This window comes from Microtus pennsylvanicus, chromosome 6, assembly GCF_037038515.1.
Source record: "Microtus pennsylvanicus isolate mMicPen1 chromosome 6, mMicPen1.hap1, whole genome shotgun sequence".
NCBI classification, from domain to species: Eukaryota; Metazoa; Chordata; class Mammalia; order Rodentia; family Cricetidae; genus Microtus; species Microtus pennsylvanicus.
In genome coordinates, this window is record NC_134584.1 from 38,420,556 (window position 1) to 38,492,644 (window position 72,089).

Consider the following 72,089-nt stretch of genomic DNA (forward strand, 5'->3'; position numbering starts at 1 on the left):
TGCCAGTCACTTCTCTCCACGACCAGAAAGTCCAGCTCACTCCCACATCACAGGGAATGATTATCATTTTTGCTAGACTAAAAAGAAAAAAAAGATTGAAAACTGACACTCAAAAGGCAGTTTCTACTGAACGGATGTCAGGAGCCATTTCCCCCAAAAAGTATTATTGCAGGGACCATTGTCCTGGGGATGTTTGCAGAGAGCCCCACACCCCAACTGTATTGAGAACTGTTTGTTGGCGGAGCCCACCAAACACCCAACTATCTTGAGAGCTATCTATTAGCGGAACCTGCCCCACATTCCAACTATCTAGAAAACTGTTTGTGGTTGGAATCACAAAAGGAACGATTCTGCTTGCATAGAGAACTAGGTGTGTCTACTCGTGACCTTCTGACCTATCGTGACCTCCTGACTGACGACTCATGACCTCGTGACTGGCTCGGACCATCTCTGCAAGATCCCTTCCTGCCCTGGCCATGCCCCTGCCCCCATCCCAACCCAAATTCCTCATCCAGGGGCTATATAAGCTGCTGCCATTATGCTAATAAATGGAGGCTTTGACAAGAGAATTTTGCTTGGCCTCGTTCCTCTCTCTTGCCCATGTCTTTTTCAGATAGCGCCTCTTCGGGACCCTGGAATAACTGACCTGCCAAGCTGGTTAAACCCTAGACTAACTGACCCGCTGGGCGGTTACAAATGGATACTACTTTTGTAGCATCATAAACTGAAATTTTATAGGTCAAACCAGTCGAATCCACAGAAAAGGCTGTGGCACTGGGCTCCTTTTTCAAAAGATAAATTTGTTTCTGTGAACAAGCAGAGGTTTATCTCTCAAAATATACTCACACACTCAGAAACTACTCATTCATGAAACAGCCAATGGACTCCTGCTGGAAGTCTGAAACTTTTAAGAAGTTATGCACGCTCAGAAGGGAATGACTTTTGGAATGAGGCACTAAGTGAAGCCGGAGAGAAGAAGCCTCTCAAAGTCATAGGCAGAAACACAGCACAGCATCGGGAGGGAAAGTCCATGAACACTGGTTCTGTCTGCATTCATCTTCCACGTGCTTATTTACTTCACTCCAGAAGGGAAGGGGGAGGCCACAGACTTCATTAACATGATATAAGGGATAGACTTTAATTCTCCGACCTTTGGTCCAGGTGGAGAGGATCCACCTTTATACCCAGAACACTAATTAACCACACCCTAAGTCAGCATCTCTTGTTTGTAGCCACACCTGTTGTCAACAACTTTGGAAGAAAACCAAGCTCTAGTTCTCTGACCTCCAGTCAAGGTAGAACAGGCTCACATCTGTAGTCCCTACAATACCCATCTGAAAAAATTGGGTAAAAAGACAGAACCTGCCTTCAGACGTTAGATCATGTGCATATCAAAACCACAATAATCATTAGCTATACTGTGAGCAGTATGTAATTAGTAATATGGAATTATTATTTATGTAATATCTAATTCGTAGTACTATTTATTGCTATTACTTTAATTTTGTGGTGTTAAGGATTAAAAACCCAAGACCTCATGTATTCTAGGCAAACAAACTGAGTTATATTCCAAACCCTATTATTATTGCAATTATTTGTTAAACAGAACTCCATGGATAGGCAGGAGGGGGAACCAGATATAAAGGAGGTAACAGAGTCTCTGGGCTGCAGAAAGGGAGAGGAGTGGCAACTCCTTAGTTCCCAGTGAGTCCGCTGCAGCTTCCCAACTTTCTGTATCTTTATAATAATCCATCCATCCATCTGTAACCTCTGTGTTCTTAGGCGGGTCTCTGTTCTTTGCAACCAATAAATTCAAACAAAAGCATCACGTCCACAAAACACGATGAAGCCGAAACCAGATGACCATCTTGTTTCTGTAACATTTAGACACTCATGACCTGAACATATTCCCTAGAAATCCATCTTCTGCAGGAATAATTGACAGGCTGATGTGTCTCTGACGGCAGGTGCCAACGTCACCCCCGACACGTGGCTCCCTTGCTAGGCTAAACAAGAAGTCTGGTCCAGCAGTGTGCTGGAGGACAGCAGAGAATCTCTGTCCCCACTTCCTAAGGGCAGGTATGGCATTTCCTTTCCTGGGCTATGGCTTCCAGGATTCCTTTGCAAATGGGAAGCGGGTCGGAGGCTCTCCTCTCTGTTCTATTCATAGAAAACCTTGGCCCGGCTCCAGGCCTGGCTCACATTGTTTGTGTGGAATGAGGATGTGCTCCGCTTTTTCAGAATAACAAGCCCATGTTTTCGAGTCATCAAGGGAAAAAACTTTTCCCACAACATAATGAGTTCCCATCTTCGCGCTGAAGGTGTGTCATTCCAAAAGCCACAAATAAAACCTTCCGCAAGAAGAGTCCCCTAGCTGCAGCATTCCAGAGCCGTGGCCAACAAACAGCATGGGCGGGGAAGATTTGCCTGATACCCTGACCCAGGTTCTTCCCCGGGAAATGGGGTTATGCCTCATGTTTTTCCCTCCTCACTTAAACACACAGAGCACCGAGGGGGGCAGCTGTGCATGTAGTCAGGGAAAAACACGCACATGGATGGAGGAAAACCTCAAGACTCACTTTTCCCACCTGTTTTCACCACCAAGTAGGAAAACGTTATGGAGGCAAGCCTAAAAGTTCGCATTTGTCCTGAATTTGGGGTTTCAGAGTTACTGCTAGTGAGAGACACACCCTAGGCCCCCATTTCCTTCACTGAAATCTTTTAGGAAAGGCATTATAACCATCCTAATTTAACCTTCCTCCAACCCCCCCCCCTTTTTTTTAGTTGACAAGCAGGACTGAGAGTAATTCCCACTTTTCTGTATCTGTATAATACCTTCCTATCCATCCATCTGTAACCACTGTGTTTGGAGGTGGGTCTCTGTCCTTTGCAACCAATAAATTCAAACAAAAGCATCATGTCCACAAAACACAATGCAGCCGAAACTGGACACATCCCAAACCGAAGTTTACCTACAGGGAAGAATATTTGTCACAGTTAAGCTGGTCACTAAAATGGGTCACTTGAAGCTACCTTCTCAGGGAGTATAAGAAAGGCTGGGGACCCTGAGTAGTTGTGGAACCCTGACTGGCAGCATTCAGTGAGGGTGGGTGCCACCTGTCCCTCACCTTCCCCGCAACCCTAATTTTCCAAACCAGCATCTTCAGCAGGTGGGCTTTTCCATTTTATGAGATATCCCACACCCTACCAATAAATTACATTTTTGTTAAAGTTAGTAGAAGTCAGTGTTTTCCTTCTTCTCTTTTCTTTCTTTCTTCCCTCCTTCCTTCCTGCCTTCTTTTCTTTCTTCTCCTCCTTGTCTTCCTTTTCATTTGCAACCAAAGAATTGTAAAAAGAGACTAGACATGACATTGCATTCTCTCGATTTCCATTTGGTTTGTCGCACCTCCTCAGTGTCTCTGTAGGGACCCACACTGATTACACCAACACGCAGTGACTCTTGGGCGCACAGCGAACGCCGCTCCTCCGCTCCTCCGCTGAGGTCGCCTGACTCACAGAAAGAGGATTAAATAGTTTCAGACTCACCAGACTCTCGTTATTAGAATTGCCACTGTGTTTATATAAAGCGACGGGGAAAAAGGCTCGTTTTCAAATCCCTCCTTTTAGTCATGAAAAAGGAAATCAGAAAGTGGCTTACGGTGTCTACCATCTGCCCTCGGACCCACTCGGTAGGTCTGGGTGTATTAAATAACTAGAAAGTAAAGCAAGGTGAGAGAGTTCCTACGGTGTTTTCAAACCAAGAACTTCACTGTTGCCAAGAGCGGCAGGAGTTCCTGAACCGGCCGGCCGGCATTCCTCCGTTTCCTCTAAGAGCTGGGACTTTTCTACCCGGAGCTCGAAATGCATTATATAAGGAAGAATCCTCTGAATAAGCTAAGGGGAAGCTACAGAGGAAGCCAGCCAAGTCCTGAAATAAAAGGCAGGAATAGAAAACTAAAAATAACCCGCAGGGACCTGTGCCGCATCTGCAGGGCTCCCTCGCATTCCCGTGAAGCATTGTACCTTTTTTGGAGGTTTGTTTTCAGAGTCATATGCTAATAATTGTTTGGCACTCTAAATAAAACACTATTATTTGTCTTTAAAAATAGTCACTTGTTTGCAGCATTGTGAGAGTTTCTAATGATGCTCACTGGATTTCAACTCGGAGCTCTTAACCTTTAATGGACGGCTTTAATTTTGTCCCAAAGTCAGTTTCTGTTCACTGAAAAAGGAATATGTAAGATACATTAAATGTTTCAGTCTTGCAATAATGAATAAATGAAACCTAAAAGAAATAATGGGATTCATTTTGATAATAACACAAACGCCCATCAAGTATTGGGAAGTTCGATATAGGGCAGGCACAGTGGAGGGAGTCCACAGGCTCTATAGAGTATGTAGAGAGGTTATTGCAACACTGATATAAGCCATTGCCCACACTACACATAGAGGACATGGAGGAGAAGGAAGGTTGAGCAGCTAACCTGAGGTCAGTAGTTTCCAAGTAACAGGGTGGATTCACCCTGACTCTCTCTGATGCAGAACTTCCAGGCTCTGGTCCTCCTGCACAACACTGAGGTGGTAATTGTCTTTTTAAGACATGCTAACTAACTATGCGGTTAGCTCAGCACCCCAGGCAGGATGCTCAGGGCTCCTTCATCAGTCACACTAAGGCAGGTTTCTAGCTAGATTCCACACATTGCTAGGTGCCACTGCCCTTTCTGATAGACCTTCTCTTCCACCTGCCAGTTCAATGGTCAGATTATTCTAACAGTGGCCTTTCTCTGAAGAGACATCATTCGGGTAGATTTTAAGAGAATGGGTGTTTCGCTCTGAAAACTGCCCATGTAGAGGTCATCCACAATGAGTGTTTGATGGGCACTTCCAAGTTGTTAATTCCTGTTTTCTCTAGACACAACAAAAACAGGAAATATTTACCAGCTCCCCAGGTGTCAGGAAATGGTTTGTTAAACCCTGGTGGCCTGAGCCACCTGCTTGAAGCAGATAGCATAGGTGCAGAAGCGAATTGTCATTTTAAAAGTTCACTTTGCTCCAAAGACCTTTATTTGTGCTTTCTGTAGATTCCCAAGCCTGCTTCTGGTGAGACAATATCTGCTCCAGCAGAGAGCTACACTCACTTGGATCCAACTTTCACAGTTGAGTGTCCAGGTGATAAAAACACATCTCAAAACTCATGAAGGATCATATTCTTAATAATCAAAAATAGAAATTATCTTATTCTTTTTCCAAATTAAAAACAAGAACCTACCTCTAGAATTTTTTTTATAAAGTACATAAAGGTACAAAGAATAAACATCACTGATCCCTTGAATAATCCATGCATATATTTCTGCACAAAAATTAGGTATGGCATGGTGACTTGAACTTTGACAATGAATATACAACAACACTCTTTGGCTTCTTAGTTTTTTGCTTTTTTTTAATTATTGAAAAAATTTCCACTTCCTCCCCCCTCCCATTTCTCTCCCCCTGCCCCTACTCCTCTCCCCCTCCCACTCCAGTTCTCCAGTCTGAAGAGCAGTCAGGGTTCCCTGCCTTGTGGGAAGTCCAAGGTCCTCCCCCCTCCATCCAGGTCTAGCAAGGTGAGCATCCAAACAGGCTAGGCTCCCACAAAGCCAGTACATGCAGTAGGGTCAAAACCCAGTGCCATTGTCCTCGGCTTCTCAGTAGCCCTCATTGTCTGTCATGTTCAGAAAGTCCGGTTTTATCCCATGCTTTTTCAGTCCCAGTCCAGCTGGCCTTGGTGTGCTCCCAACAGATCAGCCCCATTGTCTCAGTGGGTGGGTGCACCCCTCGCGGTCCTGACTTCCTTGCTCATGTTCTCCCTCCTTCTGCTCCTCATTTGGACCTTGGGAGCTCAGTCCGGTGCTCCAATGTGAGTCTCTGTCTCTATCTCCATCCATTGCCAGATGAAGGTTCCATGGTAGTTTTTGCTTATTTGCTTGCTTGCTTGAGATACTGTTACTATGTAGCACACATGAACCTCAATGAACCTCAGACTCATGACAGCCCTCCTGACTGAGCCTTCTAGGTGCTGTGATTTCAGTTGTAGACCACCTACCCAGGTCTACAACAGAGCTCTTCTGCAAACTCCACTGAGTCATATCACTGAAATGACCACGCCCTGATCTCCTGCCTTCCAGAGCTCACTGGGAAGTTGGTGCCTATCTTTGTCATTACTCCTCATCACTAATCCTGTCCGGAGGATGTCAGCTCTCTGTTACTGAACAGGTAGGATAGAAAGAAACAAACTAACTCACTAAAACTTCTGTCCTGTAGTAGGTTATTGCCTTCTGACCTTCCCAGACAGCCTTCTGGAAAAAGCACCCATCTGTCATGCGGTTTTCACACCATTCAGATAGGCCCCCATCCCCTCCCCTCCATAAACACCTGAGACATTTCTGCTCAGCTGTGTCTCTGAGTGAACACATAACATGACTTCTTCAACGTCTTTCTTTCCATCCATAAGAACACATTATCTTATACCTTCCCGAGTCTCCACATCATCCACCTCTGTTCTCCTTTTATGTTCTCCAACCTGTCCTTACAGAATCCCCAAGTATTTCGGTTCGCATTGCATTTGCGGATCCTCTACCTCTATCTAAATAACCATGTAAACGGAAGAATGAAACAGGGTGGAAACAGAAGAGCCCTTCCAAATTGCCTTTTATAAGACATGACGGTTGAGTCAGGCTACAGCAAAGCTGTCCTACAATTATTGCTTGCTTAGTGATGTTTCAGTGTGTGTGTGTGTGTGTGTGTGTGTGCGTGTGTGTGTGTGTGCATGTCTCTGTGTGTACATGTCTCTGTATGTGCGTGTGTGTGCATGTCTGTGTGTGTGTGCGTGTGTGTGCATGTCTGTGTGTGTACATGTCTCTGTATGTGTGTGTGTGCATGTCTGTGTGTGTATACATGTCTCTGTATGTGTGTGTGTGCTTGTCTGTGTGTGTGCGTGTGTGCGTGTGTGTGTGTGCGTGTGTGTGCATGTCTGTGTGTGTACATGTCTCTGTATGTGTGTGTGTGCATGTCTGTGTGTGTGTACATGTGATGGAGGAAGGTCATTGGTTAAATAAAAAGAAACTGCTTGGCCCTCATTGGTTAGAAGATAGGTGGGAGGAGTAAACAGAACAGAACGCTGGGAGGAAGAGGAAGTGAGCTCAGACTCCACAGCTCTCCGCTAGGGAGCAGACGCCTCAGAGGGATGCCATGCTCCCAGCTCCGACCCAGGATGGACTTAGGCTAGAATCTTCCCGGTAAGACCAGTGCTCACAGATTATTAGAGATGGGTTGATCGGGATATCAGAATTAGCCAGTAAGGGCTAGAGCTAAAGGGCCAAGCAGTGATTAAAAGAATACAGTGTCCGTGTAATTATTTCGGGGCATAAGCTAGCCGAGCAGGCGGCTAAGGTGTTGGGGACACAGCCCCGCCGCCGCTCCATATTACTACATACATGTCTCTGTATGTGTGTGTGTGTGCATGTCTGTGTGTGTGTGCATGTGTGGTTTTATCGCTGCTGTCACAGATACCCTTCATGTCCATCCAGTTCACCGATGTTTCTTAGGCTTCTAGTTTTTGCAGTCACATTGCACACCAATAGGCAAAGTGGAAAGCTCTCAGGAGGCCTGACGCTAACGATGAACGAGGGGAGGTCCTCTTAAACGATCCTGCCCTAGGAGGAACAGTAGGTAGGATGATCCTCAAATCCATCCACCTACCCATGCAGCCACCCCTCCACTCAACCCATCCTTCCAGGCTTTCATTTGTCCATCTACCATTGATCTTTTCCCACACCTATCATTTATCCCTCTGAACTGGGGGCTTAGATTTCAAATCAAAGAGAAACCTGAGCCACTTTACCCCCTCAGTGAAACTCTGTTGGCATGGATGACAGTACGATTTTCAGTGGTTTTTACTGAAACTTAGTAAGAATATAAATACCCACTTTTTTGTTTGTTTTGTTTTGTTTTTTTGTCTTTTGTTTTGTTGTTGTTTTTTGTTTGTTTTGAGTCAGGTTTCTTTGGAGTCTGTCCTGACACTAGTTCTGCAGAACAGGCTGGCCTCGAACTCACAGAGATCCACCTGCCTCTGCCTTCCAAGTGCTGGGATTGAAGGCGTGCACCACCTTTGCCCAGCTAAATACTCTTTTTAAATGTAACATTCTATCTAATTTACACCTAGTTTCTACTACTTAAAAAACTCAAACAAACTGGATTTTAAAAATATACGGGCATTATTTCCCTACTATTGTATCAATTTGCTTCAAATGCTTCTGCAACTTGTCCACAAATTGAGTCACATGTGCCATTTTGGGGTGTGGTACTCTTCCATGCAGAGGTTTCTCTCTTCTTCCAGGGGTACTAAAAGATCTGTCTTTGTCTTCATCTTAAAAGGTACATCTCCTTTCAAAACTGCTAGGAAATCAATGAGAATAAAATGCTAGCGTTGATTATGAGTAAGAACACAAGCAGATGAATGAACTGAGAGAAGCGGAAATGGGTTGATATCAGCAGATCTGTAACCTTCAGGCAGTTAAGAGCCAAGGGAGACAATTATTTGGGATTTCCTTAGAGAACCTGGAATTGAGAATAACGGCTGTTTCGTGGAATTTTTTTTTTTACCTTCAAAGAAGGAATAGAAAACAAAATAAAATAGGTGCTGAGGTTGGTATCTGAGTGACAGTGAAGGAGCCCCCGCATAGCAATCAAGATTCTACCGTCCTAAGCCTAACTCCACACCTAGCAGAACATACCAAAATGTGGGGTTTGCTTTTCAATAGAAAGAGATACAGAGACAAAGTCAGAAACAGAGAGAAGTTGAAAAAGAAAGAGAAGGAAGAGGAGGAGGAGAGGGAGGAGAAGGAAAGAAGAAGAAGGAAAAGGGAAAGGAGGAGGGGGTAGGAGGAGGAGAAGGAAGAAGAGGAAAAAGAGGAGGGGGTAGGAGGAGGAAAGAAGTAGAAGGAAAAGAGGAAGGAGGAGGAGGAAGAGGAGAAGGAAAAGGAAGAAGAAGAAGAAGGAGAAGAGGAGGAGAGGAGGAGGAGGAAACAAAAATTCAGCAAAATGGACACATACACAGGGACCCACGTTTCAGGAGGGTCATAGTCTGAGCACAGGGAAACAGGAAGCAAAGACAGAAATGTTCTGTTCCCCCCCCCCCATTGTTGGTAGGAGAAACACACCTGTCCTTTAATGTGAACTAACTCTCCAATTGGCTGAGTAAAATTTGAAAGGAAACCAGTCAATTGGAACAACTGTGGCATTTTTATTAAACAATAATAAATTGTTTTTCAACAAACCAAAAAACCCTAACAACTGATTCTGTTTACATTCAGAGATCTTTTATACATTCACAACTCTGTTGGCAAACTTCAAGAATAAAATATAAGTAAATAATGAAATAAGTCTTAAATAAGTTCTTCACTCTAAATAAAATACTTTTACAAATATTTCCCCGCATCGCTTAGTACAACAGTCCTTTTTGTGCTAAGGTCCTCCCATGTGTAATTCCAGTTCCAGTCATCTACCAAGTTTAAAAGGATAAAAAAAAATGAATAAACAATATCTTAAATCAATATGTTTCCTGGTGAAAAGTAACTCTCCTTTCCCAACTTATCTAAAAATTTATTTTCTGATATAAATCTAAATTTCACCAAAGAAAAATTAGTTTTTCATTTTTCAACATTTTATAAGCCTACAGTAACTGCATGTTTATTAATATCAATGTAATCACCAATAACAAATTTTCCATATATGGATGTTTGAGAACCATATATGTTATACACGTTTTTTCCTAATCATTTTAAACAAACAACGTTAGTGTAATTTCCTTAACATATGGGGGAAATATGGGTTAGTTTAAATATTTAAACTAACAGATTTGCTTAGAAAAATACATAAATATTCACCTCCACCTTGTTCTATCCCCCAGGAGGCAAACTACTTCCTAGATCTCTAAAGGCCCACAATGACTAACCCAGAAGTGGGAGTACATATTCATCCTTTGCCTGCCCCACCCCACTCTCTTCAGGTGCAGGTCCTATAATGATGGTATTTCCATTCAAGGCAGTTGCTCAGGCTCCCAGGAGCTTCCAGTATCTCACTTCCTTTAAGGCTTTTCTGGTTTTGTTTCCCCAGATTAAAACGAAATGAAAAATTTTGAGCTACCACAAGGAAGAGCCAAATGGTATAACCCCCTACTTTCACTACCACCTTCATTCTCTCTCACTCCTAACTCTCTCTTCAACGTGTATCTCAACAAGAATGAACACCCAAGCCAAAGGGCCCACGGATTCTCCAGCTTTTACTTATTATTTAGACCACCTCAATTGCATGTTTAGTTCCTTGGTGGTACCACACACACATACACACATGCACACACACACACACACACATACACACACGCATTTAAAAGATCTATATACATTTAAATATTTAACAATATCTAAAAGTGTTCAGTCATACGTGTTTTATAGGTTGTATATTGCCTATATTTTTTTTCTGGATCCTTTCTGAAACACACTTGATCTCCATAAATTACATGTCCATAGTCCATGCTCTAGACAGCTCTTAAAATGGTGGATGAGCCTTGGTCACTGAAGTGGAGCCTTCTCTTAGCAAATCTCAGGCAGGATCAGCGCGGCTTTAACCATTTCATTACCGAGGGCCGAGCAGCGTTCCCTTCAGCAATCTCCTCTCTCACCGCATTGCCGTCTCCAGACGCCGCATCACGCTCTGCAATCAGAAGGCACACCGGTGAATTGTGTCCAAATGTCCGTAAGTCAAAGATCAAGCATGGGGTTCTTTTATTTTGCTTTTTGTCTTTTAATGGAATTTAAAATAAATCTTTGATTCCAAGTTCTCTGCTAACTCTACTGAATGGCCCGGAACCGCTCTTTCAGCGAAGACGACACCTTGGTAATATTCTCTCTATATAACACCATCATCTTCTGGTGCGTATGTGTAGCTGCCCTCTCCCCAACATCATCTCACTCTGTTACTGGAATCCCAGCTTAATAAAAGCAGGACTTTCTTTCATTTGTTGCTTCTTCCCCTTGCTCACCTGTATCCCTAGCATGGACAGCAATTCTAGGAACACAATAAATACTTAACACACATCCCAGTGATCCCAGTGAGTGATCAGTTGCTGCAAGAATCAATCTCTTTAAAAGATTTTTATATTCACTGGCATTAACAAAAAGAATTATTTTTTTTGGTATAGTCTGAAGGCAGCTATCCTTCCTGCTTTTCATACAAGAAAGGTTTATAAGATTTAGAATCTGCTTCTAAGAGTACATCCTGAAATAGAATGGCACAAGATTAGTTGTGACTTGGCAGATAAATGGTTACTGGGCATTCTCATGCCTCACCCAGCTCACTTTAAAAAAAATGGGACTCATGAATTTCAGTTCTTGGACACTGACTGCAAAAAAAGAATAAAAATTTTCAACGGAGACAAGTAAGATCAGGAAGACCACCTGCCAAGATGACTACAGACAAATCAGCAAGTAGCAAGCTGAAGAAGACATCGTGCAATGGGAGAACCTATGATGGGGGACCCGAGAGTCAAGCCATCCGTTCTCAAAGGGTGGGCTCAGACGGGTTTGTGCTGTGCTGTGATGGACGCCTACTGTAGAAATGAATAGCCACGTTCTTCCCTGTGAACTCTAGCACAAAGAGAGGCAAATCCCATTTAGGCAAGGCACAGCCAAACAGGGCAGCCAGTCTATATTTTTCAGACATCTTTAGCCCCTCTTGAACTTGAGTTTGACTAGGATTCCTTGAGTAAAAGTCTTTTAAATATCATGGATGCCAAAAGAAAGGAAACCAACTGGATTTTTTTTTTTACATTTCTAAGCAAACTCTCAATACCCAGTTTTAATTGGAAATACTTTGTGTGTGTGTAGCGTAATATATAATGACCAACCTGTAATAGAGTACTTTTATAAGACTTTATAAGTCTAGTAGCCTAGAAGTCAGCATCTGACTTAATTTTTATAAAGAAAAAGAAAAGATAAAAAGAAGCTAAAAATGCTTGAGGTGGCTAGGTAAGCGGAGAAAATAGATCTCAAATCTGTTCTGTGAACAGCTCCTTCGAAGCATTTCCAGATCGGAGAGACAGCTTGGTGGTGCCCATGGATAGTTTCCAGGACCTGGGAGAATGTGAGGGAGAGGGGCACCAGGATCCTGGGCTACTTGAAAGATGTTTGGCACGAGATGGAAGCTGTGCTTCCACAATACTAGATACGATGGGGATCCTAGCGGATTTGTCCTCAAAAGTTACGTGAAAATCACAAAAACAGATACTCAAGTCTTAAGCTACAGCTTCCTGTTTTGTCAAAGATAAATCACGTGATTTAAACTGTTGTCTCAGTCTGCAGATTGTTTGTGAAGATATTCATTTAATAAGAGTTAGCATATAAGACCAGTGTTATACTTAAAACTACCAATTGACTTAAAAGCACAATCTTGGAAGAGGGTAACAGAAGAACATTTCCTGAATTTCACACTTTAATTAATTTCAAGGGCAGAGGACCAGAAACATAACCCAAATAAAATCTATTTTCTGTCTGGAGGAAGTATAGTTTATTGATATTAGCTGTTGTGGCTAAATTTTGTGGTTTTAAGAGTGAAGTTTTTTCTTTTCTCCAAATGACCTCTTATAACTCTGTAAAGCCACAACCTTGCTTTCACAATTTTATTTTTAGCTATGGACAGAGGCTTATGTGAGGATTTTGTCTGCAGAAACAAGAGATCCCTCCGGAGCTGGAGTTACAGGTGGTTATGAACTGTCTGATGTGGGTGCTGGAGATCGAACTCAGGACCTCCGAAAGAGCAATGCAGTCTGTTCACCACTGAGCTACCTCTCCTCTTCCAAGAGTGAGTGCGGGGGTTTCTAATTACTTAATTTTTAATCATTTTATATATATACTTATGAGTGTAATTACATATATATCCATATGTATGGATATAATTTGATTGCCAAATGATTAAATTAAGCTAATTAACATGTCCATCACCTCACATACTCACTGTTTTTCATATTTTAAATCTATTCTTTTAACAATTTTGTAATGTGTAACAGAAGCTCTAATGACAGCTGCTATTTTACATATTGATTTCTTTTGGTACGATCATGTTAAACGAGTTGCTTTTACCTTGATAGAGTTCTGTGTGCTTGGCCATTTATAAAGAAATGCGTGCACAGAACCATCTTACAGCAGAGCGCAGCTCACAGTGGCACAGCCCGGATCCGCCAAGCGGCATGCAAGCCTTGCTCCAGTTTTATTGTGCCCTGGATCTCACCATGGGGATTAATTCTTATCAGCTTCAAAATCCATGAAAACACAATTATTCCATTTTATTGCTTCCATTTGATGAAGGAGGAGGGGAGGGGAGGTAGGGAAGGGAGGAGGAGTGGCCTGTACTTTTTATCGTGGCTCTTAAACCTGATCCAACAAATCCCTCACTGCTCTCTTTCCATGGGAGAGAAATAGTTTTGTCTAGTGAGTATATAAAAAAAGATCTCTAAAGAGTTCCAAGAACTTTACAAATTTTAGTTGGTTTCTTTTATGACAGATTTGTTTTTGTTAATTCATTAAGATGTAGTAAACCCTATGAGAAACTATAGTATCCTCAGAACTATCAGTGAGATTTATCTTGAAAACAGCAGCAGCAACTAAACTCAATGACCACCCATCCTCTCCTCCTCACCCCCAAAGAAAACAAAACAAAACAAAAAAACAAGTTCTTTCAGATAAACATCGTATTCTTCTACTCCTTGGTTTTTACAGGGAGGTCACGCTTACCTGTGTGAGAGGCGGCGGTCCTGCTGGGCGACTTGGCTGCTGCATACTGGAAGAAGGGAAATTCCAGGCACCTCCCGGTCACTCTGTCACATATGCCCGACTGGCAATTGCAAGTCTCTTTGCATTCCATCCCGAAAGTGCCATAGGGACAGTCTGAGGGCAGAGAGGGGGTTAAAGAGATTGCTGCTTGTTACGCATAGGCTTCACCCTCCCAGCCCTGAGTGACAGCCTTAGGGTTTGAATCAATCTCCCGACTTTAACTGATAAATGAAGATCACTTCTCAAAAGCTCCAGGGTTTGAAAGTTAAAGTCATAAATGGGAAACCACATAGTAAGGCCAGATAACACCTGCTTCAGGCTTAAACTCCTGATGCGAAACTTCAGCTAGCTACATCTAACCAATCTCCTTATACTAGGCTTTTAACAATACTTCCCTCTCTTTCTTTACTTATTTTATTTGTTGCATGCGTGTGTATGTGTGTGTGTGTGTGTGTGTGTGTGTGTGTGTGTGTGCAGGCACGTATGCATGCATGTGTGTGTGCAACTGTATGTGTGTTCGTGAGTTCACGTGTTTGTGTGCCCCTCTGTGTATGTGCGTATATGTGTGTGTGCATGTGTGTGTGTGCAGACATGTGTGTGTGCATGTGTGTGCATTTGTGCAGCACATGCGTGAAAGTCAGAGCACAGCTTGCTGAGCTGGTTGGGTCATGGGGCTCCCCCTGGGGTGTTCAGTATTGACAGCAGGTGCCTTTACCCACTGAGTCTTCTTGGCAGCCCCGCCCTTGGACAAGTCTCTTTGTTTTCTTCATAGATAACACAGATTCCCACAGGTTATTTTGGTCACAGCTCAGTGAAGATGGGACATAGAAGACACGTAAGTATTAACTCCTCGAAGAGTTTTGATAGGTGTGAGGGTTTCTTTAAACTACGGCAGTTGACAGTTCATCATTTTAAAGGGCTAAGAGGCTTGTCAGTCCACCTGACCACAAAATAACCAGCTCTCTGCTCCCACACTTAGCAAAGCTCCTTTTCTCTCAGGATAGCGCTAGGGCTTCACTAACTCCCCCAGCTGTTAAAAGGATTCATTAATCAAGCTCCCTGAAAAGATAAGATGCTACGTGAGCAAGAAACCTTGGGATTTACACACCTGAGGGCTTGCACACATACCAAAACCCAGAAGCTTTCAGAGATTTAGTGTTTAATACTTAGACTAAGAAATGCTACACTGAAGTAAAGAATTCTGTCCCTTATTAAAAGAGCAGGGTTTGCAGCCTAACAGTACCTCACAAGGTTAACTGAGGAGCATCCGTGTAGGACACTGGTTCTCAACCTGTGGGTCGTGACCCCCTCTGGCAAACCTCTAGCTCCAAAAAATATTTACATTGCGATTCATAACAATAACAAAATTATAGTTATGAAGTAGCAACAAAAATAATTTTAAGGCTGGGGTCAGCACAGTATTAAGAACTGTGTTAAAGGGTCGCAGCATTAGGAAGGTTGGGAACCCCTGGCAGAAGATGTTTTCTTTCAGCATGGAGGTGTCCTTGCCAGTGTACAATCATGCATGCATCAAGACAGGCTGTGAGGAACGGAGTGTCTAGCCCTCAGCAGTGCCTTGGATGGTTAAGATGGATGTGCATGAAACAGGTCTTTAAGGAAACAGCACATATCTTTCCCCTGTCACTCGAAGGATAGAAGGCTCTGCTGCTATACACCCTCCTTACCCTGGAAAGAAAAGTCCTTAAGACAGATCTGAAAAACTCTTCTGGCAGAAAAGCACAGGGTTAGGATGTGACTGTCTTCAGCAATGCTGAAAATGAAAACCTTAGCCAACTTCCCAGCTCCAGGTCCAGGGCAACCCCCGATGTGCTGGTCAGATAGTAAACATTCTATAAATAAGAGTTGGCTGCTCAATAGCTAGCCAGCCACATGGGGCCAAACATCTAAATGCTAAACAAACAAACAAACAAACGAAATCTGGAATTCACCTGCAGCAATAGAGAAGAACCCACACACTCTATTATTTCCAGGAGCAAAAAACAGCTCAAAACTGAACTCTGCAGCAATGCAGAGGATGCCAGAAAGAGCAATTCAAAATAGACTGCTAACATCGTAATTCACTAACCTCCGCCTCACAGAGGTCACTGTCCATTCATAACCTCATTTACAGAGGTGTTTTTATGCCAAAGGAAAAGCAGTTCCCCTGCATACGCTTGTTATATCATAGGCAAGACTGGGCTAACCACGTCCTCCCTAATTTCCTTATGTGAGGTGCTGTTTTCTTGGCAGATAAGCCCTGTAATTTCCAGAAAACTCAGAGCCTATTCAGTTGAAAGAAATGTGTATAAGTGTGTTCACCAAAGAATATATTTCCTCGGCAGCCCGCCTCTTGTCGGTCTTAATCAAAAATAATATAAGCCAAAGAATAAAAAATTCCAAATTTTTCTAGAGTTTCTTTCTGGAAGGTTTTGCAGACTAAAAGATGATGACTTTATAAACTATTTTCTACAATGAAAATTGATGAGATTGCCTCAATTCTGTATGATTTTCATTCAGGAAAAGATGTGATTTATTGAACATATAGAATATGAGTTACTTAGAAATTTCTCAGAACATATTTTTCTGATTTGGGCAGCTTCTTTGTATTATACAACTGGATAGAATTCTACAGTACATTGCTTTTAATCACAATAATACATAGAGATGAGATCATATGGCATCTATGTACGGGAGATTTTTTAGTAACCACTTCTCTTACTTTTATACATTCAAAAATATTAATTTAGTGGCTAAGTTTGGATATAAATTCTACAGGTACATCAATGTACCATTTAGCTATGATTTCTGTCTTAATCATAATTTCTTTTTTATCTATAAAATAGCCACGTTATTATTTATTTATTTATTTTTGGTCTTTTGATATTTTTTAAATGTGCTTCTAGACTTTTATTATTTCTGCCTGTCTTACAACATCTGCTATTTTCTGGCCAAGTGAAATTTTTTTTCAAATAAAATTAGGTTTATTTTATACTTCAGGGGACCCTCTTGCAAGAGCATGAGTTATTTCTTAGACTGACTTAAGCCCACCGATACGCCATAAAGTACTTTGGTGTTCACCAGAAATAGTTAAGCTTGAGAGAGGCACTCCTCCCTGCGAACTCTTTCAAGATCAAAGGCTGGTTAAATCTGGGGCTGGAAACCACTCCACGAGGTTATCTCAGGAGGACCTCTGTAATCATTGGCTCGCAGAGAAAAGGACACCTACACCATTTGGAACAGACTACCTGTCAAGTTTCTAAAGCCTTCCAGAAAAGGAAACCACACAGGCTACCCCTGCAACCTTCTTTCTCGAATCTAAATGCAGGGTGGAATGCTGCAACCCTTGCTGTGATTCCTGCAAGCTGTATGCCCAGCCTTCCTGCAGATACAATTCCCTCTCTTGCATACCTCCTGCATCCATCCGCCCTTCTTCCCTGGTAGTTGAGGAGGAAAAAGGAGGAACTTACCTCCCAAGCTGACTAAATGACCCTGAGGGAGCCCTGCACAGTGGGAAGCAAGGAGTTGTTCTTTACCTTTGCAAATACCAAACTCGTCGCCGAAATCATCCTCCTCACTGTAAAAGTGACATTTCAGCCCCGGACCACACTTGACGCCGTCCATGCCTGAGACTGTACGGTAGCAGGTTTCTCCGGGCCCCGCGGCGCACACCTGACAGCAGCCGCAGTCATCCAGCACTGTCCTCTTGCAACGCAGGCTGCTTCTGCACTCACTGTTGTCGCACTGATCTGGGCAATCCACCGCGTACTTGGCGCTCCAGGCCATAGCCAGGTGCACAGGTACCAGGAGCGTGGTCAGCAGCAAGAGGCTCTTCATGTCTCCCAGCTGGCTCGGGCTCAGCTCCCTGCCGTCGCGGTCTTTGCTGGCGGGAAGCAGCCGTCCAAAGTAGTAGCTGAGCTTCTGCCTACAGGTTTATGAGTTTTATACACTGCGTTGCCCGCATGCTTCCCCGTCATCAATTTCCTCAACCCAGCGGCAGCGCTGAGCTCCTGCCAGCCTCTCTTGTTTTAGTTTATGAAATCCAGGATGAAGGCTGGGATTAACATGCCGCTGCCATCCAGGAATTGAAAAGCCCAAGCTGATGTCATCTGTTATGTTTAGATGGTTGTTTTGCATGAAGGCTGAAAAACTCCGCTCACATCCGTCTCAAGGACTCAAGGACGTCCGCGAGAGGGAATAAGGAAGGTTGTATAGCCCCCTTCTGCACAGGAATTGTTCTGATACCAACATAACACTTGGGATACAGCTTTGTTCCACTGTCTCTTAGTCCTGGGGAGACTAACATGGGCATGAATCAAGCCAGAAGAAGCATCTATCAAATAAAAATAAGCACTTGGTATTTCTCCTCGATATATAATTGTGAGATCATTTGGAATAAGAAATGGTTATATTGTGTGTTTTCAAGATTTAGAAGAAAGAAAATATTTGGATAGAGGCCTTTTAAAGACTGCTTCCTTCCTTCCATGCGCCTCCTCAATTGTTATTTCTAAAGCAATTTAGGCTGTTCGTGGTCAAGTCTATCTTGGCTGTCGCTGTGTTTAGCTAGATATGCCACAAGCTAAGCATTTTCTTTAATCAATACGAGACAGAGACAGAGAGAGAGAGAGAGAGAGAGAGAGAGAGAGAGAGAGAGAGAGAGAGAGAGAGAGAGATAAGGTTGTCCCTGCACTGTTTCTGAATTACTCAGTTTTGGAAGAACTCATCAGTTGGGGCTGCTCCTGCCCCAAACTCCCTGGGGAAAAGGCTCATCCATCACCCAGTCTGTTTGTCCGTGATTGCGTCCATTTGGTCCTTCTTCTCACCTCCTGGCATCGATCAGAGCATTTGCTTAAAAACTGCCAAACAAGGCAGTGAGCCCAAAGAAACAAGTGAGCCAGCAGGGAAACAGGAACGCAGCTCCAGAAAGGCTAGTCATGGGGAAGGGAAAACATTATCCACCAGGAAGCAGGGTCTTCATGCGGTGGAGGGACACAGAGCGTAGCCACACCAAGGAAAACAATAGCCCTCTTAAAGTATTGGCTGGCCCAGGGCCTTTCTGTAGCCAGGTTTGTGAGCAGAGGATGCAGATGTCAGAGAAGACAGGGAAAGCCTCACACAACAGCACGTTCACAGATGTCAGAAAAGACAGGGAAAGCCTCACACAACAGCACGTTCACAGATGTCAGAAAAGACAGGGAAAGCCTCACACAACAGCACGTTCACAGATGTCAGAAAAGACAGGGAAAGCCTCACACAACCGCACGTTCAGTTTTATGATTCCCACCCCGTTTGCCTCTGCTGCTCGGTTAAAGAAATGACGCAGAGAAGTGGGTAATTCCTGTCTGTCATAAGGCGACTTTGGGGCATCCACGGAACCCCCTCTTCCTCTGTTGAGAGCTGGTAGTGTCAGAGCACTTGACCCCTGAAAGTTGTGTGCCCTCTAAAAGATAAGATGTTGAAGTCGCTGGATGTGACATCTTGATTAGGCGGTGCCAGGGTACCTTTGGGGGAATGGAGGCAGCAGAAACAAAAAGTCAAGGAAATGGGAAAGTGAGAAATGAAGGCAAGACTTCTAGTTACCAAATTTCCCAAAATTTTTCATGACAATCTAACTTGAAACAGGCTGCGCTCATCTCTCCTGGAGCAAACATGTACTTAGCAGGAGGGACACTCATTGTAGTAGTAGTAGCTAATGTCTGTGCCAAGCACTGTCCTTTGTGTGCATATAAATTATATAAAGTAATTCACTGTGTAGTTAATCATACAAAACAATTAATTTAGACATTTCTGTATATGTGATACACTTTGATCATATTAAACCCTTTGAATGTCCTACCTTTAATTTTTTAATTAATTTATTAATCATTCCTCCACTTAACTTCTTCTAAGTCCATCCAAAGAAAGCCACTGACTCCAATTCATGCTGCCCGTATACCCACAGGTATGGGATTATCCCCTGGACCCTAAGCAACCTACCAGGGGCCAGACCCTTAAAAACTAACTAACCCTCCTTCTGTCAGAAGTCAGGATCATCAGTAGTTCCTCAGCTACAGAAGGGGTAGGGCCTCGAGAGGCTGCCCTCCCTCCCTACTGGGATATCCACTGGCTTGGCTTGTGCTGGCAACCATAGCTGCTGAGGTCAAGTGCAGTGGTCCTACCGTGCCCAGAACACATTGTTTTGCTCCAATTCTCCCAGACCCCTGACTCTTACAATCACTCTATCCCCTCTTCCTCAGTGGTCCCTGAACCTTGGGGGACAGGGGTGTGGTGTGTTTCCCACTGTGGCTGAGCTCTCCGCAGACACTTCTTTCTTCTTTAACCATTTGTGAGTTTCTGCCTTACCCACTGTCCACTATACTTAGAAAATCTCCGTGAGGTCTGAGCAGTGCCTGAGTCTACGGGTGCTATTCTCCTTGTTTATTCCTCCTTCCAGTCTCCCTGCTCCATTCCCTTATACCCAATAGGCTTCTGTTTACTTTTCTTTCTTTGTACTCTACATTTCACGTATCAGGGAAAACACGGACTTTGTGAGACTGTGAAAGTGATGTTCTTAAACGTTTTTCTTTCTTATTTATTCCCATGATCCCCCAAAATATGATGAAGCTACTACGAATATCATGAATCACTTTTTGAATGAAGAAGCAGAATTTTAAAAGAGGTTAAATAATTGACTCTTGGCTCTTATAATTAATTGTCAGAGGTTAATGAGAATCATCTTAGTCTAATGTCAGAGCCACCCTACTGCTCATTACAACCCAATTAAGCCTCAGTGGACAATGACGCCAATGGTCTGGTTCATGACTTACGCTGTGTCCTATTCAGATTGTGTTGAACATCGCTTTCTGAGAAAATAGTGGTCAGCTGGAAGTATGGTCAATAATGTCTAATCTTTACAAAGATCTTACTATGGGCAGACACTAAGCTATGCACTTTATACAGGTTACCACATTTAGTCTTCCAAACACGAGGAACTAGGTATTATCCATACCCCATCCTAGAGATAAGAAAATAGATGCCGGGAGAGGTTAAGTATCTGGTTGAACATCACATAGTAAATAATTAAGTTAGGACTCCAGCCCTAAGATCAGTGGGCTCTGGACACTAGAATACAAACTCTAAAGTCAAATACACATAGGAGGCAGACAAGTGATCCAGGTCGCTGAAGTACTGAGCTGTGCCAGTAAAGTCATCAAATGGACTTTTTCCACCTGGAGACCATACAAACCACAAATACTTTCCACTATGCAAGACAAATGAAGACCAAAATGATACCACGTTTGGCAAATGCAATGGGCAGAGAGAAAGAGTACATTAAGGGTACCAAACCCTTAATACCACGCCAAACACAGTCCACAGAAAACAGCAGAAATAGGATTGCCAGAGTTCATCAGTGATGAAACTACCTCAAGGCCTAACATCTAACTATTTATTTGGGGGAAATTATGATCACTTGCTTCTATGACTCCACAAAACCCCTTTGTCCCAGCAATCCTGATGGGATTTTTTTTTATTTCTAACTTCTCCAACGTTTCAAGTAGGGAAGTTACCAATAACCCAAAGGTGGTTAGGAGATCACAGCATCGTTAATCAAGAAGCTGACTTTCACCTTCAGCCAGCACAGAGAAAGGAAGGTAAAGGGAAGGCTGGTGTGGATCCCTAAGGTCTGCCTGGCTGGCTAGCTCTGCACTGGCGTCTGGCACATACCTACTTCTGCTCAGCCTGTGCAACCGCTGTCAAAGAGTGAGAAAGGACAAACTCTCACGGCTCTAAAAACGCAAGTTCAAGTTACAATGAGTCAGTCCAAATCATCTCCGGGTGCTGAGGCGATAGCAAATGATCTTCCAGCAGAGAACAAAAATGATTCAAGCAGAGAGTCTGTCAGTGCGGTACATCCTGTACACTTCAAGTGTCAGTGTGATTCTTTCCTTGAACTCACGGCCCTAACCCAAGAAAATAAGTTGACATAATATGCATTGATAATTTGTGCATTATTTTCCACGTAATGACTGCTTGCAATAAAATACCAAGGCTTTATTTCTGGATAGACGAAGATCTGGTGGGAAAGATCCTGTATGCTTTCCAAACCTTCATGGTCAAGTCAATTGTATCTTATAAACTGTGCCTTCTGAATAAGCCATCCTTACCAGATAATGTTGATTTGATTTAAATTAGAACGGCAGGCTTAAAAGAAAGTGTTGCCAAGGAGAAAATGGAAACACGTATAAGAAAATTTTAGGTATATTAGAATTGATTTTCAGTTTAATTTTTTTGTGCAGAGGGGGGCATCTAAAATCTCCCTGCTTTGATACCAGCTCTAATATTCCTACTAGTACCTATTGCAAGGACTAGCACATGGCAGAACCTACTAAATACATAAACACAACCACCTGTTTCTCTCCTTTTCATTCTCTTTCTACCAAGAGAATCAAAGTGAGGGTCAGGTTCTTGAATGGACTGAGTTGACATACAGAACAAAACTGTTCCCTAGAAGGAAGGAGATCCAGACTTCAAGGAAGAAGCCACTAACCAGACTAGACTATAATCCCGTCATGTCAGCTCCCTTGTGACTACTCTGCTTTGTCCTTGTGACATCCCAGCCTTGGAGGTATATGGGACCCCCTACAGCCATAGGTCCCTGAAGAAGCACACCTGTCAAACAGCTAAGAATCGTGGTGGCCCCTGGTCAGTTGTCTAAGTCAAAGACATGGGAAACTTGTAGGTGTTCTAGAAACATCTTAACTGCTACCAAACTATATGATTCTAAGAAACCCACATAGCAGATGATTTAGACCTCCCCTCACTTCCTCAACAAGGAGCTAAGAAGACTAAACAGGGTTAGCGCTGTGAAGACGTCATGACCATTACAAGCAAGAGTCTAGTTTCTGAGGATTTGCCTTATTCTGTTTGGATGTTTATGTATGTGCCTGTATGTATCTGTAGTTGCTATGTGCAGGTGTTTATGGGTACTCAGGTGCATGGGTATTTATGGGTACTCAGGTGCATGGGTATGCAAGTGCATATTAAGGCCAGATAACACCCTTGGATGCCACACCTTAGGACCGCCCACCTTAGGTTTTGAGATGGGATCTCTCACTGGCTGGGATGGCTGGTTAGCCAGTGAGCCACAGAGGATTTTCCGTCTCCAATTCCAAATGTTGGGATTATAACCATATACCACCATACCCAGATTTTTATGTGAGTGCTGGGGTCAAGCTCAGGTCCTCGTGTATATGTGGCAAACATTTTACTAGGATCCTCAGCACACGAGTTGCTTCATTCTTCAGAAATGAACTCATGTATTGGAGCAATATTTTCCCCAATATGATAACTACAGTTATTTAAGGTTTGATTTTTTTTAAAAAAAGGTGTTTTTTTAGGACTAAACATAATTTTTACACTATTTTCAAAAAGTACATTTGCATGTAAGAGTCAAGTGAAGTGCTCCTTTTTTCTTTTCTTTTCTTTCTTTCTTTTTTTTTTTGACAGGGTTTCTCTGTCAGGTTGTCTGACAGTCCTGGCTGTCCTGGAATTTGCTCTGTAAACCAGGCTGGCCTCAAACTCACAGAGATCCACCCACCTCTGCCTCCTAAGTGATGGAATTAAAGGCATGAGCCACCATTGCCCAATGGAGTCCAACATCTTAATTAGGCTTCTTACAGGAATGCTGGCTGTCTGATTTCCTAATGAGCAGCGCTGTAAACAGCTGGAGAGCCAGCCCAGCAGCTTAGAGGAAAGAGCCCTTCAAGAACCGTAAGCATGAAGGTCTCTGAGTGAGCGTGGAGAGAGGATGGCAGTTCACCTACAGTGTCTGCTACCTTGCCACCACACCCAGATGTTTAATTCCAATGGAATCTATGGAAACAGCAGTAGAATCGGTGGTTGGGTTTTTTAATCCCAGTAAAATCTAGGAATTTAACTTTGATCACACGGGTCAGAATTCTTTCAGAGGCGCATGGTCTAGACTTGGAAGCGGATAAAGAGCTGTCACTACTCAAAAGACCTCCCTTTGTCCCCAGTTCTGCCAGGTTCCAACCTAAAGAGTCAGGGTAAGTTTCTTCAGTAACTAGCTCTCTTTTATACTGTGAGTGTTAGGCTCTTTCTTAGGAGTGAAATACCCAAGAGAACTGACTTAAGAGGAGAAAGACTAAGACTGGTCCCATTCCTGGTTTCGGCCCATGGGAACTTGACTCTGTTATTTCTGGGTCTGTGGTGAGACAGGACCTTATAACAAGGAACTGTGGGAAGACAGAGATGTTCGCTCCCTGACAGCCAGGAAGCAAAAAGCAGGTGCATCAGGCCTTTTGTATGAATAGGCAAAATTTAAAAAAAAAAAAAGATGTAAAAAAAAGATTTTTTTAAAAAACCAAAGCCCAAGATTAACTTCTAAGACCTTTGCTTAGGATGAGTTGGCAGCTTCAGACTTATGCTTTAGTCTGATGTCAAAATATCTTGGCTTCATTACCCACTGGGATGCTCACAATGAAGGACTGTGTTGTGGTTTCTAAAATGAAAAGAAAAAACAGAGAGGAGGAAGAGGAGGAAAGGAAAAGGAACATTGCTGTCTGTCAACTGCCATGGCCATTGTGAAGTTTGCAGGACTCTAATCCGTAAGTTGACGCAGCATGGCGCCCAAGGGTGTCCCAGTGTGCTGTGTCTCGGTCACCAGGCTATCTGCACCACAGCAGGCGGGGGAGCCTGTCAGAAAGAACGCAGCCAAGGATTCCAGCTTGGCGCATCTGATGAAGGACTGGGGATTGGATTGTTTTAAACAAATAAACCAATTAATTCTTAGAAACTCAGAATTTTGAGAAGCCTCCAAAGTAATGATTTTTTTCAGTCATATCTCATCCATTTTACTAGGATTAATACACAGAGATTGCTCTGGGGATTTCTAACAGAAAAAAAACTATATGTAAGGTATCCACTTAAAATTTTTAATTACAATATGCTCATGAATTTTTTTAACCCATGCCACTAACTCTGAGGTGCACGTCTTCATACTGTCATTGCTGCCATGTGCACATTAAAACCTTCAAGATGGATGTCAGTTATTCAGAACAGATTCTAAAGGTACCAGTGGGAGTTCTCATTTAAGGAATGTTCTGACTGTGTAGCCATGAGGTCATCTACTTATAAACAAACAAACAAACAAACAAACAGAGGCATTACTTCAGAAGGCTCAGATATGAATGTCAATCATCTTAGGGATGTTTGAACCATTACTGAATTGATATTTCTTCTTTTTTAAATTTTTTTAATGTGCATTGGTGTTCTGCCTGCATGCATGTCTGTATGAGGGTGTCAGATCTTGGAGCTACAGACAATGGTTGGCAGCATATGGGTGCTGGGATTTGAACCATTGCCTGGAAGAGCAGCCAGTCTTAACCACGGAGTCATCTCTCCAGCCCCCTTATGTTTCTTCTTATGAATTTACAACCTTCATGTAAATAATAAAAGCAAATCTATGTCCAAATAAGACAAAAAGTGTTTTAAACAATCATAAGTTTAAAAAATCAAGAGTATAAAAGTGTTATGCCAGAGTTTAATTGGATGAAGGTTTTCCTTCCTTGACAGACACCAGACTAATGATACACACCCTGGTGACATTCAGTGAAAAAATGGTAGTTGTTAGTTTGCTTAGCAGGAGAATACATTCCATTTTATCCATCTTTAATCTCCTTCTCGAGCACTACATTATGAAATCTAAGACCTTATTCTTGCAAGCAGCCTGAAAAACATCATCCTAACTTGATCTGACTAGAAGTATTTCGGGGTTAAGATGCATGTGCTGTAAAACTCAACTTTAATAGCCCACTCTCGGTTCCAAAGCACGCACATACATCCCAGCTTATGTTTCTAACAGTAGACGGGAGGGAGCCTGAGTCCCCGTCACCATTTCCCAGACAACATGCTGAGCCTACCTTCCTCTGTAAATATATTTAGGAAGTACTCATGAAACAAAACACCAAACAGTGCTCTCAGAAATGAAAGGAATTCAATAGTTTTCAAGGTAGCAAATCCAAATTTCAACTTCAGTGTAGTCCAGCTTAGAAGGCTGGTCTGTAGGAGACCAACTATTTCTGCCCCAGAATGCCCGGCTGAGTACCAACACTTGCTATTTTTCAATATTAATGCTTTTTTATTATTCAACGTGACAAAACTTTAGGTTATGAATATGGACAATCACCTTCCAGGTATCTTTCCCTTTCATAGACCAAAACTAAGAAGGTGTAGGGTACCTGACCCTGCTAGGGAATACCTGAAGGGAACTTGAAAGAGACGGGAGAGAAAGCCTCTGAGCGGGGCTGTTTTTTAAGGGGAGTAAGTGTGGGAGGCTCAAGGCATCAAAGCTGTCCATTTGATCCATCCGTGACTGGAAACTAACTCAGATATTTCTCCCTAAAACGCAGAATGCCGGCAGCCATTCCCATTCAACAAAAAGAGCTGAAGACACCAAGTACCAAGTGGTGCTTTCTTCCACATACGTTCCCACAGAGCAAACAGAACAGGCAGATAACAGAGACTTTCAGCAGCTGAAGAGAGGATACAGGAAGGGAGAAGAATGATTCAAGACTTAACTATGCCCACGCTCTGAGCTAGAGTGTATCCAGTTCAGAAAAAGACTGACTTCCGGAAAGGCTCAGGAGCAATGGCTTACTCAACAGACAAAGAAATCAGGGCTTTTTTCTTAAAACTTTAACATTTATCTTTAAGAAAATATAATTTACTTTTAAGTAAAATAAATCATTTACAAATAAAATCATTTACATCTGAAGTAAATATTTTCTAAAGTGCTTTAGTTTTTCTTGATCTTGCTCTACAGTAGTTACCTTTATAAATACAGTGTAAAAACGCCCAAGATTTGTTTCCATAAACAACAATTAGAACACACTGTGTGTCAATGTGTCCAAGCCTCAGCTATTTTGGAGGCCTTTATAAAGTGCTGTGGTCTGGCTGTTTTATAAACAACAACACTTTCTATCACACAGTTATGGAGGCTGGAAGCCCAGGATCAGATGGCTGGGTTTCCACGAGTCCCTCTTCTGGCTTGCCCTTTCAATGCCCTCATCTTTCAATAATGCCTTCCTTGATTTCCCCAGGTCAGATTTCATCCATCACCCAACCTTGCATGTCATGTCTGTTCTTCTTATATAGCCTCTACATGACAGGAACCTCCTGTTTTCCAATAAACAAAACCAGTTCTGTGATCAGTGCCATGGCCCTTATAATGCCTGATTCAGATCTTACATGCCTCAGAAGATCATGACACGGTATGTTGTTTAGGAAAAAAAAGCAACTTTCAGAGGGTAGCATGAAAACAGCAACCTTACAAGTGGCTGTGAGTGGGAGAGCTATTGGCACCCCAATTTTCTCCCAGCCTCACAGGGGTGTAGGGGATGGTGCATCGGGGATGCTCTCTCCCTCCATCTCTTTCCAAATAAACATGCTAAAGGCCACTGCAATAAACACTATCTGTTTATCCTTATTCTGTCTCCCCACTGCACCAAGATTGTCTCTCCTCATGAAATTAAAGGGAAGCAAAAGCAGATTTATCCACCATATAAAACACACACCTTGGAATCAGACTACTCAAGTCGGAACCCTGAGTGCACAGTCGTTGACAGTGTTGCTTGTATCTGAACCTAGATCTCCCAGAGAATAAAGGGACACAGGAGAGTATCTGCCTCCCTGAGTTGTTCTCATAGCTCAGTGCCTGGCAAGCAGTGACCACTCAAAATATATTGATGACGACGCGGACTATGGCTAGGACTCCAAGAGACTCCAGTGTTCTGGTTCCTTGTGAGCCTATGATTCTTGATGTCCTTAAAGCACCAAAGTGGATGGACATTGAGAAGAAAAGAGGAAGTAGAGAAGGTCCTTGGGACGTGACAGATACTCAGGCTGTGTCCAGACCAACAAAACCTTTACAGTGAGTTTGCCAGGGGTAGGAGAGGTGGACAGAGCTCAGTCCATCTGACAAAAAGTCAGTGTTATCTCAAACTACTATAATGGTTTCTTTCAACAGAATCAGCCTTACACACACACACACACACACATACATATATGGAAGCCTCAATATTGGTCCAGGATTTGGGGGGTTGGGGAGACTGCAGAATCCAACATGGAGCCTGAAGGCTGGGAGTGGGCTTTATTTCTAACACCCCAACAGTTTCCAAGGGACTGAAATAACAAGATCGTGGATAGGATAAGTCACACAGATTCACGGGATCAGAGAAGTCACAGATGATCAAAGGATGGATGAGCCTTCCAGCTCACTGCCCCTCAGAAACGAAAAGGCTCATTTCACGGAGCTTTCTCTAATCTGTCCCAACTAATTTTTCAAGGATTGAGTCTAGAAGAAGATTCAACAGGAGACTTAGCTGCTATAGCCGCTTGGATCTTAGACAATGGGGATCTCAGTGGGATGATAGAAAGCCTCATGTTATTATACCTTCCCCCAAACAAACTGAATGAAAGTCCAAGTCCTCTGGAGGAGGGAGGGATTAAAGGCATAGCTGAGCAATTTCCAAAGCATTCAGAAATAAATACAGATATCACTGAGCATCACAAATCAGTAACTAATCTATTCAAGGGTAGTTATGTAACTGTGTATCTCATGAGCATATCTGTGTGCCTGTTTGCTTTTTCTGTTCAATTCTCTGTTCCATGATGACGTCTGCCCATGGAAGTCCAGTGGGGTAGGTATGACGTTAGTATAAAATATGCTGGTCATAACTTTCAACATTTATCTCGCCTATCACCCCACTTTGTCATGAAGGTGAGTGATGTTTAGCGGGCTTGGCCTCATGAACAGACACACAAGATGATCAATGGGACTTGGGAGAGCAGGTTAAAAAGAAGAGAGTTATCTGTGCTTGTTCCCATTCCTTGTCTCCGGGCTTCCATCCAGTTTAATCTAGTGTGAAGGGCACTATAACCCACATAGACCGGATCTGGCAAGTCAGGGTTGGCTGAGAAGACACACTGGTTTCCCCATCGAAAGCACTGTTCAGAAGCCAAGTGGAACTAGACTCGGGATGTCACAACCTTCCAGCAACTTCCATGGTGTGAGAAGAGACTGGACACAGAGTAAGCAGATCTGCCAATACCTCAAACCCAGCCCAACCCATCAATTCAGCAATCCATTCTTGGGAGATGCTGACCTTTCTGAAGTGGTGAGAGCTGAAGACTGAGCCTGGGATGCCACAACCCACTGCAGAATTCCCATATAAGCATTTTCACTTGGGGACACTGGCTGTTATTTTAAGTCAAGAACTTAGGCTGATAAAAAGCACCTGTGAAATCCACTGAATCTAGTTCTATCAAAGCAACTAAATGGTTACCTTGAAAACACGTGAGTTTTCAATGAAATAATATGATATGGATTTGGGTGAGAACATGGTATTTACTCATTAAGTGATGGTAGCGAAATAATAACTGTTACAGACTCGTGTTAATATCTACGTTTTTCTTTCTTACATTGTTCACGTGTGGTACTCCTTCTATGTGTGTTCTGTGCTGATGCTGTCTCACAACCAAGACTCCACTCTCCATCTCTAAAATGTGTTCTAGCAGGGACTGAGCTTACTATAGAGACTCCTCTTCGCTCTGATCCTCTTGGCAAAATGTTGTCTGCCTGCTTGTTTTGTCTCTTGCTTTCCTACAGGAAGAGAAATCTTATTTAGTCATTAGAATATATGGCTTGCAACATCAATTGTTGCCAGGAGTTACTGTTGCTACTTTAAAATTGAGAATTAAGAGATTTGTCCCAGAAAAAAAATATTTTTAAATAAAATACCATTTTACTGTGTGTTCGGTTTTGACCCACAGATTTTTCCATCAATTTTCCGAGCCTTTCCTCTGAGGGAGAGGCACATAATCCCTCTCCCTAGACTCCCCTAGTTCCTGATGGCTTCTGGCACATTCACAAAACAACATCCTGGGGATCAAAGGCTTAAGATTACACAATGAAGAATGTTCTAGATGTCTGGAAATGGAAAGCCTACATTCCTCTTGGAGAGTTTTCCTTCTTCCTGAATCGTGAATTCCTAAGCCCTCCTGGAACTTAAGTCTTCTGGAACTTTGAGCCCTCTGATTTGGCTTCTACAAGTTTCTGTGGCTTTGACTTGGGCTGACTCCTTTACAGAAACTGTTAACTAGCGCTGCAATCTGCCTCCTTGGACCCTACTGACTGTATCCTCGGGACTCTCCCCTAAGACTCTGACTCCATAGGACTTTGTTCTGAACCCAAGTTAGGGGCACAAAGGTCGTGTCACTGAGAGGTCACCTTTCTTCCTAATGTAATACTGTGTTGTTATAAAGCTTTTTATAGTTTCCTTCCCCACATTGCATGTCTGTGTTCATATGTGTGTTTGCTAATGTAACCTGCAGAATTGTAGTTTCAGCCTGTCCCTGCGATGTTCAGGCTCTGCAATTTCTTTCATTTCTTTGGGGAGATGTTCAACTCATTTTAGTATAGTACTTCCTGGGTAAAGACCAAACTTAAAATAGTTTTCCAATCACCCCCTCATTAAACATGCACATGCTAAGGAGAAACCTATCTGCCTGAGCATTTCTAGTGTGGCCATTTGAAGCATCCTCCAGACAAGAGCAGTTCAAGACCTTAGGACTTACCTGCAATTTAACAATATGCAAAACCGGAACATTATTCAACACCCAGCTTTACCTATGCAACCCATGTTCTCTTCCCAAACTTCCTCATTCTGTATCAGCACACATCTCCGAGACACCTCACCTCAGAGATGCTGTCCTACATCCTCAGACACTTCTGTTGTTGATGTTGTTTTGTTTACCGAGACAGGTCTCCCTGTGTAGCTTTGGAACCTGTCTTGGAACTCGCTCTGTAGACAGGCTGGCATGGAACTCACAAAGATCTGCCTGCTTCTGACTCCTGAGTGCTGGGATTAAAGGCCTGTGCCGCCACCACCCAACCCAGAGAGTTTTTTTTTTTTAAATACCTAAGGAACACTAAATGAGAACTCACTGGAAAGCGAGCATTTCAAATGTCCTCTGATGTAGGTGGTGTCCCCTAACATTAAATCCGTGGAGAGGGGAGTAGCGAAGGGGAAGGAGAACAGTAAAGCCAGGAAAGGAGGGGTCCCCGCAGCCCAGTTCCACTGGCTGTGAAACTTGAGGTTGACTGACTCTTAGTTGTTATTTTTTTTTTCAAAATCCAGAAAACACAGAGGGAGTTAAAGACGTATACTGAACATCACTCAGTTTATCAAGCAAGGAATGAGCAGAAGTGTGTTTTGAAACATGTTCTTTCCTGTTGACACATGTTCAAAGAATGTCTGAAGGAAATACTAAATTAAAATACAGCCTGATTCAACTATTGGCATCAGATCCCTCACAATGAAATATGGCTGCTATCTTGAACACCAGGGGAAAGAAAGAGAAGGTTCCCAACATCAAAATTTTGTGGATGGAAACAATGAAAATCTTAATTTAGAATTTTTTTTATTTATTTTGATTTTAGCATTGTGAATTCCCTTTGGAGACTCTATTATGTCTCCAGTTCCTGATATTACTGGGGTAAAGAAAATATGTAGGAAATAAAGCACTTTAATATTTAAAGTTGAGAGATAATGGCTCTAAATAAACAACTATGAATATTTTTGCAATGCACAAATTGTAAGCGCTTGATTAAGTGCCTAATTTGGCATAATTGTCTCTCCATCCTTTCACTCACTTGCAGCTTTATGCAGGACAGGATGAAATGCTCTCAGGGAGGTTCATAAGGTATCAGGGTGTAGTGTATGCATTCCAACTTCACTAAGAGATCCACAGGTCTGCTCAGGCCAAGAATGTCTCCATAATTTGTCTGCATCCTGAGACTTTGCAGGAGGCTGGATTTAAAAGTAGTGTGCTTGTCTTCGTTAGTGTTTCTATTGTTGTGATGAAACATCACAACCTAAAAGCAAGTTGGGGAAAGAGGGTTTATTTGGCTTACACTTCCAGATCATACTCCATCATTGGAGGAAGTCAGCAACAGGAACCCAAGCAGGGCAGGATCCTGGAGGCAGGAGCTGATGCAGAGCCCATGGAGGGGTACTGCTTACTTGCTTGTTTTCCCTGGCTTCTCAGCCTGCTTTCTCATAGAACCCAGGACCACCAGCCCAGGAATGGCACCACCCCCTATGGGCTGGGCCCTTGAGCTGATCACTAATTGAGAAAATACCTTACAGCTGGATCTCATGGAGGCATTTCCTCATTGAAGCTCCTTCCCCTCTGATGACTCCAGCTTGTGTCAAGTTGACACACAAAAGCAGCCAGTACAGTGGTAATTCATGTCTAGAAGGAGGACATTTTAAGGCAGTCCAGCATTTGGACTAGGAAATGGACTTTGATGGCTGCTTTTAACCAGAATTACAGTTGAGAGCAGAAATGGTTGAGAAATTTGTACTCAGGGGGAGAAGAGTGTGTGTAAAGCTGGGCCAAGGGAAGTATGGCTGCTGAGGAAGATTGGGGCATGGTAAAGAAGCCAAATGCCTTACTTTCAAGGGCATCTCGGGAATAGGACACAGCTCATTCATTGTGGGCTCAAAGATACAAAGAGTAAACTCCTTGAAAAGATCCCCCACCCACGAAAAGAAAAAAAAAAGAGTAGCTTGAGGGCAGTGGTTCTTGGCCAGCTGCAGTCACCTGAGGCCATTGGAACTCTCAGATAGTTACACTATGAATGGGAGCAGCAAAATTATGAAGTAGCAACAAAAATAATTTTATGGTTGGGGGTCACCACAATGCAAAGAACTTATTAAAGGGTCGCAGTTTTAGGAAGTCTGAAAACCACTGTTCTAGGGTACCTTGCCTCACAGGGCTGGCTAGGACGAGTCTTCCCTAGGATTCATGTCCTTCTCTTCAGTTGTCCAAGTATTCTGAGGCCAGTATGTCTGTGGTCCAAGGAGTCCCAGTTTCTACTCAAGCCAGCAACAGATTGGTATTTTCCATGTGATACTGGTTTTATAGGCTCCATGTTCTAGTTAGGTGTTTTGTTGTTGTTCTTGTTCTTGTTCTTGTTAATTTGACACAAGGTAGGGTCAAATCCTAACAGGAACCTCAATTGAGGTTTAAAATAAAAAATGCCTTCATCAGATTGCATGTGGGCAAGTCTCTGAGGCATTTTCTTGATTGTTGATGATAGAGGAGAGTCCAGCCCACTGGGGGGCAGTACCACCCCTGGGCAGGTGGTCCTGTGTCATAAGAAAGCCAGCTGAGCAAGCCATGAAGGACGAGCCAGTAAGCAGTGTTCCTCCCAGGCTCTGCTTTGGTCCCTGTTCTCAGGCCCATCCCTCTAGGTTCCTTCCAAGTTCCTATCTACAACCCTCCTTCCACCCAAGTTGCTTTTGGTCATTGTGTTTTGTCATAGCGACAGTTATCTAATTAAGAGACATACTGGATGTAAGAGGTACAATGTCTGGGAACTTCCACACGGAATTCAAATAAAAGGCAACCTTGGAGGCCAGGCAATGGTGAGATCAAGATCCCTGCATTCCTATAGGCAGCGGTACCTCCTGACTTGTTTTTATTTTTGGAAAAACCAAACACATTTTCTCTTTCTGTGAGAATAAAGCGAGGAGAAATGCATGCATAAGGGGGTTCATTGTGAACTCTGCTAAATAACAAAGGAACGTGATTTGAAATTCTGGTGAGAACAGAAAGTGTGGACTCTGGATTTAAGAGAGGAGGGGAATCAAGAAGTTGTCTTTGGAAAATGGGTTCACAAAGTTCAAATTTTAAATAGATATCAAAATTGTGCTATTAATGGCATCCAGTGAGCTGTCATAGGAATGAAGATTTCATAGACTTTGCTTTTACTGCTTTCTCTTTCTCTCTCTCTCCATATTGGCTTTCCATCAGTACTTAAGATAGTTTATGTCCTTTGTATATCAGACTTTAAGTCTTGCAAAATATGAATTGTGCTTTAATCAATTCAGAAGAGCTTTCTGTATATTAAAGATATTAATAAGGGTGTATATTTTCAACTCAAATGTTTTATCAGTATTGAATCTTGACTATGGTATTTTGACTGCTTTCCTCTTAAACATTATTTTAATTTACTTAACTAAAATTACTTAAGATTTATAATGTGTTAATTTCTTCATAGGAAATTTTTGCTCCTACCAGAATTATTTGTGATAAAGAGTAAGATGGGGCTAGATGCTGCAGCACGTGTTTGTAATTCCAGATCCAGCAGGAAAAGGGAAGAGAACAAGCTGAAGACTAGCCTCTGTGTGTGTGTGTGTGTGTGTGTGTGTGTGTGTGTGTGTCTTTGTGTGTGTCTACGGGTGTGTGCCTGTGTGTGTGTCTATGTGTCTGTGTGTTTGTGTGTGTGTCTGTGTGTCTCTATGTGTCTGTGTGTGTGTTTCTGTGTGTGTGTCTATGTGTCTGTGTGTGTGTGTCTGTGTCTGTGTGTGTGTCTGTGTGTGTGTGTCTGTGTGTGTGTCTATGTGTCTCTGTGTGTGTCTGTGTGTCTGTGTGTGTGTTTATGTGTCTGTATGTGTGTCTGTGTGTGTCTCTGTGTCTATGTGTGTGTATGCAGCTAACCTGTGTGTACATTCACTCACACATTTGTGTTATTTGGTTAATCAACAGCCTTGGGAAATGTATGTCTATCATACTTATACAATCACTCTACCACCAAGCTACATATCCTAACTCTGCCTACTGTGATTAGAATTGCATGGGAATTTCTAGATTAATTAATTCCCAATGAAAATCATGAAATATCAAAAAAATAAATAATATTTATTGAGTTCTAACTTGACCATAATAATTGCTATGTTTCTCTTGGTGATGAACTTATCACCTTAAATTACCTATTATTCTACCTCCCATGACTTTGTTATGAAATCATTTAGAAAAACAATTCAATAGCTTTCAATGATAGGCTCGCTCCTTTTACTAGACCTGCTTCTATTAAATAAAATGGCATCTGAGCTGTTCAAATACAAATAAACTGGTTCATTATAAGCTCTGCCATCTTTAGTGAATTGGTTTTTTCCCCTTAATAATGTGTTCATTCCTTTTCTTTCCCTTACTGCCTCTGCTTTCTTCTGTTTTTTATTACATTAATTGTAAAATCTTATATATATATGTGCTATATTTAATCATTTCCCCCCTCCTTATCCTCCCTTCATCCCTTCCCATATCTTCCTAATGCCATCTCAAATTCATAGCCTATTTTTCCTTAATTTTTTATTGGTATGTGTGTGTGAGAGAGAGAGAATAAATATATAAATACAATATACCGAGTTCATTTGGTCTGTGTTGGGGCATAACCATTTAGTATGGATAACCAATAAGAGGAGTCACCCCTGGGGAAAACCAACTCTCCTCTCAGCGGCTGTTAACTTCTCTTTATCTAGGGGTGGAACCCTGTGTGATTTCCCCTTCCATGTTGGCATGTCAACTGGCGTTGTCACCATTCGGGTCTTGTTTTAAAAGACGAAGGGTTGAAATTTCAGCCTGTAGCTTCCTTATCATCCATAGAAGACACAGTCTCACAACAGACTTTCTGGTCCTCTGACTCTTACAGTCTTTCTACATGGTGAATCTAAGGGTGAGTGTTCTTCTGTTTTTATCACTAAGTCCTTTCCCGTACACTTTTCCTTTTAACTTTTCTTACAGAGTGACCCTAGTTTTCTTCCTAACACCCTACTATGCTCAAATAGTGCTCACCTTCCTCTATGCAAGGCCTGTGTTCCAGTAAAACTAGAGTTTGGATGAGCGGTCAAGGCTGTTGACCTCCCTTTGGCAGTCATCCCTCCTGACAGGATTCTCACATGTGTAAATCTTTTAGGAAAAACATTGCAGACAGTGTGAATGACCTGCCTTGGGTCCAGTGACATCATAGGGACCACCCTCTGTGGGACTTTCCCCATCTCTCCCATAACATTTGAACTCACACAATGGAATCCAAGGCCACCCTGAAGAAGAAGAGAAAGAGGAATCACAAAATAGCGCCTTGAAGGCTGGAGACAGAACTAGGGAAATGCTGGACAAACAGACAAGCCTCTCCAGCGGGCAGCCCACTTTGCCTTGAGGTCCTATTTGTCCATGGCCTTTGCTTAACAAGACCTCGGAGCAGTGTTCATCTTCACCGTTAGTTCAGACATGACTTGGGAAGGGCTGAAACTGCAAGGTGCAAAACTGCTCCTTGTGCTTCTTAACTCGGTGGTGAACTCAAAAATAATTCTCAATATTAAATAAAATAATAATGTAAAATGTGTTCTGACTGAAAGCTGAAGTAGAGAAAGGCAAAACAAATCAATTTTGTTCCCACCTTCATCACCATCACTACCCCAAAGTGTTGGCGTCTAACAGCTGGAGAAAAAGCCCCATTCCAGTCCCCCGCTTCTCTGCACGGATTTATGCTAAGCACAGTTCTGACGCTAAGGGGGCCCTGGGTTTTGGTTTTGGTTTTGGTTTTTTTTGTTTTGTTTTTTTCTTTTTTCAATTGTTCTTAAGATCATTTGTTTTTAAGGACCTTGTAAGAGTAAGCTGGCTGTCACCTGCTATAAGATTTACACATCCTTTGGACCTTTCAACATCATATTAGTATACAGCACCCCAATGTTCCTCCCAAATCCAATTGCCAAATAGTTTCACCACAATTGCTAGCAGATTCACTTATCAAATTAGTTAAACTATAATCCAGAGTTCAAACCCCCAGTGATGGTGGGCTCGAAAGAGGGGGACTCAAAAAAAAGACTCCCAAAGGCTAATCTCAGGTATCTAAGGCTGGGAGGGCCACAAAGTCTTGGACACCACAGTGATGAGATGTTCTTTCAAAAGAGGCTGAAGTGTGTGTGTTGCGGGGGGGGGGGGGGGGGGGAGGCGTAAATGACTCAGTGGGTAAAGGTTCTTGCAACCAATCCTGACAACCCGACAAGAGTTCAATTTCTGGATCCACATGGTAGAAGGAAAGAATTAACTCCCACAAATTGTCCTCTGACCTCCACACATATATTGTGTCACATGTGGTTGCACACACACACACACACACACATACACCTAAACAAACATGTAATTTAAAGTAATTTTTAAAAAGGGGCTCCAGAGATGGCTCAACAGTTAGGGAACTTTCTGCTCTTCCAGGGGGCCCAAGTTCAGTTCCCAGCATCCACATCATGAGACTCATAACCACCTGTAACTCGAGCTCCAGGGGATCTAGCGCCCTCTTCTGACTCCTCTAGTCCCTGCACTCACAGGCACATACCTCTCACATAGACAGATACAAATCCACAGAATAAAAACTAAAATAAATCTTTTTCAATCAGCTTTGCAAAAGACACAGAAAGGAAATCAGTGAGAAAGGCTGGACACTCATCTACTCCAGAGTCGTGTCTTCAGTGCTTCTTTGTGCTTCCTACACTGGGGAAGGCTATGAGTGTGTGTGTGTGTGTGTGTGTGTGTGTGTGTGTGTGTGTGTGTGTGTTCTTAACATGTTTTTACTTTTGGTCCATCAGGGACTAACACCTCTATACAATACAAATGAATGAAACAATTAATCAAATAACAAAGGTATATAAAAGACTTGCCTAACATTATTAAATTCAACAAATTATGTTTCGTTTAAAAATTATTATAGAGCCCATTTGAATTGCTGTAATTTTCCAAATACTCATTTTCAGTTTCTGTCCTTGTCTATCTGCTAGCGAGTCATCAACAGGTCTCAGACTGGCACAAGTTTGCAGCCACTCTTCAAGGGACTCAGCCCCTAAAGAGTGTGGCTTATGAGTCTGCACGCAGGTGCCTGGGCTATGAAAGACAGCCCCAGGGGGACAATCAGGACAGCTGGTATAACAGGTTCCCCTAAAAGGCAGGAGTGTCAAAAACATCTCTCAGTGTGGCTCACAGAGACAGCTACACAACACAGCAGAGACCCGCGAGGCCCGGATGCGACGTGAAGAGACAGCCACAGGCTGAGCGCCGTGCACTTGCTCAGACTAGTCCAGCTGCTGCAAGAGCCTTCCAAAGCAAACACAGCTCTCCCCGTGGCAGACTCAACAGAGCAAAAAACCAACACCCAGAAATCAATGAGATGACCCAATTCATCGTATTACACAGCCTGCTATCTTCAAACCCAGGATCCCAAAGACAATAACAGATGATACTATTAACCAGTGCAGGGGGCTAAAGCCAAAACCCAGAAACTCATTATTTTAAACCAACGCAATTCTCAGAATTCCAGGTCAACTACAAGAAAGAGTTATGAGCTGATCTTTGCAATTGAACTAAATCTCACCCGTGTCTAATTGAAGTGTGCAAGACCAAATCCTTTTTCCCTTCTGCACGGCCAGCCTGCCTCCTGAAGTGTCTAAGCCAGGGGCTTCTCAGAGGGAGCAGGGCGGACAGTGTGGCTCGCTTGAAGGAAACGTGAAGTCTGAAGCCAGCACATAGGGTTTAGGAGCAATCCATGATCTGGGCAATCTAGACAGTCTCGGCTTCAGTTTCTCCATCCATAAAACAGGACGAAGAGGCAGCCGCCTCCCTGGAAATACAGCTGAAAGTGTTCAGCCATCGTCAATAAAAGCTATGCCGTTGTGTGTCCTTACTATAGAGACGTAAGCCAGGCGTGATGTTTCAACCACGCCATCCTAAATCTGCTCTTTACAGTTTACCTCTTTCTTACGTTCAAATCACTGTTACATCCACTCGCCTTCTGCTCCCGGCATTATTACCTCAGAGAACAGTTGTGATCACGCCTACAGGCAACAGGGAAAGACAGCACACAAGGGCTCTGCTTAACAGAGGTCATTTGACAGTTCACGGGGCATTGGGGGGTGCTAACAGGTTCAGTTAGGTAACCCTGTGGCTTTTCTCACCTTTTGCTCTCCCTAGCAGGAAGTCGACGGCTTTGCTGTGACTGCACCCCTGTATAATGAAAATGCGACAGTAGCTATCTGGTGCTGGGTTCTGACTTATGCTTCTTAACATCCACGCTTCTGCAGGTGAGGGGTGAGATTTAGCTCAGTTCCAATGCTGTGGACTTGGACAAATGAACCTCTCTGGGCTTATGTCTTCAATTGTAGCTTAAATATAATTTCCGCCCCGCCTTCCTCACAGATATAGACAGGAAGATGCAAATGATCATGTAGAGAGAATTTTGGAAATAACTTAAGACATTCAACTTACATATCATTAAATTATGCTGTATAATGGATAGTAATTATTTTTTCTGCTTTCTTGTCAAAGAAAAACAATAATGTAGGGATTCTCTTGCCATCTACCAACCATGACAGTTTTGGTTTTCTTTTTTTAAAAATAGAAGACAGATTTCATAAATTTTTTTAAAAAACAACTAAAAACTATGCAAGTTTTGGTAAGAGTTTCTGGAAAATATTAGGGCTCCCGAGCCTAGTCTATCTATGTATATTTGCATCTGCTTTGTCCTGTATGGACTTGCGTTTTCAGTATGGACAGAATCCTGAGTCTGATCAAGATAATGTCCACTAAAAGACCTGGCATTGCATTGTCATCTCTTCCTGGAAAGAATGACAAAATACAGTCCTTGACTTTTAAAATACATTATTAAGGCCCTGGATAAACATGTGGTCATTTTCAATTAAGATTAAGTAAAGAGAATTTGAATAATGGGTTGCCAATATTCTCCTTTAGTAACATAATTAAATCTCCAAAAAATGTAAGTAAAATATAACCAACTGTGGTCACATTTAAAGAACGGCAAGACAAGGGCTGTGCTTGCTGGGAAACGTATGGGTTCTTTGGATGGTGTTCAGGCTGCAGCTAAGCCGCACCGGAGAGCCCCTAGGATCTGTGCGGGGCTCCGCATCTCCACCAGGAATCTAATGCACAAATGAAAGGTGAGAGGAATTAAGCCTGGTGAGCACCATCGCATGCCAGGGGAAACAGAAGTATTGCTCTAAGGCAGTGGTTCTCAACCTTCCCGGTGCTGTGACCCTGCAATACAGTTCCTCATGTTGTGGTGACCTCCCCCCCCCCATACAGCATACAATTATTTCACTGATACTTGAGAACTGTAATTTTCTACTGTTAGGAGTCCTAATGTAAATATCTGATATGTGACCTCAAGGGGATCATGAGCCACAGGTTGAGACCTACTCATTTAGAGCAAGGACCATCTTTAAAATGTCTACATCAGGCCGGGCGGTGGTGGTGCACGCCTTTAATCCCAGCACTCAGGAGGCAGAGGCAGGCAGATCTCTGTGAGTTCAAGGCCAGCCTGGTCTACAAGAGCTAGTTCCAGGATAGGAACCAAAAGCTGCGGAGAAACCCTGTCTCAAAAAAAAAAAAAAAACAATAAAATGTCTACATCACACAGGGGTCTTACCGGCCCAGGGTGTATTTTCTATTCTTTCACCATTTGTACCAAGAGCACTCATCCAGAAATGAGTTCTTCACAGTACACTGGCAGCATAGACCGGAAACTCCCCAAACTGATAGTTACTCTGAAAACTTGGGTGTGAAAGCTCTACCCTCTGGAGCATATGAGGTGAGAAGCTTGTAAGGCAAAAGGAAAGTAAGAAAGAGAGAAAAACCCCACCCTCTTCAGCATCTTCAGCACCTTCTTCATCGGTCGCAGAGCAAAGTGATTCCTCCGTGCCCCTTAACGCCGAAACATCTAATTATGAGGCTTTCTCCATTTGCTCTGTTTGTCCTGACTGCTGGGGTCTATCTGTGCTCAGAGTGTAAGTATCTCCTGCTCCTGCCACATGTGAATATGATATCATATGAATATGATATGACTCTAGTGATTAAGCTGTTAACACTGTAAACTGTAATTTTCCTCTCACCTGCTAGCCAGGCAAAGTTTAGCAACTATTGGGTAGCACTGCTGTTGTATTGGTCTTGAAAAAGAGTATCGTGACAACGATGCCTGCTGTCTGAAGGATTAGATGCCACCGCTGGGCCACGTGAAATCTCTTGGCTCACTTTTACAGGTTTCTGCACTGAAATTATTGGAGGGGGAGAAGTACCACCACATTCCAGGCCGTTTATGGCTTCCATCCAGTACCGCGGCCGTCACATCTGTGGAGGAGTCCTGATTCATCCGCAGTGGGTGCTGACAGCAGCCCACTGCTATTCTTGGTGAGTCCCCCGTGCTTTTCCGTGTGTGTGGCTCTCGGTGACTAGGAAGAACCACACGTGTTAGACAAAGCTTACTCCAGGAATTAAGAGCAGTAAGATGAATGACGGCGATAAAGGAGAACGATTAAAACGATCTACTCTGGTGATTTAGAATGTATGTACTGCTTATCTCTGGAATGTTGCATGAAGTGTTCCACAGCAGTTGACCACAAGCAACTGAAAGTGCTGAAAGGAAGCCTGTGTCCAAGGGGAGGTTACCGTATCCTGTTTCATGGGGTTTTGAGAATTGGTGTTTTTATTTAGATATTTCAGAATATTTTACATTTTTTGGTAAGCACAGATATATTGCAGACAACACTGTGAGTATTGGCAAAGGATTTGCAGATTCTCTAGTTCTTCAGCCTTACGCTTTACCCTAGACATCTGAGGACCACACTTGGGAAATCACAACAATAAGAGACAGCAACTTCCCTTGGGGGGGGGAACAATTATAGAGGGTTTCTAAAAAGTGATCCGGCGCAGGTCAGCGGGGATGGGAATATTTAAAGGGAAGCTTCTCTGACCATGGAGGACAGCACCCCGCCCCCAGGTCCCTTCAGTTTAAGATGAAGTATAAAATCTGTCTTTGGATGTTATGAAGACAGTCGGTAAAGAGCTGTGGTGCTCGCTTGAGTTTTCTGATTTCATTTCTTCTGTTTGAGTATTTGTTTCTTTAAGCTTCTTGCCTGGATCCATGATCACCTTCTCTTTTCCTTAAAACATGATAGCCCTTCACTTAGGAATATGTCTTAGGGACTGGAGAAATGACTCAGTGTTTATGAACCCTGCTGCTCTTAGGGAAAACCAGGGTTTGCTTCCCAGCACCCACGTGGTGGCTCACAACCATCTGTTAACTCTAGTTCCAGGGGTTCAATGTCTTCTTCTGACCTCTGCAGCCACCAAGCTTGCATGTGGCACACAGACATACATACAAGCAAAACACTCAAACATAAAATAAAATGAAGAAATCTAATAACAAAAAATTAGCTGGGCATGGTGGCACACACCTTTAATCCCAGCACTCAGGAGGCAGAGGCAGGTGATCATATCTACCTGAGTTCATGGCCAGTCTGGTCTACCTGCTGGTTGCTACCTTCATAGCAACCAGGGATAGACAGACACTGTCTCCAAAAAAAACTCTATCTTAGCTTCCAAAAATTGCTATCTAGACAATCAACACCATCTAGACAGGACACTGAACTGTCTTGACTCCCTGCTTTGAGGATGTTGTCTAGTTGCTGCCTTTTGATGGAACCCTGCTGGAAGCTCCAGGGCCTGAAAATAGCGGAAAGACACGGTTTCTAAAGAGCAAGTTGCTGGATTCCAGTTTCGTTTCCTTACTCACTCCATGCACCCCTCCCTTCTGTCCTGCTTCCCACATCACTAGAAAATCTCACTCGAGGCGAGGTTTGTGCCTCTCCAGATAGGCTTCTGGTTCTCACTCAGACAAGGAGCTGAAGGTAGACTGTTCAGCAGATGCTGGTGGGAAGGGAAAAAAAAGAGAGGGTTTGGATTGGGGGCTAAGCGTGAGACCTGGTGCATGGCATGTGAAGTCACAGCAGGAAGATAGATGAAGGTAGATGGTACTAAGTTAAATCTGAAAATTTGTCTAATGGGTTTAACTCAAGAAAAGTTAGGGGGAGGAGATTGTTTAAAATAACAATAGCAATAACAAGAATAATAACAATAATAAATAATAGAAGGGGAAGGGAGAGATGAAGAGAAGGAAGGAGGTGAAGTTGAGGGAGAACTGAAGAGATGTCTTGGAGTTTAAAAGAAATCTTGCTAAATATCATCTTAAATAGCTGGCATATAAATGACTCTGAAGTATGTGGATCGAATTTCCACAGGGGACATTTGGGTGTAAAAATGTAGGCAGATCAGTGCTTGGAAAACTATTAAGCCTTATGAAATTCAAAATATTGATGAAACAGCTCAATGGTGGCTTCCCACAAATGTGCTCACGAGGCTCCTGGGGGAACAGTTGACTTTCGGCACAATGACAGGGAGAGGCAAATCTGGGAGGAAGGCTCCCTCTCAGCACCCATTTACTCCAGTCTTCCTTCATGCCTTGGCAGTTATCCCATCAAACCTAGAAGGAAACGGATACCGGGTATAGTGGCACTCTGAAGGCCAGGGCAGGAGAATTGCTGGCTTGAGGCTGGCTTGGAGCACCCAGGAAGAGCCTGTCTACGAAGAAAGAAAGAAAAGTGAAAGAAATACATTTTAAAAAATACTCTTGAATTGTCTACTTTTCAATGTTTTAAATCATCAGGAGAAAATTTTGGGCTCTTTTTACTGACCCTCTTCGCTCCCTGGACCCTTCTTTCTCCCTCTCACGTGCCTAAACAAGTTATCAAGTGGAATCCTCCACGGCCTCTTTCACAGCCGTGCACCACCAAGCTCCAGAGGCAAACCAATGGAACTGGTTTTAGTTTTGTTTGTGCGGTGCTGGAGAATTGAACCTGAGGGCTCATGCCTGCTAGGCTAGTGCTCTACCACTGAGCTACATCCCCAGCCCACACCAGGAGTTCTAATCCTGCCTGGATGTGCATCCCAGAGCCTCCACCTAATACATGCTTAATTTACCTGAACCCCAACTTCCTCGTCTATAAAATGAGGATCGTCTTCTTGCCCACCTCACTGGGCTGCTGTTCCAGTGAAGGAAACAGAGGAAGACATAGCTTATGCTTTAACACATGTTGCTGAGGATTGCTATATTGTCCTTGCAGCCTTCCATGGTAATAACCAAGCAATAAACATGATGGTCCACTTGTGTGGATGGGATAGGACTGGGAATATTTATGCTTTCTGACAGCCAGCGGCTTTTCTCTATCTGAGCCAAGAGAGACTCCAAGAAATAGGAACCCTGCCTTTGATGCCAGACCTCAGGAGTTGATCGAAACAGGCTCTGCTTAGCATCAAGACAGGCTGGCCCAAGAAGCAAGCTGAAGCAAGCCTGATACAAGGCTAAAGAAGAGTCCAGGGAAGAGCACCAGACTTGGGACACAAGCCCTGAGCTTGGCTCCTGCATCCTCCATGTGTGATATGGTCACTTTGAACCAGTTAGAGGATCGATGAGGGCTGTGCGGCCCAGTGGCTTTAAAACTGAGGAGGGCACTATGGGACTCCACTGAGGCAGTCTTGGCAGCCATCTGTAAAAGAGAAGAAATGTATGACAAGCAATACCAGGGTTCTACTCTGAAGTTCCATGACAAGGGCAGCCAGGGTGGGACTCAGGAAACTGCATACAAGTACCTCCAGGTGCTAAAGGCCACTCTTGAAAAACCCCTGTGATGTGCAAATGCATGACCCTGGTACTAGTCTTCTCTTATGGGAATTCACATCTAGACCCAGATAAAGACATGGAGTCCAGAGAGATGGCTCAATAAGTAAAAGACCCTTATTAAGCCTAGCCACCTGAAGGATCCCTGGGACCCACGTGGAGGAAAGAGAGAGCTAAGTCCTGAAAGACCTCTATGCGCACACTATAGTACATACACACACGTGTGTGTGTGTGTGTATGTGTGTGTGTGTGTGTCTGATTTTTTTTTTAAGAAAAAAGATTTTAAAGAGGTAGAATCCTAGAACTCAGGTCATTTCATTTACTCCATGGGCAGAAGATTTGACCATGATGGGACCGATCACAGCTGAAAATCCAAAGAGCATATTGATCTGCATGGGGCTTATTAGCCTGTCGCAGTGGAGGAACTGGGTGAAAGATGAACGAGTGCTGGAAATCTCAGCCGTCTTCTTCACCAGCATCTACCTTCCCCAGAGGTGTTGGTACCTCACAGCTGTCCTTAGGAGTGCTGTTTACAGACACACCCTCTCTCCTGTCCCAGCGGAGGTCCTGGGGATTTTGTATCTTCCTCTCCCTCCAGAGCTTTGGGTTTAGTGGGCAAGTTGGATTTGAGTTTGAATCCATCCAAGGAAATCTAATCCATGTCCTCTGAGAAATTCCACCCCCATTCTGATTTCGCAATAGGCAAACTTTTCAGCAAATAGAGCTGGAATTCCCAAAATAAGCTCTTTTGGTAGAAAATTAGAAGTGGTAATTCCAGGCAGCCATAGGTCTGCCACATGGGAACCCTCCCCCACTGCAGTCCCATGCGCATTCTCTGAACCTAGGTCTGCAGCCTGCCAACCCTCCCCACTGCCATGCATATTCTCGGGACCTACATAGCCACTCCTTTCATGCCCTTTAGATTCCTGTGCCCTTCTTGATTTTTAAGAACACAAATCTGTGTGTATATGTGTATGTGTTTCTGCTGTATCCTGCCTTGATTCCTTTTTCAAGTTGAAAAAAAATGGAGTTTTATCACAAATAAATACAAATTTTTGTTTGGTTTTTAAGACAAGGCTTTTCTATGTAACCCAGTCGGATTATATAGAAATGTATAAATAATTCTGCCTCTGCCCCCACTGCATGATGGAAATTGCACTGACATATATTTCTTTCTTTTCTTTTTTTTTTTCTTTGTTCTTTTTTCCTTGTTTTTGTTTGTTTGGTTGATTGGTTTTTTTTTAATGTGTGTGTGTGCGCGCATGCATGCATGTATGTCTGTGTGTGTGTGCACAAAAGCTTGAATACAGGACCTTGTGAAAGGTAGGTTAGGGCTCTACCACCGAGCTACACCTCTAGGGCATTTTTAGCACATCCTTGTTCTAAAAAAAATTATTTGAAATGGCTTTCATAAATACACTACAACAGGAAAAATCTGTAATACACAAATGGTTGCAACATGCAGCCAAAACGCCCCAAACAAAATCGTTTCTATTTTCATCATGGGCTATGAATGTACTCACATGTATTTGCTTGATCTGTAATAGGCCCAGGCTTCCTAGAATGAATCTCATGAACAGATGAGCCAGCAGGCACCCGAGGCCTCACCTTATTTATCTAAACACTTTGTTGGAAGGATGCAGCAGCTTTAGGAATGGGGCACACTGACAGAGAAGCCAGAGATATGTGATGAGATCCATTGGGGCCTCCGTCGCTTCACCTGGCCCTAAGCGGGTCTCCTTGGACTCTGTCCTTGGTCTTTCATGCGTGTGACCTCCACCATCTCCCGCTACGACTGTTGGGTTTGCACATCATTGTGTTACCTCCAATTTCTTTGCTCTTTTAGGTTTCCTAGAGGCCACTCTCCCGCAGTGGTCTTGGGAGCACATTCTCTTTCAAAGAATGAGCCCACGAAACAAACATTGGAGATTAAAAAACTCATCCCATTCTCAAGATCCCTGTCAGGTTTCACATCACATGACATCATGCTAATAAAGGTAGGTGAATTTGCCTCCCTCCATCTCTTCAATATTCTCATACAAGATCACTCCGTTAATCAACTACATGAAAGCATTTGGGCAGCACCCTCCCTGTGTTTGAGGTAACTGAAATGTTCTATGAAGGCTCATCTTACCCCGTATACTCCCGTGAGAGGAAAACAAAAACCACAAATGCATTAGAGACGTGTTTATGCCAGGGAAACCAATGGTACTGCTCCCCATGCAGAAGAGCAACACGTCAGCAGCTCCAACGATCCCCAGGAAATGCTTTTCCCCCAAATGCTTTTCACATTAGCGACTGAAAACTACAACAGTTGTTTATGTAACAGAGCCAATTAAGGGACTTCAGGGAATCAGAAATGAGTTAAAACTTAGTCTAGACCATACTTTGTCCAGCCCAAATGTGGTCTAGACCATACTCAGGGGCCCTATCCAGCAGGAAGCAGCCCAGCCCACAAAGTCATGACCTATACATGCCATTCCACAGAAAACCCTCCAGGCAGGGCAAAGGCCAGTTTGCTCAAGACTGGGTGGAACTTCTACTCTGTATACGCTTCCATCCCCAAACATCAGTGAGCTCCATGGAGAATGGAAATCACATTCAGAGAAAAATAACAGCCAAAAATGCAGCTGCAGATCATCACCAAAGTAGATTCGAGGGGAAGAGATGCCTTCCTGAGGCAGAGGGACCACACATCCAATGCACGGTCAAATGGGATCTAGCAGCAGAAACCTCTGGGGAAGAATAATTTACCCAGTTTTCTATCTTTCAGCTTCACACGGCTGCAGAACTCAACAAGCATGTCCAACTGCTTCAACTGAGATCCATAAACTATATTAGAGATGGAACCAAATGCCAGGTTACTGGCTGGGGAGCCACCAACCCAGATCTGTTAAAAAACTCTGATACCCTTCAAGAAGTCACTGTTACCATCATAAGCAGAAAACGCTGCAACAGCCAAAGCTATTACAACCGCAAACCTGTTATAACCAGGGACATGATATGTGCAGGAAATGCCAAAGGCCAAAAGGATTCCTGCCAGGTAAGCATGTGTTGTGGAATGTTATTCTAAGGTATGTTACGTTTGTTTATGCTGTGGAACATTTGCTACCTTCTTTTATGATGCATTTGTTTAATTCTGTGAAGCTGTGTTACTGGGCCTGTCTAAAATACCCGATTGGTCTAATAAGGAGCTGAACAGCCAGTAGTGAGGCAGGAGAAAGGATAGACGGGGCTGGTAGACAGAGAGAATAAATAGGAGGAGAAATCTGGGAAGAGGGGTTGAGGAAGGAGAAAAAGAGGAAGAGGAGGACTCCAGGAAACAGCCACCCAGCAATTCATGGCTTTTTATTGACAGAGATGCAAACACAGGGAGAAGCAGGGATAGACAGACAGACAGACACAGAAAGCCTATTCTGAATAAGAGGCTGTGTTGGGGGTGCTGAGTCACAGAGAAACCAAAGACTGTTAATAACACTAAAGAAAACAGTGACTTTAGGAAACCTCATCAGCTTCTCACTAAATATCTGCCAATTTTCCTTTTCCAGGGAGATTCAGGCGGCCCCTTGGTCTGCAAAGGTGTCTTCCATGCCATCGTCTCTGGGGGCTATAAATGTGGCATTGCCAACAAACCTGGAATCTACACCCTGTTGACTAAGAAATACCAGAGTTGGATCAAAAGCCAGCTTACCCCATCCAGTGTGAACTGAGATGGTAAAGGGTTTTTTAGACCTGCCAGTCACCTGCTTCTTGTTGTGAAATGAGCTCACAGATCAATTTCATCTGCAGATGCAGCTGACTGCAGGAAGTCTGTGCTACAGCTGGGGCATATTTCTGTGTCTTAAGGACTCATTTTGTTTACTGCTGTCTAGGCAGCAGTAAATAAATAAGTGCCTGAAGTTGAGAGAAAATTAAAAACAAAAACAACAAACTCATTTTGTTAAGGAACCATGCTCTTTTTCATGTGTGTTAGTGATTGATTTCTACCACGCTGGTTTCATTCTAAATAAAATGGAAAGTCTGTCTTTGTCTTTATGAATATCAAATAATACCCATCCTGCTTCCATCCACACTCCTCAAAGGGCATCTACAGAACACAATAATGGTACCTCCTCCAATTACGCTTGTGTTGGGATTTCTGCCAAATTATCCCATGCTATTCGGGTGTTTTTAATTATCATAAAAATTTTAATGTGCTTTTAATGTGTTAAACGCTTTTTAAAAAGAATGTTTAATTATACGACACAGTATTAACAACTATAGATACTCAGATACAACAGATCTTCAGAATTTATTCATCCTGGAAATTAAAATTTTATACTCAATGAAGAACAATCTCCCATTTTACTCACCCCTCATCCTCTATCGACTACCATTTTGTTCTAAGTTTTGATGAACTTTAGTACTATTTGAAAAGTTTTTGCACCCCAATAAACCTCTACACCAACACAATAATCCAAATCAGACCAAATCAAACCGAATGAGAAAAAGCCCGGGTATAATGGATGCCAGCGCTCCTGGGTGGCCTTCCAGGACCTCAGAGAGGAGATGGAGAAGGAAGACCAGGAAACCACATGTTTGATCTCTGGGTTGGTGTTTAAATACCCTGTGGGAGTGGTCTTGAGTATCTCTGAGGAGGGGTCACTGTTTGGAGGGCTTTCTTGGAGGTGGAGTCTGGACTGAGGAAATGCCTAGGAGAGGGGCTTGGAATGGAACTTTTCACCCAAACCTTCCAGACTTTTGGATACATAAATACCAGAGTCTGGGGTGATGCTTCCAATCAACCACTATTGTGAAAATAATAAACAGAAATACAAACTCAGTGCAAAGACTATCATCATGGCACACACAAATATTTGGGCATTAACTGTTGGCTTATGCCACGCTCTATTCCAGAAAGAGTTTAATCAAATGTATAAAATCTCTGTGATAGAACAAAACACAGATTTAAAAATTACCAGGTGAAGATTAGGGGAGAAAAGGAAAATAAGAGCAAGACAGAGGAGAGGAGAGAAGGGAGGGCAGTGTCAGAGACCAGCTCCGACAAAAGTACCAGTCATTAGGGTAGGGGCATGGGGATTAGAAAAACAAGTAAAGAGAATGAAGATGTGGCAGAAAACATATGATTGTGCCGGGAGGGAGTTCCAGTGAATACTGAAATTTGCCTGCGCTTAATTTCCCATGCACTTTTATACCCCAATACAACAGGGGGAAGAAGACAAAAGACTGCTCTAACATGATACAAAGACAACTAGAACAATTACTTGCTGCAATACTTTGAGCCATTAAGCCATTAATCCATGAGAAAAGCATTCTGCTGTTTAGGCAGTGAACCTACCCTAGACCAAATATTGTGAAAGCAGGCACTCCCAAGGTCAAATCCCTATCTCAAAAAGAAGCACCCACAAGCCACTCTTCTGAAGTAAGCTTCTGCCTGAACACTTGCTAGGAAGATTCACATATGGCCTTGTGAGTTGGCCCATGCAGAAAGAACAAGTAATAAGTTATATGAATTATGGTCAAGGAAACAAAATTAAGTGACTTATACAAAACTAAGACTAGAGAGAACTGCCTTCCATGATCCTTTTGAGGATACTGTGACAATCTATACATCATTAAGGTCTCACATGAGATCCACAAATTTGTGTGATTGATTTTTAGATGCTAATAAAAATGAATATGAAATGAGGTAATAAAAGTAAAAATTTTAAGAGGATACTCTGGCATGTTTCCCATATTTCTTCTAACTATATCGGTGTCTAAAACCATGAGATTATTTGCAATGAAGGAGTTAAACTCTCCCACTCTCACAACTGAATTTAGGTTTCAGTTTTTTTGAGAAGGGCTAAACGGGTGTCTCATCTAACAAAGGGCTATTTATCCACAATCCCCTTACATTCAGGGACAAGGGAGAGAACAGCAGAGGGCCTAAGGCAGCCTCACAATGTCTCAAGGACAAATCCATCAGCCCCCTTCTGAGTCACATCCAGACTTGCCCAAGTTTGTACAAGTATGTCCAAAAACGATAAGACTAACCCTCAGCCAATTAAAAGTATACTAGTGTAACTGCTGCTTGCCTAACCAATTATGCATGAGATGACCTCACTGTCCCTAAAACTCCCCTTAGCTGTGCTTAAAAAGAGCCTGCACGTTCCTCTCAGGGTCGTCACCATTTTGTACAGATGAAAGACCCCTCATGCATGCTGGAATATTAATAAACCCTCTTTGCTCTTACATACTATTTGAGTCTGGGGTCTTCTTTCTGAATTTCCTTGGACCATATAGTAATACAGATTATATTGACCCTTTGTATTGACCCTTTGCTCCCAAATTCTGGTTGAATAGACTTTAAAGTGGGCCTGAAATTCAGAAGTATTTAAAAGTCATTCAGTTAGCCAGACACAGTGGCACATGCCTATAATCTCAGCACAGGGTGGTTTCAGCAAAAGGAGCAAGGGTTTGAGGCCAGCCTAGACCTCAAAATACCATAATATATATATATATATATATATATATATATATATATATATATCCAAGAAGACAGTGATTTTTCCCTTAGCCACTTGATGAGAATCCTGGGAAGCTGTCCCTAAAAACTGCAAGTTGTGTTTTATTTCAGGCTCCCTGCCGTTAGCATCTGCTAACAATGTGTTAAACCAGATCAGTCTGGGAAAGACAGGCTTCTTTCAACAGCCATGGCAGAGCTGTCAATCCTGGAAAGGGACCAGCAGAGCATTGTGGCAAGCAGCTGACAATGGTGCCCATTGGTTGTCCACTATCAAAGGCATCCTTCATCCCTTATGAGAAGGAGTATTTTGCTGAACACACCAAAGTTTTTCCCCAACATAGTCTAAAACAATATGTAGTGTTCTAATTTGGTGGGTGTGTCTTTGAACACTTACAAGATTTTATCTATAGTCTCAAAAGGAAGCTGAGAGCTAATTCAGGGCAAATACTCAGATTTTAAAAGTGCTCAAGGATTTCAGGGGAGAGTGGATTGGCATAATCATTTGAAGCCCTCTCACTTTCTTTCTGGGGCCAGGTGACTTTATCACAGGTGTACAAGATCGCCTTAATTTTGTCCACCCAGCCTCAGGAATGTGGCCAACACTAACACTGAGTAAGCCCAAACACAATTCGTGAAATAAACCAATACTGATTCAGATAAGCCATGAATCCAACCTAGGAGCAGGGAGTGGAGCCAGTCATTCCTTGCAACTCCATGTTCACAGTCTCAGTTCTTCTGAAATGACATAGAGAGCTTTAGCGCTTTAAGAACTATCTAGTAAAAGGGAGACATCCTTGGTTAACCCAAACTGCTCTCTGCTGAGACTTTCACAGCTGGGAACCTGACTGGGGTGGTGAGGGAAGGAAGGGTAGACACATGCACACCAAAGCTGAGTCAGGTAAGCTACACACACTGGGATAAGATCACACCAAGTATGCAAGAACTGAGACCCTCAGCATGTTTATTATATACAGCATAGGAGGAGGGGTTAGCTGGGCTCAGTGGGAGGTCTCTGGACCAATAGAAGGCTTTAGCATCCCCTGAGCCTCACCCTGGAGGAAGGCCTTGCCAAATTCTCACTGGTCAGATTCACTGTTGCTTGACATGACTGTGCCCGTGTTAACGATACACATTACCCCTGGACTTTGTCCACGCTATATACTTTCATTCAAAACCTCCTCTGCTTCCCAAAGCTCTCCCTCTGATCCAGTTCTGGGTTGGGGAATTAATACTGCCATGAATCAAATTACTCCCCTCTCCAAATTCAAATCCATGTACTCTGTCCTGTCTGTCGCTGTATTTGGAGACAGGGCCTCTAATGAGGTAACTGGGTTAAATAAGATCATAGGGTAGGAGCCTAATGAGAGACAAATGCTCTTTTTAGGACACCAGAAAGTTCATCTTCCCTCTCTATATGGAGTCACAGTGAACCATATAGAAGCCAGGAAGAGAATCTTCCCCAGAAAACAAATTAATCATGGAATTCCTAGACTTCAGAACTTAAAAAGTAAATTTTATCATGTAAGATTTATCTACATAAAAACCACAGGTCTCATCTTAAAGGAAACAAGAGACAGTTCATTCTGGAGCCATTATGAGTGACCATGGCCTGGGAACACAGATGTAGGACACCTCAAATTCCGTGTCCCAACATGGATGCAGTTTTATGAAGTATTTAAAGTTTTACAGAATAAAGAAAGTCATAAATCAAGGCAAATTTAAAATATGTTGTTGGGTACATCTGAGAGGTGGGTGTAATAAGATTGGGTGGGAGGTGACGGCGCTATTTTGTGTGCCAAAGATGCTATCTCATGGTGTTCTCAGCTCTTGGATTGGTGAAGCTAATGTTATGCTAAGTTAGTAGTTCTAAATGGTTTTATTTATTATCATGAAGTGTTAGCTCAGATATGGAGTGGGGCAAGGCATGGCTGCTTCAGAGGGCTCAAACTAGCCCAAGATAAGCCTCTGAACTTACAAAATTCCAATCTCTCCACAGTACTGAAACCCCAACCAGCCCATCAGCCCCTGCAGACACAGGCTCCTTCCTGGAGCTTTTGTTCAGTCAGACACAGCTTCTTTTCATTCACAGTTATCCATCCTAAAGCGGCTCTTTAAAGTGGTCCGATCTGCCTACAGCAGATACACGTGTGAGGAGGGAACAAGAGCGCTGTGATCACCCTGTCTCAGGACAAAGCATCTCCTTGTCTCCCAAGGTACAGAATTTCAAGAATGCTAAGATGCAGCTCAGGAGATGCCAGCAAGCCGGGCGAGCACCAAGAGCACCTGGGTTTAAGCTTTAGCACCTTGGCTTCCTGTTGACAAAACCCATTCGTTTGCTGCTTTCTTTGGGGGCTTTCTGCTGAGTCATTTGTTACCAATTTCTGACCAAATCTGTGTTGTTTTTCTTTTTTCCCCCCCCTCCCTTAGAACTCTGAAGAGCCCAGTACACAGCAAACATAAGCTTATTCTTTAATTTAAAAAAAAAAAGTTTTAAATTATCAGGGTGGGACACGTGCACGGGACTGCAGGTGTCAGGTCCCCCCAGAGTCAAAGTTACCCAACATGAGTTCTGGGAACAGAACTCAGGTTCTCTGCCATTCCTCCTACCCCAGAGAACAGGGAGAAGCTGGAAGCAATAGCTCATGACTATTGATATTAATATGAATATCAGCTCACCCAAAAAAAGGATGTGGCTCTTTTTAAAAAGAAAGGGGTCTTTGGGTGTTGGGCAAGGTGATTGATTATGACCCCTATAGGGAAGGGGTGTCTAGCAGGTTCAAGGTGAGTCTTACTTATGGTTTTATAACAGCAGTGGAGTCCCAGATGCCTTTCTTGTCTGAAATGGGACACTGATTAGTAAAAAGGGCTGGCTCTCAAGTCTGAGACCCAGTTTGCCTGATTGTGAAATCTGTTAACTCTGAATTGGCAATTGTTGTGGTTTCCTGTCTCTTTGGGAGACAAGCCACGCCCACTCCCACTACCTCTGACCCTCCCCTGCCATCTTCTCTTTTTTCTTTCTGTTTTCTTGGGGTGCACACGGGTTCTTGTCTCTCTTCTTCTCTTTCTCTCTCCTCTCTCTCTCTCTCTCTCTCTCTCTCTCTCTCTCTCTCTCTCTCTCTCTCTCTCTCTCTCAGTAATAAAGGTTCATCTCTGATTCATACTATGTGTCTGTCATATGTCCCTACCCACGCACCGGCTCGCCATTTGGAACTTGCTGCAGCTCGGGTGCCGGACTCCGGAGAGCCCACCCCTCTGGGGATCCGCTGGGGCTCGCTGCTGCTGCTCCATGAGCCCGCCAGGGACCCGCCAGCATTTTAAGAACAACAGCAATCCCTGCTCATTACTCATAATGTCCCCCAGGGAGGAAGGATCAAGTTCATTTTCTGGTGTTAATCATATACGTCTGTGCAGCAGCCTGTTAGAGTCAGTGTATGGGCTTGTCCTTAGAACTTGGAGTATGAGAATAAAATTGCTTTCTGGAAGTTAAATCTTCCAATCCTTTCAGATGAATTAGATGCAGCAAAGACATTCTGAAGAGGTATGCAATTCTGGAACCTTCTTTAAAGTGCTCAAAGGTCCTCTACTCTCATTTGAATGGAGGAACACAAAAAAGGGAAGGGAGGCTAGCACAGGCTGAGAATCACAGGTCTTACCCAGGAAGGGGGTGAGAACATCTCCCGATTCATCTTTGGTTTTTGCCTGGTTCCACAACATGCTCACTGGCTTATTTGGTTTTATCTGATGTAGTGTTCCTGAGGCAACTTTGGTGACCATTTTCATGCTTTGCCAGTTGTTTCTCATTGCAAATCAACATTTTGCTCTTCTACATTCATGACTTCACTCCCGTGTTGGAGGTTACTCGTGTTTCTTTTTAAAACATCTATTTGTGGAGAAGGCCATACATGCTACAGTGCCTATATGGAGTCAGAAGACAGTTTGGGGAAGTAGGGCCCACTGTGTAGGTCCTCAGGAATCAAGCTTGGGTCATCAGACTTGTCAGCAAGCCATCTCACTAACCCTTGAGTTTCATTTTGAGAGACAAATTGTTGAACCTCATTTCCTGCCATAACAAAGGCTAGGCCTTGAACTTTGGTCAGTTCACCAAGATGAACAACCCCAAGAGGTTTTTCAACAGCCTGGCAGCCTGCTTGCCCTCTGACAGGTACTTCCACATACCTGTTTTGGTTTCAGGATGGCGTGCAGCGGCTTGGTCCATCCGTGCTTTGGGCTTAGGAGGCACTGCAGTGTTCTGCTTCACTTTGATCTTTAGCCTCAATCTGTCTGACTCACTCAGCCAAACATACTACTGGTTTATTTTTTCAGCAGACATCTCTTCTATCCTGTTAACGACAGCAAAATCTAATTAAATTTGAAGTCAAAAATATGCATGGCCAATAGATGGCGTTTCTAGCCTCTCTCGCTACTTGCAGTCATTAAGAAGCGAACAGCTGGGAACATATAGGAAGGAGATTTAAAGGGAGATGACTCAGCAGGAAGCAAGTTCTTTTTTGCTTTCTCTAGTCTTTGGATCACAAGAGCAATGGTCAGACCTCCAGTAATAAAGATGAACCACAGGCAAACTTAAAGCCAAACGCGAGTGACATCAAAGCAGAAAGGAGCCTGCTGACCAGTGACCCTCCATGCCTACAGGCTTCTGTCAACTAAAACACTTAACCCACTGTCGCTCTGAAGCCGTGCTTAGTTCCTTGTTAGTTCTGGTTCTGTTTCCATAGCTTCATTTTGTCATGGTCAGCCATGATCTAAAACTGTTAAAACAGAAAATTCTAGAAATATAGATCCATGGCCTGTTGTTCAGACCCTTCCAAATCCCAAATAACTTTCAGATTTCCACCTTCCCTTATTTAAACAAGAACTGACTCCAAAAATGATATTTAATTTCATATAATTGAAAAACTGTTCCCTCCTGACTGACAGATCTTTGCATGTCCTGCTGTGTGGTAAATATTTTTGTTTTTATATAAATAATACATATGTGGATCTAGAGAGATAGTTTAACACTTTAAGAGCACCGGCTGCTCCTCCAGAGGACCTGAGTTCAATTCCCAACACTCAGAACCATCTGTCACTCTGGTTTCAGTGATCTGATGCCCTCCCCAGGCCTCTTCAGGCACTGCATGCACACAGTGAATGGGTTTATGCACGAGCAACACAACCTATATACTGAAACAAAATTAAATGACTCGTTTTAAAAAAATAATACATGGTAGTCGGGGGTCTGAAACAGTATTTCTCTCCCTTTTTCTGTATTTTGCAAATGGTTCCTGTAGAACTGCTTTTTGTAAAGTTCTGTGTGAATAATGCTGTCTGGCATTTGAGGTTATTATCTGTTCTATTCTCTCACCATCATTTGAAATGATATGGCAGTTTTTTCCATTCAAAATATAATAGTAGTTCCGAATTGGAAGATAGTTGGGTGCAGCAACATCCTGAATGCTTGCAATATTATAGAAACCAAAGCTGTCCCACGCGGGCTACTATGACACACAGAGGGTGACCATGTTAATGGCCAGTTCGTGCCGGTTCTAGGATCTTCATTACATAGCACTTAGGGAGCGATTCTTCATTCACTGACTTAGACAGGCTTTACACAAAGGTCTGTTTCTGGTCAGAAAACCACCTTCTGCGCTGGTTGCTGGAGGAGCCAAGATGAAAAAAGAATCCCTGCCCTATATGCAGACATATTTGCAAAAAATAAACATGGACATGAAGACAAATTTTGGTGCTATACTTTAGACTTCATGGCCATGAAGACCCACATGTCAAAGGCTGTGGAAGATGGTGGGAGTGTTTAAGTGGTGGTTATAGCAACATATTTTCTAAAAGGACTGTGGGAAGCTCCTTTCCTTTTCCCTCCCCTCCTCTCTCCTCCTCTCCTCTCCCCTCCTCTCTCCTCATCTTCTCTTCCCTTCCCTTCCCCTCCCTCCCCTCCCCTCCTCTCCCTTCCCCTCCCCTCATCTTCTCTTCTCTTCCCTTTCCTTGCCTTCCCCTCCATTCCCTTCCCCTCCCTCCCCTCTCCTCCTCTCCTCTTCTCACCTTGTCTTGTGCATCCTTTCTGCCAAACATAAACAAACAGACCCCTTCAAATGACAAACAACCACTCCAAAGTGTTTAGTAAACACAATTTGGGGGGTAGCATCAGCATCGTCATTATGAGGTCATTCTGGGTAGACAGTGTTAGAAAGCAAATGAGCAATTGTGCATCTTGTTGTGCATATGAATACATGGGTAAAATTAAATAAATACCCAGCAGGCCTGGTGTCAAATGGAAAGTACAGCATGAACTTTCTGTATACTTCCTTTCAAAAACAAACATCCTACCCTCCACATAAAGGTAAATGTAACCCAAAACTCTCCAATTATCCACAGCAAAAGCATAGAAAAAAATCAAAATGCAATCCAACAAGAAGCATCCTAAAGAAAGAAGAGTCTAGGCAAAGTCAGTAGCTGTCATCATGTCTCAAGAATCAGGAGGCACTCACCAGGGCTCCTCACAGAGAGATCATCCATACCTACTGGAGTGTCCACTCCAAACACTAATCCCACCATCACTCCATGGAAGGAAGAACCCAGAGAGAAGTATGGTTAACGGTACTCTGGATTTGCAATAGTAAATATTACTCTGAAAAACTGTGAAGATTGCCCCCATTCCCTCAATAACTAAATCAGAAGGGAAAATACAACAGTATCCAGACTATACATTCAAAGGTACATATAAATCAGTTTCAAATATGGGGGCCATTTGGGTTCTGAATTGAATAACTTTCTTGTTAAGGAAATGAGATAATTGGAAGAAATTGCATGTAGAATATTGTTTGATGTTAAAGAATCAGTGTTGGTGGACAGCGTGGGCTGTGCCTATAATCCTAGTACTTGGGAGGAAGGGGGGCAGAAACAGGAGGATCATGAGTTTAAGGTTAGCCTGGGTTACATATGAGACCCCCCCATCTGAAAACAAACAAACCATCAGAAAAAAAACCCTCAAGAATGAACAAAACAATTGATCCATTTTAAAAATAATAATTTCTAAAAACTGCAATGATGGTCTCGCGGTTATGCTTTCCAGAAGAGTGCTTATCTGTTACATCCACATATTGAGGGACTTACAGATGACACAATATGAAGGTGGTGGGATTTGCCTCGGAATTATCCCGAGCTGGGGCATTGGATGGTACAGAGATGAGACAAGACTGACCATGACTCTCATGAGAACTCACTGTAGTGATGTCTCCCCTTTAGCAAACAATCAGCAAATGTTCAGCACAAAAAGTGAATTATGAACAGGCAGTCTGTTGGATTTGAGGCTGACTTCACTCAGGCTTGTTCTATGTGTTTGACCTGTTGTCTGTTTCCTGTTTCCGTAGATAGCAATAAATAGTACTAAAAAAGAAAAATGACTTTGCTGAGATACTTTTTCCAAAGGCTCCCCTAACACAAGAAAGATCCAGGGCTGCCAACCTGTGAAACCGAGACGGGGTGAGGAACCTTGTGTGGTGGCTGACTCGCCCTTTAGGGGCCCGCCCTTTAGGGGCCCCGCTTCTGCCCTTTGCTCTCCGACACTCACATGTGACTGCTGTCTGTGGCTGTGGCTTGGAGACGATTTTTGCCTCTGGAAAGGAGGCAGCTGCAGCATCCAGGCTGAGCTAGTTGCTCAAAACAATCAAGATATTTTGACTTCAGGATCTGAGTATTTTCAGTATTTTATGAACCTTATTTCTTGTCTAGTCCAGTTCACACAGATAGGAAAGATGGAGAACTGGGAGCCTGGGAAAATGAAGTGACTTGGTCAAGGTGTCAGGGATCACGGCAGAGATGGGAGCTGAATCTTATTTCTCTGATTTCTGAAGATCACCACTGTGAGCTCTGCCCTTGTTTAGGCTTCCCCAGACACAGAGGGCCTAAATTGTTAGTCCCTCTCTCCACATGCGGAGAGCAGCGTTTGGTATCAGATGTCTTCATTCATCACTCTCCCCTGAGATTTTAAGACAGGGTCTCCCACTGGTCCTGGAGCTCACGGGTTTAGTTAGACTGGCCGACTAGCAAATTCCAGCTATTGACCTGCCTTGGCCTCTGCAGCCCTTGGTCTATTTGCTGACATTGTGTCAGCTTTTTAGATGGGCTCTGGAGACTAAACTCAGGTCATCATGCTTGCACAGAGCACTTTACCTGCTGAATCATGCCCCCAGCCTCCCTTCCTTTTAAAAGATAAACCATGGCAATATCTGGAATGTTCACTTCACATGGGACTCACTGTGTGAATGTAACTGGTGTTTATTCAGTTGGTCTTCTACTGATAGACATTTGGCTTATTTTGAGTCTTCAATTCCAAATAATGCTTCAGTAAATAGGGCATCTATTCTTTTTCTATTTATTTGGTAAGTTTTCCACATGGGTGAGAGATAAACTCTCTTTGCCACAATTCTCAACCCTTTACGTCCTCATTTTATTTCCCTAAGGTCTGGGACAGAATCTGGCACACAGTGGGTGCTCAATAAATGTTTGTTGAGCAAAGAACTCAGTCATTTGGGCATGCAGTTAATTGCATGAACAGAAATAGTGAGGGACCAGTGCCCATGCATAAGTCTGTGACTATTTTGTGTACAGAGACTCACTTAGGTATTATTATTATTATTATTATTATTATTATTATTATTATGGCTTTTCAAGGCAGAGTTTCTCTGTGTAACTCATTTTGTAGACCAGGCTGGCCTAGAACTCAGAGATTTACCTGCCTCTGCCTCCCTAGTGCAAAAAGGCAACCTAAAACACCATGACTCCCAAGCCTGCTTGTTGTTATTTCATTATGAGAGCTTGCTTGTTTTTTGACTTACCATAACCCCAAATGACTTGAAGCTCATAAATCTGCTTTCACACCCTCAGTGCACACACCGCCAGGTTGGGAGAGAAGGCTTTCTATTTATCTTCTGCTATAGTCTCACGTGGATTGAAAGTCTCCCAAGACACCGTGACTAAAGGATTACTCCTAACAGTGGATCGGTTAGATGATAGTTAAAGCGCTGGGTGCTGGGACCATGTAGAGGGTGAGCTACTTCTTTTGTGACTTCTTACCCCACTGTGAGCTCTGCCCTTGTTCCCTGATGTCACCATCCACCTCACCAGAACGAGGTCAGTGAACACATCACCCACTTGGAAGGTACACAAGCCTCTTTTCTTTATACCCACCCTGTCTCAGGCCTTCCTGAGACTTCAGAGTGAACGTGACGAGCACCACTGAAGCCTGGGGATGCTGTGGTTTTCCCACAGCACTTTCATTGCTCCGCTGTGCTACTACTTACTTTATGAAATCTAGTCTTCCCTGCTGGAATGTAAGATCTTCATGGGCAGAGATCCAATCTCTCTCCATCTTGTTCTTAGTTCTAGCCTCCATGCCACACACTGAGTCTGGCACATGGTAGGCATTCTAGAAACATTTGCTGGGGGAAAAATAGGCTGACAAGGATTTTAAAAGGAAACCTTATTTATTTGTTTGCTTGTTTATTCAAAAGGGGGTCTCATTCTATAATTCAGGCTGGCATGAAACTCTCAGCAATGTTTTGACCTCACTCTCAAGTGCTGGAATTACAGATATGACCCACCATGCCAACTAGGAAAAATCCTTCTACTGCAAACCAAAAACACTATGTAGCAAATCTACTTTTAAATCTCCTTTAGGCAACTTCTTCTGAAGAGCAGGGCTTCGGCTAAGAAAGAGGAGACGTACCCTCATTATGGCCAAGCTGAGGTGGAAACTCGTTTACCCTGTAGTCTCCCTCAACAACCACAGAGAAGAGATCTGTCATCCTTATGGGTGTAAGGACGGTTTGGAGTCCAACAGTGTTTAGGCTTCCCCAGACACAGAGGGCCTAAATTGTTTAGTCCCTCTCTCCACATGCCCTTTTAACGCCAGAAGAAGCAGGCTGCTTTCTATTCCCCAGGAGGGATGGTGGCCCCATATCCCAGCAGAGTTTGGGAAGGTTCCTTGTAGCCTGGCAGAAGGCAAAGGCCGCCATATGCTTTCTGCTGACCTGGCAAGGGGAAGTGGGGTACCTCGTTTTCGTTGTGTTTGGCTATAGAAGAGCAATTACTGCCTATAACCTTTCTGTCTTGCTCAGCCGTTCCTTTCCTGGTCCTTGGATTAAAGATTTTCCTGGGGTTTGGTTTGGTTTTATTGCTGCATGTGCATACATTTCTGTGCTTCTTCATCAGTAAGTCTGGAGGAAACAGAAGAAACGCAAGAGCCTGCCGCTCACTTCCCGAGGCTCCACGTATCTATGCAGTCTGCCTAACTCCATCTTTCAGCCCCCTTTTCAAAATTTCAGTATACAGAGACAATCGATTCGTGGGATCCTGAAGAATGGAGCGGATGGACACGGGAGGGTGAACAAATGGGGGGGGGGGATTTTATTCATTCAGAAAAAAAGGAAGAGAACTCAGAAATCCCTCAGCGGCAGCAAGAAAGAGACAGCCAGCGAGCTACAGCTCTTTGCTACAGTTCTTTGCTCTCAGCAGGCCTTGAATGCCAACGGAGACCAACCCTCAGAAGAACAAGCCCATGGAGAGCATGTTCCTGACAAGAAGGAGAGGTGGCAGGTCTCCAAGGCAAGGGCAGTCTTCTTCCTTTCTGACAAGTGGTCAAGGAGTCTGATGATCAAAAACATATGCTATGCCCCAGGTTTATACAGACCCAGGTGGACCCTGACTGGCAGGAGGTATTGTCTGTATGCAAATGAGGTGAAGAATAAGAACCAAGCAGGAGGGAGACTGTCAAACTCAGAGGAGGGGGGGAGAAGCTGAGGAAGGGGTTCCTGTTAGGTGAACAGCTCCATTTCCATTGCTGCCAGTTACAGGGAAGTAGACTCTGGGCTGTCTGAAGAGAGCTACAAAGCAGGCGGGGCCCTGGGGACTTCTAGCCCCAGCTGCCGCAGATTATTTTGCTTCTGCTCCTGATTCCAGATGATTCCGGCAAAGCCAGCTCTTTGTCTCCTGATGCTCTCATGGGTTTGGAGGGGACGCTCTAATCTCTATACACAGTAGGAATAAGAAAAAGTATACATGCTCCAAAAGGAATAAAGTTTGCTTACTCCATTTTCTCAGCTCAGATTTCTCAGTAGAAATCTGAGGCTGTAACTTTAAATCCCTCTTTGTTAACAATAACATGGGAGGCAATATTTTACTCTTCTGACGCTGAGCATAATAATATCATTCATGTATTTGCCAATTCAATGATAATTTGTAGCTGTCTTACCAAATTCCCAACCCTCATGGCCTACCTCCACAGCGACACACTTCCTCCAAGAAGACCAGACCTTCTCAAGCAGAGCCACGCCTCCTAATAGTGCCACTCCCTTGGAGGGCCATTTTCTTTCAGATCACCACACCCAGTCTTGAACCCCTGCCCCCCCCCAGAAAAACAAAAATGAATGAAGAGTTGTTTTCCAGACGGTTAACAGGGAGCATCATTATAAACAAACAAACAAACAAACAAAAAAGAGTCTAAAAAAAAGAACAAGCTTTGAAAGAAGGAAATGGCAAGCAAGTCCACGTGGAAGAAGCTGAATAGGAAGAAACAATGAGAGACGGGAGGGCAGCGCAGGTATAAGGCAGACCACGTAAGGTCTGCACAAAAGACCAACACTGAATTTTTCCTTAATAAAAGGATTATGCCGCATGGGTAGAAAACCCTTCACATTTTCCCTTGAGCAGTTGGAGAACTAAGTCCCCTTCTACAGCTGTTTGTTGAGAATTACTCTTTGTAGGTATCTAGAGTGATCAAATTCATAGAATTAAAGAGAAGAAAGGTGGGTCCTGTTGGCTGCAGGAAGAGTAATGTAGAGTGTCCAACCAGCTAGTATGAACTGTCCATTCAACAAGTATGCTCTAAAGACCTGCTTCACATGGACCTGCCGCTAGCAATAATGCATTATACATGTCATTTATTAAGAGGGTGGGTGGTCGATCTCATGGTAGTGCTCTTATCATGATAATTTATTTTTCAAATTAATACTTTCTTTATCCAGCCAAAGCCCATTTCAGTCAACTGTTTGTCAATCCCAGGATCCCAGGGCATTACCACAATCCCAATATAAGAAAGCTAGGCCCACTGCATTTCTCTCAACCAATTAGTGGTCCGTCTAGGTCAGCCAACAACTCAAAGTCCCAGAAACAGTTTGCCATGGAGTTTATTTGTGTTACCATTGCCCTAAAAATAATAAAGGAGTAAGAAAGTGAGAAAACAAAGAGAGTACAAAAGAAAGCTTCTAAATAAGGCTCAGCCCTTAATCTTATCACAAGTAGGAGACCCACATACAAAGGATGTGGCCTGAAATTGATGGGTTTCTGCCAGAACAAATGGTCATCTGACAAGTTACAGAGGCAGGAGCTATAATTGAGGGAGGATTTGGCCCTCTAATGCCAACCAGTATTGTTGCTGTGGACTCCCTTGGACTGGCTGTGCTTCTTCTGTGGGTAATTTGATGGCCACTTGACCTGAAGGCAGGACCACAAACCCCACTTTTATTAGATCTACATCAAGGCTCATGCTTTTGGGAGAGGAGACTGGAGCTAACAACAAACACTCCAGCCCATTTTCCCAGAGCTACAGGCTAAACCTCTAAGTTATGATAATAGTCATAAAACATTTGAGTGCACAAGCTCATAATTTAGAAGACTCAGGAGGAGGAAATCTCAAGAGAAGCAAAGCATTTTTACATGTTTTTGTTTATTATGCTCTTTCTTTCTCCCTAGTGTTCCAAGTTTCCTTCTTCTATCTTTTCTTTAGACAACTTCCTAGTGTGCCCTGTGCTATTGGGATACTTCCCATGGCCATGACGGCCATGAACTTTCTTTGGTAGGTATTTTTACTAGAGCAATGAATCTTGACTGACACTTTTCTTCCTGGTACCACTTCCTTCTGGCCCCATGGCTTCTGATGAGAAATCACCAGTCATTTGAATTGCTTTCCTCTCTTATTGCTTTCAAGACATTCCTATCTTTACTTTTAGATGCAAAGTATGTGTGTGTGCGTGCATGTGTGAGTGCATGTGTGAGTGTATGTGTGTGTGCATGTGTGTGTGCATGTGTGTGTGTGCATGCATGTGTGAGTGTATGTGTGTGCGTGCATGTGTGTGTGTGTGTGCGTGCATGTGTGTGTGTGTGTTTCCCTCAATCATGATGGGAAAAGTATAATGACAGGAGTGTGAGCCAGCTGGTCACATTGCATTCACAGTCAGGAAACAGAGAGATGAATGTTAACACTCAATCCCAGCCCGTGGAATAGTGTTGCTCACGTTTAAGGTGGGTCTTTCCATCTCAGCTACATCTCTCTAGAAATGTCCTACAAACCCAGATTTGTCTTCTGAGTGGTTCTCAATCCAGTCAACTTGAAAATGAAGGTTAGCCACCAGGAAGATTGTGTACCAAGGGGTTACAAAATGTGGCTGCCCTTGAACAATAAAGATAGCAACAGGATTGCTTTGTTTTCTCCAAAACTTCTCCAAAACACTTTAGCAAAAATGAAAGGACAAGATACTTTGAAAGTGTGCTAATATAGGAGTCTGTCCTCAAAGGCACCTCTCTCACCCCCAGATAGCAACAGGAGACCTGTATGGTTAGGAGAGGCAGATTTTCGTTTGCCAGAGAATGACTAAGCAACCAATTGATGTTATGGTGTGGATATGGAGTACACCCTGCCCCCGACCAAAAGCTTGTTCCTTAGCTGGTGGAGCTATCGTGAGATGGTTGAATGATGAAGTGTCAGTGACTTAAAGCATCTTAAATTCACACTGAAAGGTTGCTAAGAAAAGGGGTCTGAGTGGAGGAGACAGATCACCTGAAATACAGTAAAATATGAAACTTGGGAGGCACCAATTGGATACAAGTGGGAACTTCCACACTTAATCTTTTGTGTTGCAAGCACTACTAAACATATTACATAAGCTAACTTTAAGCTATCTGTATAATGTGTATGAAACACAAACAAAGGTCATACTTAGACTTAAGTCCAAACCTCAGAGATGTCATTATGACTATAGATATTTCAAAATCGGAAAAACATCCAAATTCGAAACACTCCTGGTCCTAACATGAGTGCTATTTAGCCTGTACCATGTCCACAAAAGTTTGTAATTTTTGTACACATTTTTAGAGCTTAAAAATTAATTATGTGTATATCTATGTGTGGGCAAATACATGCACAAGTGCAGGTCCCCAAGGAGTCCAGAAGAGGGAGCTGGATTTCTGACGTCAGATTAATAGTAGTTATACATCACGTGACATGTGTTCCCTACAATGGCAGTGCTTGACCTTAACTGGCTTAGAAAGGCAAACCTAGTCCATTTCTCTTATATATTAAAGGTAAATTTGAAGAAGAAAAAAAGACATGAAAATAGAAGGGAGACTGTTTGAAAAGAGGGTTGGAACCAATGAGAGGGAAAATAAGTAAAAACAATCGAAGGGTTAAGGTTATCAATGTATATTATGTATATTTTTAAAATAGCACAAGAAACCTATTATTTTGTGCAACTAATATATACCAAGAAAATGAGGAAAATTAAAAACTTTAAAAAGCAGAACAAGAAAATAATCGTTTCATTGTTTTAAAAATGCTAATTTTTACTAATTTGATGCTAAGTATTTGTTGAACTGTGGCTTCTCTTGTCTGCTAAGCTTTCTACTGAATATGTCAAAGGTTCAACCCCATATTCTACATATTTCAATCATTATAAGATGTGTGAATTTTCAATTTTATAGCTTCGTCTGTTTCAAAAATTACTTTAGCGCCAGATATCAGTGGCTTCCTTATTATCCTGAAATCTCAGGTGTCTAGGAGGATCCCAAGATCAAGGTTAATGTAGATCACTTAGCAAGACGTCTCAAAGGAAAGCGTGAAAAGTAACAAGAATGATAACTTTAATGGAGTCAGAGAGTGGGTGAGAGAAGACTGGAGATGGCGAAGATAAAGCACTCTCAGAAAACTCCAATTATATAGATTGTGTTTCCCCAAAATGAAAGCAGCAAATGGACACGTGGGAATCGGCAAGGTGCGCCTGTGTTCCAGCCAGAACATGATGAAAGCAGTGCTAAGAGCAAGTCCATAGCACTAAATGCCCACATAAAGAAGCTGGGAAAATTTCACACTAGCAAATTAACAGAACACCTGAAAGCTCTAGAACAAAAAGAAGCAAACTCACCCAGGAGGAGCAGACTACAGGAAATAATCAAATTGGGGGCTGAAATCAATAAAATAGAAACGAAGAAAACAATACAAAGAATCAATGAGACAAAGAGTTGGTTCTTCCAGAAAATCAACAAGATTGACAAACCTTTATCCAAACTAACCAAAAGGCAGAGAGAGAATATCCAAATTAACAAAATCAGAAATAAAAAGAAGGACATAAAGGAAATCCAGAGAATTATCAGGTCATACTTCAAAATCTGTACTTCACAGAATTGGAAAATTTAAAGGAAATGAACAATTTTCTGGGTAACTACCACATACCAAAATTAAATCAAGACCAGAAAAACAAATTAAATAGACCTATAACCCATAAGGAAATAGAACAGTCATCAAAAACCTCCCAACCAAAAAAAACCCCAGGGCCAGATGATTTCAGCACAGAATTATACTAGAATTTAAAAAAAGAGCTAATACCAACACTTCTCAAATTGTTCCACACAATAGAAGCAGAAGGAACACTGCCAAACTCTTTTTTGCAAGGCTACAGTTACCTTGTTACCCAAACCACACAAAGATGCAACTAAGAAATAGAATTACAGACCAATCTCACTCATGAACATTGACACAATAATACTCAATAAAATACTGGCAAACCAAATCCAAGAACACATCAGAAACATCATCCACCATGATCAAGTAGGCTTCATCCCAGAGATTCAGGGATGGTTCAACATACAAAAATTCATCAATGTAATCCACCATATAAACAAACTGAAGGAAAAAAACACAAGATCATCTCATTAGATGTGGAAAAAGTCTTCAACAAAATTCAACAACCCTTCATGCTAAAGGTATTGGAAAGAACACGGATACAAAAAAAAAAACACCTAAACATAATAGAAAGCAATATACACCCACTCTCTCCATATCAATTTAATATAGTACTCAAAGTTCTAGCTTGAGCAATAAGACAAAAGGAGATATTGGCTGATGATATGATAATATACCTAAGTGACCCCAAAAATTCTACCAGGAAACTCCTACAGTTGATAAATACCTTCAGTAATGTGGCAGAATACAAGAATAACTAAAAAAAAATCAGTAGCCCTCCTATATACAAATGATAAAGGGGCTGAGAAAGAAATCAGAGAAACATTACTCTGTACAATAGTCACAAACAGAATTAAATATCTTTGGGTAACTCTAAACAAAGAAGTGAAAGACCCATATAGCAAGAACTTTAAGCCTTTAAAAAAAAAGAAATTGAAGAAGATATCAGAAAATGGAAAGATCTCCCATGCTTTTGGATAGGTAGGATCAGCATAGTAAAAATGGCAATCTTACCAAAAGCAATCTACAGATTCAGTGCAATCCCCATCAAAATCTCAGCACAATTCTTCACAGACCTTGAAAGAGCAATACTAAAATTTCATGTGGAAAAAAAAACATAGGATAGGCAAAACAACTCTGAACAATAAAGGAATAGCGGAGACATCACCATTCCTGACTTCAAGCTCTACTATAGAAGCATAGTAATGAAAACAGCTTGGTGTTGGCATAAAAACAGACAGGTGGACCAACGGAATAGTACCAAAGACCTGATATTAACCCACACACCTATAAACATCTGATTTTTGACAAAGAAGCAAAAAAAATATACAATAGTAAAAAGAAAGCATCTTTAACAAATGGTGCTGGCATAAATGGATGTCAACATTTAAAAGAATGCAAACAGATCCACATCTATTTCCATGCACAAAACTCAAGTCCAAATGGATCAAAGACCTCAACATAAATCCATCCACACTGAACCTCAAAGAAAAGAAAGTGTAAAGTATCCTGAACACATTGGCACAAGAGACCATTTCCTAAATATAACCCCAGTAGCACAGACACTGAGAGCAACAATTAATAAATGGGACCTCCTGAAACTGAGATGCTTCTGTAAAACAAAGGACATGGTCAAGAAGACAAAACAGCAGCCTACAGAATAGGAAAAGATCTTCATCAACCCCACACCCAGGTCTTCTTCACGGAATAGAGATATATCACAGCCTGGTTCATGTCCACTTTCTCCGAGGCACATTTCACTTACAGGAGTGTGCTTCTGTGTTTGCAAAGAAGAGCCAAATCAAGGAAGCAGGCAATCTGGCATTGTAGGTTTGCCAGTGTCTGCGTTGGGACAGTTTCTCTGAGTGTATTTCTTCTGCCTCTTGAGGGCAGCCGAGAGAAGGCCAATGCAGTTTCAGGTTGGTCTACTGCACACTCCTGTCCTTTGCGGGGACACAGAAGACACCAGACACAGATGACTTCCCTCCTCCACTCATCTTACCGTCATACTAACTAAAGCAAAATTTGATCCTTACGCTTTCTTTCACATAATGTCGAACTCTTGAAGGGTACGGAATAAGGGAGAGAAACCTCATAATGGCATTTTGTTACCTGCATTCCTGCCTAGCAAAGTTGGATGTTGAATCTTAGACATTCTCCCTACTCCCAGCATGTGGGTGTGCCTTTCATCTTCAGGAGGGGCTTCTGTGCACTTTCCCATGTCTGTATGCCTCCGAGCACCCCGCTCGGCATTCCTTTCCATCATTCCTTGCTGGCTGACGACTGAGAAGTAATTTCTTCTTCCACTTCCAGAAACCGCAGTGCCTTTGTGTGACTCTACAATCAGCGTTTATCAATTCTAACTTGTATTTTACACACTGATATTTCTTTCATCCCCCTTGATTTAAGACAAAGTCTTTGATTTTGGTGGGTCCCTTTTCTGAGCCTTGTTTTTCTTATTTTCAAACAAAAAGACTGACCTAGAAGACTCTATTACAGTATTACACAGAAAGTCTCTTTGAGGAAATAGAGGTGTTCTGCATCTGTGCTGTTCAGCGTGGAAGCCCCCATTCCAAAGTGACCACCGCGCACATAAAATGTGGCTACTGTGAGAAGGAATGGGGTCTTTAATTCTAATTATCTAGTTTTAATTGCTCCCATGAGTAGCAGGGTGTAGTTTTAAAACATCGTTTCTAAATGCCCGAGGGCTCTGACATCATAATATTCTAGAACTTTCTAAATTACTTCAGCCTCATTCCTCCTACCAAACTTTGGTATATTCTCCACTATCATAACACATACACACACACACACACACACACACACACACAGAGAGAGAGAGAGAGAGAGAGAGACAGAGACAGAGACAGAGACAGAGAGATTCAAAGGACTAAAATTTGACTTCCTCAAAATAAACAGTAGGTGTCTCTATTGCCCAACATATCAACTATTCAAAGGGTGTTTAAAAAGTCTGTAGATAGGCCCTCTGAATGTGGGTGACAGTTGTGTGGCTTGCACAGTCTGTGAGGACACTGGAAGTGGAACCAGAATTTACCCCTAATGCTTGAACTGGCTTTTTGGAGCCCATTCTCTTTGGAAGAAAACCTTGCTCAGCCTAGATATAGGTGGAGGACCTTAATCCTGCCTCAAAGTGGTGTGCCAGGCTTTGTTAACTCCGTATGGGAAGTCTTACCCTCTCCGAGGAGTGGAGGGGGGAGGGGTAGGAGGAAGGTGGGGGTGCAGGAGGAGGGGAGTGTGGGAATGGGAACTGGGATTAGTATGTAAAATGAGAAAAAAAAGTTGTTTTGTTGTTTTATTTTGTTTTAAATAGCCTGTGTTGCCAGGTGGTGGTGGCTCATCCCTTAATCCCAGTACTCAGGAGGCAGAGGCAGGGTGATCTCCATGAGTTCAAGGTCAGCCTGGTCTACAAGAGCTAGTTCCAGGACAGGCTCCAAAACCACAGAGAAACCCTGTCTCGAAAATCAAAAAAAAAAAAAAAAAAAGTCAAAGCTACAGAGAAACCCTGTCTCAGAAAACCAAAAAAATAAATAAATAAAAATAAAATAAATATTCTATGGATAAACAGACATCAGCCTAGCCAGTGTGTTATCTCTCAGCAGTAAATGAAACCTGGAATCAAATTGCTTTCATGCCATAACACTGGGCTAAAGCACAGGAAGTGACTCTGAGTGTGTGATTGGACTCACGAAACTAGGACTCTGAAAATTGCACGTTTTGTCTAATGCCACCAAGACAGTTCTGAACTAAGCTCATGCCACTGTGTTGGGTATTTGGGGATGGCGGGGCGGTTCCAAAGCCCCACTTCTGAAGAACATGGCCTTGTGACATATGGCTAGCGATTTTCAATGACACCAAGGTGGGTGGCTGCCCAGTAGTCACTTTGAGTGGTCCTCCTAGAATCCCTCAGCTCCCTCTGCGATTCCTCGGAGGTTCCACATCATGCCAAAACAAAAACGCAACAAAAACAAAGACACAGAACTACATTCCATCAAGTAATTTTGCAAGATATTTCCCTAGAATAGCTTTATGTCTGACCACCTTCATATGAAGAGATAAACTACAGCTGCAAAGTCAGACATGGGTTGAACCCAGGCCAGGTAGCAGCACAGAGATGTCCAGGACTGAACTCCAGATTGGCCTATGGGTTAGAAAGATGGGTTCAGTTATTACTGTCTGTACTACACTTTCCTTTTTTTATTTTTTTATTTATTATGTATACAATATTCTGACTGTGTATATGCCTGCAGGCCAGAAGAGGGCACCAGACCCCATTACAGATGGTTGTGAGCCACCATGTGGTTGCTGGGAATTGAACTCAGGACCTTTGGAAGAGCAGGCAATGCTCTTAACCTCTGAGCCATCTCTCCAGCCTCTGTACTACACTTTCTATTGCTGTGATAAAGCACTGTGACCAAAAGCAACTGGGGCTTACACACCCTGGGTCACACAGTGCATGGAAGGAAGCCAAGACATGAACTCAAGGCAAGAACCTGGAGGCAGGAAGACCATGGAAGAACCTACTTGCTGGCTTGTTCCCCGTGGCTTGCTTGGCCTGCTTTCTTTTATGGTCTTTTATTTGTCCAGGAGTGGCACTGCCCACAGTAGGCTGAATCCTCCCACATCAATCATTAATTTAAAAAAAAATTCCCCCATAGACTAGTGTGCTGGCTGGTTTTATGTCAACAAGCTATAGTCATCAGAGAGGAAGTCACCTCAATCGAGAAAATGCCTCCATAAGATCTGGCTATAAGGCATTTTTTAAATTAGTGATTGATGGGGGAGATCCCAGCCCATGGTGGGTTGTGCCTTCCTGCAAGCCCTGGGTTCTATAAGAAAGCAGGCTGAACAAGCTTCTGAGGTGCTAGTCAGTGAGCAGCAGCCCTCCATGGCCTCTGCATCAGCTCCTGCCTCCAGGATCCTGCCCAGCTTGATGGTACGCTGTATGAGCTGGACATGCAGGACCAACAGAAAAGTGACTGCTGAACTTTCCAAAAGACAGAATGGTTCTTCATCATTCCTGCTTCACAGAAAAAAAAAAACTGCCAGACATTCTGCAGGATACAGAAGAAAGCAACTGGAGAACTTTGCCAAACAAGGCAGAACAGATCTTCAAATACCTGCTTCGTGAGATATACTAGGCTAATAGGCCGAAGATAGATGCACCAACATTACAAAAGAACTTTGGATGACTGTCCAGGTAGCAAGATGTCTTCGTCAGTTCTAGAATTTTGGAAGTTGCTTACAATGCACTTCCTATTTGCTTAGGTAATAGTATTTCCTTCTGGTGTCTTTGAATTGTTGAAGACAGATGGTTATAGTTTTTCTTAGTTATGATAAAAATAAATCAGATATGAAACTTTAGGCTTACAAAACTAGAATAGATGATAGGGTATTCGTACTTAATAACTGTTTTGTATATGCAATTTTACTCTGTTAAAGTTAAAGCCTTCTTTTTATCTAAACAGAAAATGGGAGATGATGTGAGGATCCTCTCTGTATGCTGTGAATATGTTTTATTACCATTGGTTAATAAAGAAGCTGTTTGACCAATGGCTTAACAGAGAAAAGCCAGGTGAGAAATCTGAACGGGGGTGGGGGAGAGAGAAGGTGGAGTCACAGAGATGCTATGTAGCTGCCTAAGAAGACAGATGCACAGAACCTCATGGCAATACACAGATTAATAGAAATAGGTTAATTCAAGATGTAAGTGCTAGCTAGGAATATGCCTGGGTCATTGGCTAAACAGTGTTGTAATTA

General features: G+C 42.8%; 2 protein-coding genes across 2 annotated transcripts; one reads left to right on the plus strand and one right to left on the minus strand.

Moving 5' to 3' along the window:
• Positions 1–9,279: 9,279 nt before the first annotated feature.
• On the minus strand, positions 9,280–17,870 carry Esm1 (endothelial cell specific molecule 1). Its single transcript, XM_075977818.1, has 3 exons — positions 17,396–17,870; positions 13,824–13,976; positions 9,280–10,749 (listed from the first exon to the last, which is right to left on the minus strand). Exons 1-3 carry the CDS (start codon positions 17,694–17,696, stop codon positions 10,649–10,651), a joined length of 555 nt encoding a protein of 184 aa, XP_075833933.1. The 5' UTR covers positions 17,697–17,870; the 3' UTR covers positions 9,280–10,648.
• A 22,563-nt stretch (positions 17,871–40,433) lies between these two features.
• On the plus strand, positions 40,434–48,280 carry Gzmk (granzyme K). The gene is made up of 5 exons (XM_075977819.1): positions 40,434–40,555; positions 40,808–40,955; positions 46,127–46,277; positions 47,054–47,323; positions 47,829–48,280. Exons 1-5 carry the CDS (start codon positions 40,495–40,497, stop codon positions 47,988–47,990), a joined length of 792 nt encoding a protein of 263 aa, XP_075833934.1. The 5' UTR covers positions 40,434–40,494; the 3' UTR covers positions 47,991–48,280.
• Positions 48,281–72,089: the final 23,809 nt, after the last annotated feature.

What these genes read in the sequence shown, in the direction of transcription:
- Gzmk (XM_075977819.1), top strand. Translation starts at nt 40,495, where the DNA reads ATGAGGCTTTCTCCATTTGCTCTGTTTGTCCTGACTGCTGGGGTCTAT. An exon ending in GCAGCCCACTGCTATTCTTG is followed by an intron (nt 40,956 to 46,126) that starts GTGAGTCCCCCG and finishes TTGCTCTTTTAG; the next exon opens with GTTTCCTAGAGGCCACTCTC. An exon ending in GCCAAAAGGATTCCTGCCAG is followed by an intron (nt 47,324 to 47,828) that starts GTAAGCATGTGT and finishes TTCCTTTTCCAG; the next exon opens with GGAGATTCAGGCGGCCCCTT.
- Esm1 (XM_075977818.1), bottom strand. Translation starts at nt 17,696, where the DNA reads ATGAAGAGCCTCTTGCTGCTGACCACGCTCCTGGTACCTGTGCACCTG. An exon ending in CGAGTTTGGTATTTGCAAAG is followed by an intron (nt 13,977 to 17,395) that starts GTAAAGAACAAC and finishes CTCTGCCCTCAG; the next exon opens with ACTGTCCCTATGGCACTTTC. An exon ending in GACCGCCGCCTCTCACACAG is followed by an intron (nt 10,750 to 13,823) that starts GTAAGCGTGACC and finishes TTCTGATTGCAG; the next exon opens with AGCGTGATGCGGCGTCTGGA.